Here is a 72089-nt window from a genome sequence, read left to right as displayed (position 1 = left end):
TGCTTGAGCTACATGGTTCTATGGTCTTGAGCTCTTCTATAAAGTTTTATCAATTTCTAAATATCTCCATTTTCTTGCCTTAAATTGTTACAATCTTTAAGTTTTTCCCTTATATCAAATGTTTTGACTCTTACTTTTGATAATTTTAAGTATTATACAAGCTCAACCATTATAATCACAAAGAGCCCACCACGGATCAAGTCTTGCACTTTCTAAACATCTCCATTTTCTTGCCTTAAATCATTACAATCTTTAAGTTTTGCCCTAAGATTATATCAAACATTTTGACTCTTACTTTTGATAATTTTAAATATTATACAAGCTCAACCATTATAATCACAAAGAGCCCACCACAGATCAAGTTTTGTTGAGTCCAAGACTTTGACATCATAAGGGATGAGGCCAAGATCATGTCCTGGGTGAATTTGATGACGTGGATGCTACTTAGTCCTTGGCTCTAAGCTAAAGAGGTTTCAAGGATGTGTGGGCCAGTATCAAGTTCCTAAATTTGTTTCGTGGTAGCCTTCGTTGGTAGCTGATAGACTTCGTGCCTTATTGGTAGTTCACAAGCTTTGTGCCTCATTGGGCTGCCTCACAGATTTGAACCCTCAATTATTATTATTTTTTGTCTTTTATATATATATATATATATATATATATATATATATATATATATATATATATATATATATATATATATATATATATATATATATATATATATAATCGTCATTTTTCATTATAAATTTTTAACTCTAAGTTAAAATAAAAATAAAAATCTAATGTAACTACAAAAAGCTAAATAATAGAATCAAACTAAAATATTAAATAATAAACCATAAAGACAATCTTATGTTCATGTAATTAAATAGAATTATATGAATAATATAAGATAAAAATAAGTGGTTCAATTGAATTTCATGGCTCCTAATATGTTTAGATTAATTTACAATTTATAAACACAAGTACCATTTCAGTATGCCAGTTTAACTTTCAATAACTTCTTTTTAGATAGTAATTTGCACCCTTAAATAAATTGTACACTGGTAACTTTCAAATATTCATTAAAAAAAATAAACTTTAAAATTATCAAATACCATTTTGACGAAAAAAATTAGTTCAAGTTTTGAAGATGAATATTATATTCCAACTGATTTTCAAGGTGAACTCACATAAATACATTTTTCTTCAAATTTACATTTGATATATGCTTGATCAGAGTCATCCTCTATTCAAAGTTGAAACCAGGAAAACCAGGTGTATAAAAATTCAATAATTAAATAGAGAAAAAGGAAGAAGAGAATCATTCATTTGTCTTGCCTTGAAAAGTTATCTTTGGCTATGTTAATAAATTTGTGTCTTAAGTTGAAAAGATGAATGAAAATAATGTAAAGTTGTAACAACAGTGTGTGTTTTTCATTTGTGCATATTGTTTTGTTACTTTGAACTATTTGTATTGTATTTTAAACAAATGTTACATAGTGGCATGTACTTGTCTTATTATTGAATTAATTATATTTAATACAAATTGTAGTTTTTTAACAAATTTCTTAAAAAAATAATTTAATCTAATTCAAATATTAGAAAAGTGAAAAAATAATAAGTTGTCTAAGTATAATTATAAATGAATAAATAGAATAGTGTAAAAAGTCGTTGTACTCATTGGTAATTGCAAATACATTTTACTTTGAAACATTCTCATATATGAAAAATACTTCGTGTAATAACAATTTCACTATTTTACTTATATATATTTTTTAATGAAAAAAATCTTTACAAGGTAAATTAAAATTGATCATGCTATTACATTTATTAAGATTTCAAATATTTAGAGTAGTATTTGATTTTGTGTAAATTTGTGTTAAGTAAAACTTATGCAAACCAAAACTAATACAACTATTTCTTATTTTATCTTGATTGTAGCCAAAAATATTGCATTAATGAGAACTTCTGAAAAAATGACTCCTATAACAAATAAGTTCATCCAATCATATAATTTGTATGAAATATAAAATTTATAAATGATTTTAAAAACTTTAAAAATAGTTTAATTATTCAAAAATTATTACATGTGATTGATGGATAGATTTCAACTAATTGAGAAAGTGAATGCAATAATACTAGCCTATGAGAAGTATGAAAAAAGGTTCAATAAAAATTATTTTCGTTAAGACGATGTTAATAAATTTGTGTCCTTTAGTTCAAAAATTGAATGAACTATTGTAAATTGTGAAAATTGAACACAATAATAATTAATCTCCACACATAATAATAACTAGCAGTCGCATGCTTTTGTACATGCAATGAGTGCGCCGATAGGAGATTAGATTTAAGAGAAAAATGTAATGTAAATATAAGTTTTTAAAAAATGAAAATACAAAAATAAAAAAGTTGAAGAATAAAACATAGATATAAAATTTACAATATTTAGGAAATCTGAATATTAGTTAAGAAACGTGTTCAATAATTTCAATATTTTATAATTAAATTCAATTTATCAAATATGAAAAAAAAATCATTTAAAAAAAAATTTAAAAAATTATTACATAAAATTAATAAGAGAAATACAAAAAAAAATAGCGACATCTCTAACAAATATTCTATTGACTAAATAAATTATAGAAATTGAAAAAAAAAAATTTAAAGAAAAAACTAAACTAATATAATAAATAATTTAAAGTAATTTAAAAACTAAAACCTAAATCAATTTAAAAAATCAAAAGTTTAATAAATAGAGATCACAACATAATCTAATGTGGAGATCACAAGTAATTATTTTTTAAATAAATAAGAAAAGAAAGACAATAGTTAAAAGTGGATATTTAAATTATAATCTTATGTGAACAAATTAGATTATTAATAATTTTTTATTTAAATAACATAATATTTACTAAAATCTTTTAAATAGATTAATAAATATTATTTATTTAAATTAAATTTATCAAATATGAAAAAAAAATCATTTAAAAAAACTCATCAAAAATTCTAGTATGAAAAATGATTAAGAGAAATACAAAAAAATAATATGTCTAATAAATATTCTATTGACATCTCAGATGGGAACAAACTCTCAAGAAAATAGATAATCAAACAAAATCATGGAAAGGAAGATGGTTGACCAAGGCCAGGAAAACTACAAAAATCAAGGCAGTTTTATCAGCAATTCCAACCTATCAACTCTCCTACTCACAATTACCCAAGAATATCAACCTCAAAATGGAAAAGAAACTTCGTGATTTTTTCTGGAATGGACTAGAGGACAAGAAAAAAGCAACCTTAATTAGTTGGAGTAACATTTGCAAACCTAAAGAAAATGGGGGTCTAGGAATCAAGAATCTAGAATGGTAGAACGAAGCACTAGGAGCCAAATAAGTCTAGATACTGTATCATGAAAGGGATAGGAAATGGGCCAAAATCATATTTAACAAATTTCTCAACCCCTTAGATAGCACATCATTATTTAGAATAAAAGAACCTCCCAAATGATCTGGGGGTTGGAACTTCCTAATCCAAAGCTGGAATTTGATCTCAAAATATCTTACATGGGACATAGGGAAAGGTGATAAAGCTTTATTTTGGGAAGACTCTTGGAACAGATATACCCTACTTATCAATTCTAACATAAACCCTGAAGCAATTTCTCTCCTCAAGGAAACATGGGGAACCAAAGTGAAAAACTACATAGAGGAATCTATATCTAAATTAGGCAAGATATGGAAATGGAAAACTTTTGCTAATTGTGGGCTAAATCATATGGATAAAGAAAAGTTGGAAAACATCTTTAAAATAGGGAAGATAAAATAATTTGGGCAGCCTCTAAAGATAGAACTTACAAAGTCAAAGAAGGCTACAAAATGATTACAAATTCCCAGAGATGGGAAGTCAACACACTTCCACTAAACCTATGTTGGGACCTAGCAGGACTCCCCAAAGCTGGGATCTTCCTATGTGCTGCCATGCAAAAGAGAATTCTAACTGCAGATAGAATTAAGAAAATGGGAGTAGAAGGACCGACAAGATGCATATTATGCAAAGATAATGAAGAAAATGCAAAACATCTCCTGTATGAATGTAAATTTTCTTAGGAATACTGGGGGTGGATCCAATGCAAACTGAAATGGCCTGCCCCTCTGGCTAGCAAGTGGTTAGACCACCTCTTGGGTTGGCCTAAAGATACATCAATTAATGTATATGGAAGATTGTGGAATATCTCCCCAGCAATTCTAGCATGGAAAATATGGAAAGAAAGAAATCACCATATTTTTCAAAACCAAAGTCTAGATTAGCAAGCTTTCTTTGCAAAATTAGAAGTAGCCATCCTGGAAGTTATGAATAGTGACCTAAGGAAGAGACCCAGAGAAGAAGGAACATTTTCAGAATGGGATGCATAGATCAAAAAATCATGGCCATTGCTAATTAATCCCGCTCTATATTATAAAAAGCATAACAATCTAGCTAGGCAAACCTGTAACTGGGAACCCCCATGACCTAGATGGAAGAAATTGAATTTCAATGGGGCTTCAAGAGGAAATCTAGGCAAGGTAGGCATATGATGTATTATAAGGGATGAATCTGGAAACTAGGTAGCAAAGAGATCAAAATCACTAGGAATAACAACTAACAATGTAGTAGAACTCGAAGTAGTAGAAGAAGGAATTAAGCTATGTACTAGCCTCAACATCAAAAGGATCATGATTGAAGGGGACTCCCAGATTATAATTAATGCCCTTAGAAAAGGAGAAACTCCAAACTAGATACTAAATAATAAACTTGAAACAATCATCAACCTATGAAAAAAATTCGAAGAAGTAAGATTCTCACACATATACAGAGAAGGCAACAAGGATGTAGATAAACTAGCTAATAAAGGAACAGATGGGGAAAATTCATTAATATATAATCAAAGTATTTGTTTCCCATAGTAGTAGACTTCTAATTATTATTGTATCCCTCCCATTAGTAATCATTAAACATCAACTAGGCTCTATACCATATTAAGGCATATCATTCACTCGTGTTACTTATCTTCACCATTATGATTTTGAGAGGAAAATCCGCGCACATTTAGGTGTTCTCACCATAATTCAGGCATCTAGATCTTTCTGATTCACATCTATTTATATCAGCTTAGGTTATTTCTCCTCATCTTAGTTTTCAATTAGAGGTCTATTATACCGGTTCCATGGACACCAACATATGTCTCTTTCATGCTTTCGAAAGCCGAACTATGGCTTTTTGTGGCCCAATAAAGCAAGAGAGGTGGAACTAGCTTTTTAGGCCTATTGATGATATGAGTCATGTTGTCGTCAGTCAAGCATTGGGAGAAGGGGCATTTAACTATGACTACTCATGGAGGACCAATAGCGATGTCATAGGGCTCTGAGTAGGATGTTTAGCGAGGGCAGGGGTGGAAAAATTGGATATTATTAGGTTAACCCATAATGTCTTTGATCCTAACTGGCTAGTAGGGTTGGACATTGTAGTAGCCAACATAGATGCTAAGCTTCGAATTCCACTCCCGGAGGCTTACATGAAGCTCGAGTTGGATAGTCCAAAACTTGCAAGAAGTCTGAGATGACCATGTTTGGTGATAAGGGACAACATACAATTTTTCAACGAGTGGCCTAAAATGGAAGTGAGTATAAAATTCCTACTTAGATGGAGAGGAATTATTGAAGATTTGGGTACATATTGGCTCTTAAATTACCTAAGGGCCTTTAATGCATACATTCATCTAGATGTAGATCTCGCCAATTTGGAAAATGTGGATTTTTGCTTACCTAATTACAACCGGTTGAGCAGAGGAAGGACAACCTATGAATTTTCGCCTGGTGCAAATGCCACTAATCTACAGGAGGCTTCAGAGATAATCATGGTCTTTGAGAAAAATGTTTGACAAATGTAGTATCTGGGCTATTTTGATAGTAAATAATGAATCATATATTAAAGGAAATAGTATCTATAATAAGTATAGGAACCATATTTTGGTTATCAGTTAGTTAAATAGGTTTATATCTTGAATAGCTGATAGCAAGGGCACATTTTCAAAGATGCCCTTATCTCAAATCGAACATCAGCTTGTATATTTTGAAATATATACTTAACCGGTGTATATGAAGCTAATATGAATATACAGTTCAGTTGCTCTATCTAGTTTTGAGTCTATGTATTTGGATGCGAAAGTCATTCTATCATTAATCTTGGGTTCTCATTGTTTATATGATTGGTCTTTTCGGTCTCTCCATTACTCGTGAAATCAACATAGTATTTTGTTCAATCATATTAAAATGTGGTGATTCTATGAAATCAATCAATTAATTTATGCACGCATACCTTTTAATGATTTCCCAATTTTCACCATCATTTACAAGTATACTGAAATATCACATGTATCTGCCTTTTGTTGGAATTTGCTCCCTGTAGTTTTTTTTTAAAAATGATTAAGATTAAACTCTTTATTTCACTAACCCCTAACGCTTCTTGTTGTTTTATTATGTGGTGTTTCATTAACAGGTTCTTAGCCGTAAGAAACCCAATTGATTAATAGAGATGTCTAAAGTATTATTGATGTAAAAATTGGGAGATGTAAGATTTATTGAGACTAGGGTATGCCCCTTTTATAAATGTATAATATAGGACTATTGTCCCGGGCAAGACTAGAGTTTTTCTTTCTCCGTTCTTTCCTACTAGTGTCTGTCAGCTCACGGAGGAACTCTTGTAATACATTTTGTTCATTAATAAAATATATCAAGGCTTAGGTCATTTATCGATAAAAAATAATAATAATAAATAAATATTCTATTGACTAAATAAATTGTAGAAACAAAAAAAATATATTTAAAGAAAAAATTAAACTAATATAAAAATAAATTAAAATAATTTAAAAACTAAAATCTAAATCAATAATAAAAATCAAAAGTTAACTAAATAGATCACAATATAAGCTAATGTGGAGATCACAACTAATAAATATAAAGAAAAAAAACAATAGTTAAAGTGGAGATAACAACTAATAAATATCAAAACAAGAGTTAAAAGTGGAGGGAGATAAAAACTACTAGTAAATAATTAACAGGAAGGATTTTCAATTTTTTGGCCAAACTCTTGCAAATTTTCCATCAAAAATTTAATTTTTAGGAACAAAGTTCCCACAAATAGCCTATCAGCTTAATAAATAATCTAACTTTGACCTATTTTCTATCCAATAAATAAATAAATAAAATATTTTGCTATGCTTTGGAGTCAGCATCTTTCTTTTTTGAATTTTCCATATGCTCTCCATTGTTGTCTCCCATAATGGACACAATTCTTTTACGTTTGCTTTGATGTTGTATCTAGCTAAATATTCTTTTTCTTTTAGCCCCACAATATTCCTTGCTTCCCTCATTCTAATCCTTTGCACTTACTTACCAGTAGTCTTCTATAAATATCAGATATTGTTTAATCCCCCCATCAAATCCAACACTGGTAACACTGCTGCAGAAAGTTTAACATAGTTTCCAGTTACTATGTTGCATTCATGGCTTCCTCCTGCAAGGAAACCCTTTTCCAAATGATTGTATGAGCTTCTTCAAGAAAGAGAGTGTTAGGCATTTTTCATGAAAAATGCACTCCAATCAACTATAGACAAATCTGGTTATGAACCTAAACAATTCTTCATGTTTTCCCACATGTTTTGAATGGATATGACCCTCGAATCTAGAGTAAGACCACTGTCATTTTTTCACTTGTCATAAGTTTTCCATTTTTTCCTCAATTTATGACATTAGTTTTTTGAAACAATATTTGGAAAGAGCAAGGGAGTTACATTTTGTTATAGTCCTTGATGGTGTTGATCATTTAGACTAGGTAGATTTCGTATTACAACTTGAGATCAAAGTACTAAGGATCTTGTCTGTAGCCATGCTTTCTATGGACAAGGTCCTTCTAATGAAAATGAGGAATTAGTTTCAATTTTGTAGATAATTGTCACAGTTTAGAAAAATTAGTCAATTTTAACTATTTAATACTTTTAGTCTAAGAATCAAGTCTTAGTGTGTACTCAAAATTTTGGGTTCTCATCTTTATGATAGGAATAAGTTCGATAGTTAGAATTGAAAAAAGTCAAGAAAATCTAGTCTAAGGATATAATACAAAGACTGAAAATTAGATTTGATAGTCTGGATCCATTGGAGAAACAAATCTTTATAGACATTTCTTGTCTATTTAATAAAGAATACACAGATAATTTGATAAATATAGCTAAATCAATTTGGCAATTTTAGCGTTGAACATGCTCTTCAAATCTTGCCAAAGAAGTGTCTAATTGAAGTGGATGATAATACATATAAATGGCCTATGGTATCTTTCAAAATGTATTTCAAACCCAAAAAAAGTATAGTTTTTTTTTTCAGATTTCCAAAATACAGTAATTTTAAATTTTTTTTATTGTTGTTGTTTTCTACCATAAAATATGCAGATCATAAAGAACAAAAAAGTCTATTGTATAACACATTTATAATGCATGATCACCTCCTTGATGTGGGAAGACAAATAACAAATGAGTTGGTCTCTCCTTGCTTGTGAAGACCAGAAATGCTTAGATCTTTGGTTTGCTTCTCCTTTACTATTTTGAACATAATTGTATAAAAATCTTTTGATGAAACATTTCAATCAATGTGTTTTTCATTTTTTTCCAGCCAACTGCACAATTAATCCTGATTTTTGTATGCAGGAAGCAAAAGGGTTTCAACAAATCTTGGTAGGTGTTTCCATTCATTTGAAATTTATGTCTCATAACATATTTATTTTTGCAAACAACTGTGAATGGCAGGCCAATTTTGAGTTGAGAAAGATAAGAATTTCACACTGTCACTGATTGGAAAAGCTTCTAGATTTAATAGGAATGTTTAGTCATTTGGAAGAATTAGAAATAAATAATTCTTTTGACAAGGCTGAAATAACATCCCTCCAAGAATCAATTAAACAACTTAGTACTCTTAGATCATTGCGATTTTGGTCAAGTGGTAGCAACTTTTGCATTGAGTCGAATTGGAATCTTAGCAAAGGAATATGTTCAACTAGTTTGGAGGTTGAGTCAACTAGCCTTGAAACCATACATTTTGAGGATTTGGCTAAAATTGAAAAGTTGCTAGTTAGTGGAGAGTTTTTTCCCAGACTTTAGTTTCTTGTAGTGGTCGATTTTCCCAAATTGAAAGCAATATCAATATTGGGGATATCTTCTCCAACATGACTTCAATATCTTAAAGTGTAAGTTGTCATAAATTGGAAACAGTGTCAGGGCTATCTTCTCTAAAGTGGTTTAAAGTGATAAGTAGGAGATATTTTTTTACAAAAGGTGGAATTGTGATATTGGAAAACGAGGGGTAAAAATTTATTAAGACATAAAGGATTACAACAAGGAGAGTTCAACAAAGAGCTTTTTCCTGAGCAACAAGTTCATCAAAGTTTTGCACTAGCTCAAAGGGAAGTTGCCCCCTATCCATTATATTCTAGCCCAAAGCATGACCAGAAGCCCATTTGGCCAAACAATCAGTAATTGTATTCCATTCATGAGGAATGTAAGTAAACCTAATGAACTCAAGAGATGTACAAAAGAGAAGAGTCTAATTAACAATAGTGGCCAACTACCAACTAACATCCTCAAGCTCTTATGAGGAAAGCAAGTTTACCACCACTTGGGAGTCAGACTCATAGATAATCTTACAACATCTCTGCAAACAACATTGTTCCACAACATATAAAATGACTTGAGCCTCCATGATATTGTTAGTGTAGCCACCCTTATGCATTGAGAAAAAGAATTTAACTTCACCAGAACTACAATGAGCCACTCCCCCAATACTAGCAAAACCTGGATTCCCCTGGGAAGAACCATTAGTGTTAATTTTTAGAACTTCATGGAGAGGAGGAGTTCAATGCCCCTCCTGATTCACCTGTCCTTTCCTCTATTATTGAGGCTGCTTGTGCACTCTTTGATACCATTGAGCTGCAACCCCATCTTGAAGATGAAAATTGAGGTGATTGCATTTAGCAAAATCAGTTGGGTCTAGACCCCCATCTAACACACACTTCACTTGAATAGTTTCCTGAAGAGAGTGTGAGATCTTCCACTCAAGATGCATAACACCAATCCGAACATCTTGAAAGATTTGACGATTCCTCTCTAGCCAGATATGCCAAAGAATGAGCGATGGGCCAACAATCCAAGCAACATGGAGAGGAGAAGACTTGGAGGGAGCACTGCCCAAGTGGGCCTAGAACTCAAGCAAAGAGGAAGCATACCTACAAGAGCAACCCCAAGCACTCCACCAAGGTGCCATAACTGAGTAGAAAAGGAGCAATGGAAGAACAAATGGGAGACAAACTCCTCCCCATTACCACACAGAACACAATAAGAGGGGCCTTGAAATCCCCATTTACAAAGATTATCCCACATAAGACAGTGGTTGTGAGCCACTAGCTACATGAAAAAATTGCACTTGGACCAAGAAACTTTATTCCAAACTTGCTTCCACCAAGGGACCTCAGCATCCCCGAATAATTGTCTAGTTATCTCTTGATGCCCAATAGAGACATGATATTTACCAGACAAGGTATCTCCCCAAGCCAAAATATCTAGTCCTAGCAAAGAGGAACACTCCCTAAAGGCCAAAATCTAAGAAAGCTCCTGACGATCCACCTCTGTGCCTCCAGGAGGCCAATCAAAAGAGTGCTTTCATCTGTAACCAACAACAGGTCCCAATCGATAATGAGTCTTGTAATGAGCCACTTTATCCCATCTAGTATCATGAAAAGAATCACAGAGATTTTGAAGATGTGGGTACATGGATAATATGGATGGGAATCCATCCCAAGAATCAGACCAAAACAAAGCCTCAGAGCCTCCCTTACATATCTAGAACATACCTCTCTTGACTAACACAACACTAATCTTTAGAGTATGCCAGACCATAGAGCCATGACCTTCAAGAGGAAGTGCAAAAATAGAGCAAGGATCAACACCACAAAAATATTTATGGGTGATAATACGAGCCCAAAGTTGATGTTGTCCAAAGCACCATCGCTAATAAAGCTTAGCAGCCAACGTTTTACTACTCAAGAGAGCTGATCAAAGACCAAGACCACCCTCCTTTTTAGGCCTACAAGCAGTCTCCTAGCTAATCAAACTCCATTTAGTGCTATGCAAATTACCACTCCAAAGGAATTGCCGAGAAAGAGCATCAAAGTCCTTGAGAAAGTAAACAAGAGCAGCTTGAACCATGCTTCTATAAGTAGGAAGAGCTTGAATAATAGATTGAAGAAGAGTAACCCAAGTAGTAGTAGAAATCTATCTATGAGTCGAATGATTTACCTTATCCTGAAGCTTGGTAATCAAATTATTCTAAAAGAGTCATGGCTGCCTAGAAACAACAATAGGGATGCCAAGATAAGTCAAAGGAAGCGATCCAATCTGAAACTGCAAGATATCAACAATCCTTTGCTGAATAGAATTAGGAGTGTTAAAAAAGTAAATGGAAGATTTGTGCTTGTTAATTTTTTTGCCTGAAGCTACCAAATAAATATCCACAGTATGTCAAAAGGCTTCAGCTTCCTTGATCCTAGCAAAACCCACAAGAGTAGAATCATCAACAAATTGAAGGTGAGAAAGAGTAGGTAAACCATTACCCCATTGCCACCCCTGAATAGTATTCTAGGACACCTAATACTTAATGATTCTGCCCAATCCCTCAACCATGATGATGAAAAGATAGGGGGAGAGAGGATCACCCTAGCAGAGACTATCAAGATTTTTAACTGTGTAATTTTTGAGTCAAACTCATTAACCCATGTTTCATGAGTAGTACTTAAAGTGTTTGAAGTAAACAACTATGAAGAGTTGAAATCATTGCCAAGCCTTGCACATCAATGTCATCTGGAGCAATTCATGGTTGTTAGGTGTCATAAGCTAGAAAGTGTAGAAGGATTTTAAGAGGAAGACTAGCAAGGATTGAAAAGTCTGATAATTGAAGTTCCTAATAATGGATATTAATGGGTACAAAATTGCATTTATAGACTCAAGGTAGTATGAAAACAATTAATTTTGAGTGGAAAGGGAATCTATTTATTTATTTATATTAATTATTTAACATTTTAGATGTTGTCATCATAAAAAACCATTTTAGTAGGGAAGTCAATTAATACAATATCTTCTAGATTGGAAGCAAATTTACTTTTTGAGGGAAGTAAATTAATACAATATCATCTAGTGAACATATTAGTATACCATTCATCCAAGTAAACAAGGAGTTCCTAGGTCTTAGTGAATAAAAGTGAAGAAGGCAAAGCTTTAACTTTAGTACAAATAATTATAAACAGATTATATCAATAAATAAATAAACTAAAGGAAGCATATTATTGTGTACATTCAACTTAGTGTTTCAATTAAATTAGTCAATCAAATCATAGAATTTAAAAGATCCCTTATCTAGTTTTTACAACTATGACAAATTGATTAGATTTCTCCAATTTTTTTTATTAAAATACTCATGTGACATTGACACACAACATAAGCCAAAGTACACTAATGACATTAAACCATGGATATAAATTTTTAAAATAGACAAGAAAAAAATGGACACTCCATTAAACAAGGTTGCAAAGCAACATAGTTCCCGCCAAAAATGTTTTCGCTATGCAAGAAATAAATGAAATAGTTTGAATAGTTAACTTGTGAGCATCTTGATCACCTCCTTGTTGTACTTTCTAGTTATTCAATATAAAATAGAATAAAGTTAAACAAAATATATAAGAGAATGATAAAAAAAATTGAAATGTTATATTATATATATGTGTGTGTGTGTGTGTGTGTGTGTGTGTGTGTGTGTGTGTGTGTGTGTGTGTGTGTGTGTGTGTGTGTGTGTGTGTATGTATATATAAAATAAATTAATTAGATATAAAATAGTTAAACATTATCATTATTTAATATTTAATTTAATTTAATTTATTTATTTTAAATAAATTAAAATTTACAATATGAATACATTTAATTAAAACATAATATAAATATTTTTATTTTAAAAATTATTTATGTTATTAATTTCAATTTCTTAATGACGATGATAATTTCTTGTTCCAATCATTTAAATTTTTAGTTTGTGACCAAATCAAATAATTTTTTTATTCATTATTTAATATAACTTTTAAACTTTTAATATAAAAATTCATATTTGATAGTCAAAAAGTAAAATTATTTTAATATTAACTTGAATTGAAGTCACAGAGAAAAAATATTTCATTCGAACATTTGTGTTGTTCCTAAAAAGCGCCCATATCACTAAATTTTTTTAACCAATCAAATTGTAGTAAACTATTTTTCTAAATAAATTTTGTTAAAAAAACATGCAAGTTTACTTTAATTTTTTTTTTTTTTTTTAATTTAAAATAAAATAAAATATCTTGTACCTAATTTGTTAATTTTTTTTTATTAATAACGATTTAAGTTTGGTCGATGCCTATAGTTCTTAGCCTACGACAAGAACTAAAAATGTAGAAGGAAAAAAAATTCACATAACACTATAGAGAAAGCTAAGAAACCATTGAGATGTAAAAAGAGTACTTTATAAAGAAATAATGAAATGAATACCATTGCAAACAATATTTCAAAAAGTTAAGATATTGAACAAATTACTTCTTGTTTAGATTGTTTATGAGTTTTTACATAAGAAAATAAGCTAACTTATATTTATTGTGAGATTTTGAATTATTAAACTAATTAGAACACATGTGCACAAAGATTAAATTTCATAAAAGAAAATTTTTACTTTTATTTGTATAATAAAATTAAATAAAAGATTAAAAATATTTTAATAGAAAGATATAATTTTTCTTTAAATGAAAATTAATTTTGTTGGCGGGTGAACTCACAATAATGGGTTCCACTTTTGTGGGACGAAGAAAATCCAAAAAATTTGCAAAAATTGCATTTATCATATGTTCTCAATGAACATATAAAGCATGTTCACTCCGAACATATTTTGTAATAGTGTTTGCAGTGAACATATTATAGATTTATTAGGTATGTTTGCAACGAACATACCTAATTAATATGTTCGCTACAAACATATTTTACGGTGACTGCGACATTTTAAATGTCATTTTCTTAATTTCACTGTTCATTTTTACGACACGTTGATTTTGACTTATACATGTTGGAGTGAACATGCTTGACTGGTTAGCGTGCCCCGTCATTCTCCTCCAGATTCTCGTCGTTGCACTATTTCAAGTATGTCTATATGTTATTATTTGAATGTTTTTAATGTTTTCAAAGCATATGTTAATGTTGATTTAATATTTTTATTGTTTATTTATGTTACTTAATTTTATTAATTTAACATTTATAATTTTTTTTGTATATGTTTGTTATATATTAGAAAAATATTAATATAGCATTAGAAAACAAATTTAGAAAAAAATTAGTGTTAAATTAGATAAATATTAGAAAAATAATAGTTTAGAATATTAGAAAAACATTAGAAAATATTAAAAAAATGTTAATTTCTAAAATATTAGAACATTAGAAAAAACATTACATAAAAAATATTAGAAAAAGCATTACATTCAAATATTAGTTTTTATTAGAAAAACATTACATTTAAATATTAGAAAAACATGTTATAAAATATATTTTAAAAAAATTAGTTTGGAAAATATTAGAAAACTATAAGAAAATATTAGGAAAAACATTAGAAAATATTAGAAAATGTTTTTAAAAATGTTGGTCTTGAAAATTAAAAAATATTAGAAAAATATTATAAAATATTAAAAAAAATAGTGTAGAATATTAGAAAATAAAATTTAGAAAAATATTAGTTTTATTAGAAAAACAAATTAGTTTAATTAGAAACGATTTTTTTAGAAAAATATTAGTTTTATTATAAAAACATTAGGAAAAACAAATTTAGAAAAATATTAATTTTATTAGAAAAATATTAGAAAAAACATTACATTTTTAAATATTATAAAAACATTAGAAAATATATTTAAAAATATTAGTTTGAAAAATATTTTAAAACTATAAGAAAATATTAGAAAAAACATTAGAAAATATTAGAAAAATATTAGAAAATATTAGAAAATATTTTTTTAAAATATTAATTTCTTGAAAATTAGAAAATATTAGAAAAACATTATAAAATAATAAAAAACAACAGTAACCATAACCCTAAAAAATAACAATAATCATAACCCTAACCCTAACTCAAACTCTAACCCTAATTTCTAACCCCAACTCAAAGTCTAACCCTAATTTGAAAACTCTTTAACCCTAGAGTTATGTAACTGAAATGAGCTAATGTAACCCTAGGTTGAACCGTAACCATAATCTAATTCGAACCAAATTTAACTAAAACCCTTAGATCTCTAACTCAAACCCTAATCTAAATCAAACCCTTAGATCTAATTTCCTAATTGAAAAATCAAACACTAATATTTACTCATTTACTTTAGAATTTCTTTTTAAATCAAATGCTAACCAAACCCTAATCTTTAACTCAAACCCTAAATTAATAATCTAAATTGAAAGTTCCCTTTAAATCAAACCCTAATTCGAACCAAGTTTAAGTTAATAATGTACAACCGTAACCCCAACCAAACCCTTTAAAATCTAGTTCACTCAAACCCTAATCTAGAAATCATTTGAACCCTTTAGATCAAACCCTAATCTTAATAGATAACTAGATAACCCTAGAACCTAACCCTAATTGTAACTGAAATCCTAATCTTTAAACCCTAACTCAAATTGAAATCATAATCTAACTCAGGTTACCCTGGCTCAAACCCTAGAATGAAATCCTAATCAAATATGAATCTAACACAAACCCTATTAATCTAACCACGTAACTTCCCTATAAATATATTTTAAATACCAAGTCATGTCAATGCATGAAAATGTTACTTATGTGTTCAATTAAAAATTAAAAAACATACTTAGTCATTTGGAAAATACATAAATTTAGTGCAATAACTATATAAACATGTCACCTAGTATAGCTTTGTAGTACGACTTCACATTATTTTAAAACTGACCTGTCTGATGGTGACATCAACATTTTTGAATGTTTGTGAGAACATAAACAATGTGACATGTTTGGGTGAACATATCAAATTGAATTTTTGGCTATCAGAAAACTTAGGTGAGTATGTTCGTTGTGAACACATGTTCACAACAAACATGTCAAATTACAAATTTTTGACCCTCTTTTCTAAAGATTTTTTTTTATAGCTCTTTTGACACCCAAATTGAAAATGATTAATCTCCTACTATAAAATAAAAAATGCCAATTTGTGATGCTCGAAGCAAGCTTTCCAATGACTATAATTGTAATACATATTATATTCATTAAGACTTTCAAATATGAGTTTAACTCATTATAGGTTCATTACTGATTGAACATCAACTGACTTCGACACTTTGGAAAAATTAGTAAATTAGATCAATTTTTTTTGAAATATTTTTAGGAAATAGGTTATTGAGATAGCTTTCTATTAAAAAAAAAAGAAGATTTATGATAAATTGAGTTCAAGTTATCTATGTCAAAACAAACATATGTATGAATTACAATTGGTGTCACTTCAAAACTTCATACACTATACAATATTCAACCAAATTGAATCAAAACAAATGCATCCTCTAGATATTGATGTTACAAATCCAACGCTGAAAGAATTACCTCATTATCTTTTCTAAAAAAAAAAGTTATGTGTGTCAAATAGACTGTCACTCTTTTAAAATATTGAATTTTAACATGTACCACTTTTCGGAGGAGAAGAAAAAATTGACATAAATAATTTTATTTTTATTTTTAAATTAAACAATATGGTTACAAAGTAGGAATAGAGTACTACAAATCACTAGTTTATATCATCTTGAAATTATTCATAGTTTTAAAGATATAGTCACTTGAATGTGAGGTTTGTTTCAAAAATATTGATTTCAATGTCAAAATTGGTCAAAAAGTGGAATCTATTATTGTGGGATCACCTTGCCAGCATTTCTTAATTTATTTAAAGAGAAGATGGAGTTAAATGAAATTATGTACTAAAATACTAAATTTTTATGTTAAAATATTTTAATTGAATTATAATTATACCAAAAGAGGGATAAAAAATTACTAATATGAGAAGAGATACAAAAGGGAGAGATCACAATCAACGAGGTCATATAATTTAAGGGGTAGTTGCCCCCTAACCAAACCCTTTAAAATCTAGTTCACTCTAACCCTAATCTAGAAATCATTTGAACCCTTTAGATCAAACCCTAATCTTTAACTCAAATCTTAATCTTAATAGATAACTAGATAACCCTAGAACCTAACCCTAACCATAACTGAAATCTTAATCTTTAAACCTTGACTCAAATTGAAACCCTAATCTAACTCAAGTTACCCTAGCTCAAACCCTAGAATGAAATCCTAATCAAATATGAATCTAACACAAACCCTATTAATCTAACCACATAAGTTCCCTATAAATATATTTTAAATACCAAGTCATGTCAATGCATGAAACTGTTACTTATGTGTTGAATTAAAAATTAAAAAATATACTTGGTCATTTGAAAAATACATAAATTTAACACAATAACTATATAAACATGTTGCCTAGTATGACTTCGTAGTATGGCTTTGCATTATTTTAAAACTGACATGTTTGATGGTGATATCAACATTTTTGAATGTTCATGCGAACATAAACAATGTGACATGTTTGGGCAAACATATCAAATTAAATTTCTAGCTGTCAGAAAACTTAGGTGTGTATGTTCGCATGTCAAATTACAAAATTTTGACCTTCTTTTCTGGAAAAATAAATAAAGATGGGCTCTTTTGATCTACCCAAATTGAAAATGATTAATCTCCTACTATAAAATAAAAAATGTCAATTTGTGCTGCTCAGAGCAAGCTTTCTAACGACTATAATTGTAATACATATTATATTTATTAAGACTTTCAAATATGAGTTTAACTCATTATAGGTTCATTACCGAGTGAGCATCAACTAACTTCGACACTTCGAAAAAATTAGTAAATTAGGTCAAATATTTTTTGAAAAAAATCTAGAAAATAGGTTATTGAGATAGCTTTCTATTAAAAATAAATAAATAGATTTATGATAAATTGAGTTCAAGTTATCAATGTCAAAACAAACATATGTATGAATTACAATTGATGTCACTTCAAAACTTCATAAACTATACAATATTCAACCAAATTGAATCAAACCAAATGTATCCTCTAGACATTGATGTGACAAATCCAACGCCGAAAGAATTACCTCATTATCTTTTCTAGAAAAAAAGTTGTGTGTGTCAAATAGACTGTCACTCTTTAAAAATATTGAATTTTAACATGTACCACTTTTTGGAGGAGAAGAAAAAATTGACATAAATAATTTTATTTTAAAATTAAAAAATATGGTTACAAAGTATGAATAGAGTACTACAAATCACTAGTTTATATCATCTTGAAATTATTCATAGTTTTAAAGATATAGTCACTTGAATGTGAGGTTTGTTTCAAAAATATTGATTTCAGTGTCAAAATTGGTCAAAAAGTGGAACCCTTTCTTGTGGGATCACCTTTCCAACATTTCTTAATTTATTTAAAGAGAAGATGGAGTTAAATGAAATTATGTACTATAATACTAAATTTTTATGGTAAAATATTTTTAATAAAAAGGTCATAAAATCTGCGAGATAATTTGAGGGGTAATTACCCTCTATCCATAACTTTCCAATCCTGCAGATGATCAGAAGCTCATTTAACCAAGCAATCTGCAAGTCCATTCTACTCCTAAGGGATGTAAGTAAAACAAACTAACTCTATAATACTACCAAAGACAAGAGCCTAATTAACAATTGAAGCCAGGGGCCAACTAACATCCTCAAGTTTTGAGAAGTAAGAAAATTCAAAACCACTTGGGAGTCAGACTCAAATAATCCCCCATCATTCCCTTAAATAATCCCACATAGATAAGATAGGAGGGTTTCCATCCCAAGCATCAGACCAAAATAGAGCCTCAAAGCCTCCTCACATATCCAAAAAAGGACCCTTTTAACTAATTGGGCACCATTCCTAAGAGTTTGCCACACCATAAAGGCACATACTTCCAAAGGAAGTGAGAAAATAGAATGTAGATCAACACCCCTAAAATACTTCAGAGTGATCAACACCATCGCTAATAAAGTGAAATAACCCCAACGGATTATCGACTCTTTAAGCACCAAAAATAACTCTTTATTCTTCAATGATTAGGCATTTTGTCAAACAATTAGCAAACAGGCTCTGATAGGACTGAAATAACCCTACTAGATTCTCTTCTCTAGCAACTCAGAGAACAGCAACAACACAACACCCTGTAAGAAGAGCAGATAAATAAAACCCCAAGAGTTTTTGAGAACTCCAAGCAGTGAATATATTATTGCAGAAACAAGCCTGTGAGTCTCTGTTTGTCCCCAACTGCAAGCTGACCTGTATCAAATCACCAACCTTTCATTCTCCATCCTTCACACTTTTCCAATATTTTCAACCGCTGATCTGAGAATTCCCTTTTAGAGCTTAATGGGAGGAGCAGGCTTGAAGCATAAGATAAAAACTGGAAAATCAATATCTTGCTAAAGCTTGAGTATTCATGTTTCACATTTCATACGGATCAGAGTAAATTTAGAATAGTGGTTCCAGATCAAGGTTTGCCTTCAAGTGGTTGATTGCCAAAACTCGTGGGATTCCAAGAGCCAGAGCAATATATACTATGACCAAAATCATCTTCACTTAGGTTAAATTTGACAAGCATATCTTACTACATCAGCATTGAGACTTGGAAAATGCTTGAAGAAGCGTGGAATAAATTGAGCTGCCAACTGCTTTGCTCTGCTACTTCCTTTAGCTGCTGCTATGACTCCAATGTAATCACTCTCATTCGATGTCCAGTATGTGGATGCAGATTCACAGGGATGCACGCATGCATTTGGAAGCGGCACAGAGGCTCTCCACGCAATCTATCCTCCTTTCAATTTTATCACCAAAATTTGCCAACCCTGGTGCGGTCGGAGACGTTTTGGGGTTGATACTAACTCTTCAACTAGCTGCCGGTCTTGACAATTCACCTTAAATTGTGTATGGTTCGGACAGTGGCCAGAATAATGACTTACGCAAACCTTCCTTTTTCTGTTTATTTCTTGGCGCCTTCGACCGGATCTTGATGTTGCATCAAAGTGGATCGTCGCCCCTTCCTCGCCCACGCTACCCTCTTCCCTGCAATCTTACGGGATGTCCAACAACAGCATGACAGGTGCAGTATCAGATCGTGCTCTCCTGCAGAACAGTTCGAGGCTGGAAGAATTTGGATGTGTCTCGCAGTGGGTTGAATATCATTGACTCGGCGCCACGGATTCCCCCTCTTCAGATTTCGGAACTTGAATTCGAGGAGTTGTAGGATTGGAGGCCCGATTCCCAGCTGGATTTCACTCCAGGTGTTGGATTTGTCTATAAATGAATTGAATGGCCCTTTATTGGTAGATGCTCCTGTGCCTGTACAAACAAGCTTAGAGGTGCTTTCATGAAACGTTATCTCTCCAACGATGCTGACCGGTTCTGTATTAAGTCAGGACTGCGGTCGTTCTTGTTTCAAATATCCCCAAGATCTGTCAATAGTAAACCTCCAATTGAATCGATGATCTGAATCAAATCCCTTCAATGAATAGTGAAACAAAACTACAAATTGGCCTTAAGCCACGGATAATCGCCCTGATGAAATGACTGCAGCGTCACCTCCAATCCGCAATAATTCGGATGATATTTCACACCCTCAAAATTGCGTACCGATTGAGAGTTATCGTTCTCAATGGCCAACTGTGACAATTGCCGAAACCCGAGGTTTCCACAATGCACCTGTGATTGAATCACAATCTGAAAACAAGAGAAATAATCCAACTGCCTGATTCGAATGGAGCCCCGGGGTGCCTATTTATTCTTTTCTCTCCACCCTCTCCAGAGACTTCTAGAACCTTTTTGATCTTATCCCTCTAGTGACTTTATTAAATATTTTCCAAGTCACTTTATTAAATACAAGGTTATCTTTTAATATTATTTATTTAATTAAAATAACTAATTAGTCGTCCTTGGACAACCATTAATTAAATTAATTAAATCGAACTGTCACCAAAAATTTGGGGACATGACATAAAGTTTAGCTGCCAAAGCTTGGATACTTAAGATAGAAGAGCACAAACCAAGACCATCCTGCTTAGGCCTACAAATAGTCTCTCAGCTGATTTGGCTCCATTTCAAATTACACAAATTACCACTCCAAAGAAACTATCAAGAGAGTGCACCAAACTCCTTGAGAAAGTAAATAAGAGCAACCTGAACCATGCTCCTATAAATAGGAAGAGCCTAGATAATAGATTAAAAGGGTAATGTAATATCCCCACTAACTAGGACATTAATACCTGCAAAACCTTAGAATTTATACAAAAAAAAAAAAATATTGTACTATTATAACTGTTTCTCATCTAGCCATTCATATAGGATTACTCATCTTTCGCACTAGCGTGATAGCCATTCATATGAGGATCTCATCTCATATATTGTCACTATGATATTTCACTTACTCATCTAGCCATTCATATAGAATTACTCATATCTTGTACTGACATGATAGCCATTCGTACGAGGATCTCATTACTTATACTGACACTATGAGATTACATTTACTCATCTAGTCATTTTTATAGGAACATTATCAAACTCTACACTGACATGCAACCATTCATATAGAGATGAGCCTAGTTTCTAAACTAGCATTTATGGAATTTTATTTAACTAATTAGTTCCATTAGAAATCACATTACTATCTTGTGGCACCGATAACCCTAATACATTATTGAATATTACTCTTAAATATTATTTTTCAAACGTCATCTTTTTTATATAAATATATATGATTCCATATATAGACGAAGTTTAAATAATACACTTACTTTAATGGGCTCGGCACCCAAAACCCTTAATTCGCCGATAGACTATTATAGATGAGCATTTCACCAAAACCTGTCTGTTCAGAGAAACCGGATACAGTAGGTTGTTTTCCAAGATAAAAACAAATGCACAATGAGCAATCAATGTAGATCTTAGATCAATCTTCTTCACTGACCATATTTATTCCATATCTTTGATCTTAGATCTTTCTCAATAGATCTTTTAATGATACGTGAGATAATTATATTAATTTCATGTTTCCGACCACCAGCCTTCTATAAAAAAACCTTGGTGGATCCACTTCACCTGCGGATTCCGCTTTCCAGGGAATCCAACCAAAGTGACAGAAATCACTCTGGATTTCGCCGGTTACAATGGTAGCCTAACTCTGGCCATCGCCAAATTAACGGCTTTGCAGATTCTGGATCTCTTTAACTACTTCTTTGGCGGGCCGATTCTGTCGTCATTTTGGAATTTATCGTCTCTACAACGGCTTGTTCTGTCTCAGAACTGATTTTCTAGCAAAATTCTTGAGTCGGTTGGGGTTTTGCAAAGCTTGGAGCAGTTATCTCTCGATAGCAACACCCTCCGAGGTTTGATTCCCCGGGCAGTTGGGGGTTTGAGGAAAATGACCAGACTGGAATTGCAGCACAACCGGCTGAGCGGCGATTTCCCTGACCTAAGTAGAGCGCAAAGCCTTGCTTTCTTTGACGCTAGTGACAATCTTCTCTCTGGAAAGTTTCCGGCGAATGCCCTGCTGCTGCCATTAGTGGAGATTAGCCTGAGAAATAACCGGCTTTCTGGCACTCTGTGGCTAGATTTAGCAGGGCTTGAGATGCTTCAGGTTGTGGACCTCAGCGGCAAGAAATTTTTCGGCGATTTGCAGTCAGGGTTTTTCAATCATCCGTCGCTGCAACAGCTAACATTGTCTCACAACGAATTTACTTCTTTCCAAGTGCCTGGAAATTACGGGACGAACAACGAGCTTATTGCTGTTAATCTGAGCTTTAATCAGATTCAAGGCGCTCTTCCTACTTTCATGGCTACAATGCCAAAGCTCTCCTCTCTATTTGCAGTACAATTATTTTACAGGAACTATTCCTTATCAGTATGTTTTGAAAGCTTCATCCGGCTTGACTGGCAAGCAGCCTTTGCTTCACTTGTTTCTATCTGGAAATTATCTTTTCGGCCAGATTCCTGCCCCTTTCTTCCATTTGTCGCTTGATAATGCACAGTTGAGCTTTGTGGACAACTGTCTGCTTGATTGCCCTGTTTCTTTCTTCTTCTGTCAGGGCAGCGACCAGAAAACACAGTCCACATGCAGATGTTTCACTCCGCTTGTTCCCTGATTTCTCTTCAATCGGTGCTGAATTTTGTGATTTTGTACCTCTGTAACTAAGGTTTTTGTGTTAGAGAACACATTAGTGATTCTGTAACTATGTTTCAGAAAATTAATTTTATCTTTGTGTTTATATATCAGTGCTTTTGTGAGTACGTTTTGGAAATTTTTTGTTTTATCTTTGTGTTAATACATTGGTGCTTTTGCCAAAAATCATTTGTTTTACTTGCATTCGATTGTTTGTTTTTGCTGAGAATTGCTTTACTTTCAATTTTCTTCTGATAGAGTCAAGAACTGTCACGGAGATCGTTCCAGATCTTCCATCTCTTTGATTTTTGAAATTTGTTAAATTGTTTGGGTCTGATAGAGCAATCAGTAAACACAGCATTTTGCGCTTCGTTTTTTGGGGATTTAATCCTGTTCGATTCTTTTTTAAATCACACTCATGATCATGATCTTACTTGTACTTTCATTGAACATCATCAAAACATTGGCACATATAATTTTGTCTAAGTTTTGAATTTTAAGAAACTCATAATTTCATCATAAACTAGGAAAGACTAGCGTCTTTGTTAACTTGTGTTACAGCAACTTGTTGAGGGTTAATGTTTTTTCAATACATCACTGCTGCTTTTGTAAATATGTTTCGCGGAGAGCTCTTCCAAGTGTTTTTTGTTCCATGTTTTAAAATAAACTATTATCTTATGGATGCACGGAACTGCTGCTTTTTACGGGTATGTGCTCTGTCTGATCATTTTGATAAAAAAGGCTTTGACAACTTTTTGGTAAAACAAATAGAGGTATCTAAAATGGTGGTACTTCATTATTAAGGGTTGGATTGAAGGTCTTGAAAGTATTCTCAACAATTCTAGTAAAAAAGATTGAGGTGACTTATTAGTTGTAGTTTAGTTGAGATATATAATTTAAAAATTATATATATATATATATATAGAGTAAATTTTTAGTCTTATACAAGTCAATTATAATATTATAAGTGGAAAAAATATTTAAATTGGGAGTTATCTTTAGTTATGTTGTTATGAGTTAAATGACTATTTTGTATAATCTTAAGTTTGAATGGGGTCAAGTGAAATGTGTAAATTACTATCTTTTTCTTTGAAGCGCTATAGTTGCTTGAGAGAAATTGAATGCTTAAACTTCATGGCTCTTGAATTTGATTTTCTTTTTTTATCTGATAGCTTGAATATTTGATATCTAAAAAAAATTGATAATGATGGATGCACTTGTGGATCTTGATTGTCATTGCACAATACTAGATAATGTATAATTGATTATGGATGCCAAAATGAGGAGATGATGGGTCTATATACATCTCAAATCATTTAATAGAATAGAATAACCATTCCCCCTAAAACTTCAGATAGATTTGTGGGTCATATTTGGGCCAAATCCTTGGGGAAAAAATGCCAACAGAGTTTTGTATCGAGGAGAATGAGCCTAGATTTGTATTGGGTGCTAGAGGAATATGGTATGTGTGGGATTTGCAATTACAACTCAATCTAGGGTCATGACAAATCAAGAAGGCCACAAATAAGGCTCTACGACCAAGATGATTAAATGAATAATGGGATTGGATGAAAAGGGGGAAAGCTAGCCTAAAAATAAAGGCTAATCTTGAGTTTAAGTAAAGATTGAAAGGAGTGGAGGACACATTTGAATTTAGGTACCCATTAAGTGTCATATGATGTGCTACCATAGAAAAGCACTAAAGTGGGCCTAAGATGATCATTATATCGTACATGAATTAGGTTCTTACAAAATAGGATTATATAAGTTCTTAGTTGCATTTCATTTTGGTTGATTCCTCAAGGGGGAGTTATTTGATTAAGGGAGTCGACTAGGTTTATAGAAGTGTTTATACATATTGAAAACATGTTTTGTGAAGGTACACACACACAGATAGATATATACATATGTGTGTGTGTGTGTAAAATTATTTTTGGTAAATATGTTGTTTTCATTTGAGAGGGAGAAATGTATACAAATTGGCATTGAGTGTTTTTAAGTCATTATTTGTCCTTGGCGTCCAAGAGGGGAGAGTAATTTAGTGTTATGAAGGTCCACAAGTGTTGTCATCAATGAAAAGGGCAATATTATAGCCCAAATGAATGTTTTATTGGCGTTGACGTTAATTTGTTATAGTTAGTCTCTAGAAGATGGATGCAATGTCCCTCTGTGTTCAAGAGCAATACAATATCAAAATGATGCATGTGGATTTTTTTAGATATGTTGTTTCTGTGTAAGGGGGAGAAATGCATGCAAATTTAGATCTTAAGTATTTGCTTAAGACACTATGTCCTTGATGTCAAAGGGGGGGAAGTATTTTGATTTTATGAAGGTTGCAAGGGAGGTTAAGCTTGTAAGTTAATTGCAAAAGATAGATTGGAGACTACAGAGGATGCTAATAGTGTGGAATTAGAGATTGAGATCATGATTAGTCTCTATGGGCTCTCTAATATTCTATCACTCAAGGGGGTCTTTATTGAAGAGGTACATGTGCATTTGGTCATGGATATTTGTGCTAGTAGCGAACTCTTTGATTATTTTGTTTAATTATTTATTATTTAACTATGTATGCAACCGTATTATTTATTATTTAACTATGTTTATTTTGTTTTCCTCTTACACATTTCCTTTCATTTCTTTTAAATGTTTGGCAAACACAATTATGTGAAGAGGTATCTTATATGGACTTGCATACTTTGTCACTATCGGGTACCCCTTGCTCCTTTAGGTGCAACTGCTAGTTAATATTTGGTGTATGTTAGCACTTAAATTGATATGTTCATTTCAAAGTCTTTTCTTTGCTCGCTCAATGATCGATGTTCTTTATACGTAGGTAGCTAGGGGCTCCTATTACTTTCCCTTAGATTGTTTACTATGTTTGCTTATCTCAACATATGTCTATGGTTGCCTTTCTTTGTATTGTTCAACGTCCAAGCCACATGGAAGCTGGCCAACCCTCGGGACTGGGTGTCCTTCAACCCACGTGATGTACTCTACTTCCCAATCGTGTGGCAGTTGTTTAGTTTTGCCGCCGAGACTTCTTGTTGATGATCCCCGCCTTACATGGCTCCACTTTCCTAGCTAGATGACCGTTTTTCCTTATAGCTTATGGCTCTTGGTACTTTAATTTATAAATCTCCTCCCTTTCTTTTGGACGCTTTTCCTCCTCCGTCCTTATTACACGTCTTTATATTATTACTCACTAAAATAGAAATGTATTCCATTTATATTAAAATATTTATTATGTATATTGTTAGAAATATATTTAATATTTTTATTGAATAACATTTACAAGGTATATATATATTTATTTATATTTAAAATTATATATGTTATGAGGGTTATATGTCAAAACAGGGTCATGACAGGTAATCAGAGTAGTATCTTAGTAGAAATCCATCTATGAGTCCAATTATTTACCTTCACGTGAAGCTTGTTTAGCAAATTCTCCCAGATGGCTCATGGTTGCCTAGAAACAATGATAGTAATGCCAAGATAAGTCAAAGGGAGTGACCCAATCTGAAACCGCAAGATATTAGCAATCCTCCTTTGAATAGGTTCAAGAATGTTAAAAAAAAATATAGAGAACTTATGCTCATTAATTTTATGGCTTGATGCTGTCAAATAGATGTCAAGAGTAGGCTGAATAGCCTCAACTTCTTGGACGTCTCAGGCAATACCCGCAAGAGCGGTGTCATCAACAAATTGAAGGTGAGAAAGAGAAGGTAACCCATTATCCCAATGCCAACCATGAATGGAATTATGAGAAACGTGACACTTGATAAATCTGCCTAGGCCCTCTGCCATACTAATAAAGAGATAGGGGGAGAGAGGATCAGCCTGGTGTAGACCCTTAGAGGCACCAAATAACTAGGAAGGCTAGCCATTACGAAGAGTAGAGAAATATGCAATAGTAACACAACTCATAGTCCAACTTACACACTCTAGGATAAAGCCAAAGGAAAGAAGAATATTCCTTAGGAAACTCCATTTAACTCTATCATAGACCTTGGCCATATCCAATTTAATAAACATAGATCATTCCCTTGAACGAGCCGTAGAATGAATAACTTTAGTAGCAATAAAAACCCCATCTAAAATTTTCTTTTCTACATCAAAACCACCTTGTTCTTCTAAGTTAATGGTAGGGAGCCACCTTTTAAGCCTCTCAGCAATCAACTTAGTAATAACTTTATAGACCATAGTAGACAAAGTAATAGGCCTAACAAACTCCAGTTTATTAGCCTCGTCATTTTTTGGAATAAGAGCTAAGAAGGTAGAATTCAAGCCAGGAGCATCTTCTTGCTAGAATAAGTTTCCCTAACCACCTCCAACAAATCCTAATTAATAATATCCCAAAATTCTTGGAAGAATTCAACAGGAAATCCATCATGGCTTTGAGTTTTTCCTTTATGCATACCAAAAACCACCTCCTCCAACTTAGGCATAGAGAGAAGTCACATGAGATAATCATTCATTTCCCGAGTAACAAGGGAGGGAATAAATAAATAAATAATAGTCTTTTCATTGACAACTGGGGGAGAGTCCTCAGAAAAGAGGGTAGAAAAGTACCAAGCAACCTCCTGGAGTAAAGCAGGCAAGGAAGGTAATTAAAGACCTTTTGAATTAACCAAAGAATAAATATAGCTCTGATTCTGACGAGATTGCACAATTTTCTGAAAAAGGACAGTGTTCATATCTCCCTCCTAGAGCCAATCAACTCTGGCCTTTTGCTTCTAGTTAAATTTCTCATGAAGTTCCCATTCCTCCAAATATCTAAAGTTTAAGGGATTCAACTTTTCCTAGAGCCTCAAAGAAACCAAAATCCCTAATCTTCCTGGTATTATCATCGAGACACTCCTGAGCTTTCTCTTTCATGGCATGAAGGCTCCTTGTCATGTCCCCATTTAAATATATTTATTAAATATAATGTTAAAATAATTCTATAATGATTAAAATTTTGGGTGATTACACATCCTAACCTACACCCATCACCTCACCGACTAAGTCTAATACTTTTACTGATCACTCACTAATCATTATTAGAAGGCCATTTCTAACCCTCTTAGCACTGAGTGGTTAGTCACACAACCTTACTAAAAAGGGATCACATTCGCATTACCTCAAATGTAAGTCATTTCTCTTACACTTGTCTCCCCTTTTGTGTTCAAAATCTTGAGCCTCCACTTTCTTACATCTTTGTCCTCACTTGTCATAGACAAGTCACCATCTAAGTTACTCACACATATGTGAACATTTTTCCTCTTACATGGCTATTATCCTCACCCATGTGTCTCCTATATGGATGACATATATACGAGACACATATATACTAGACACATGGGCACCACCTCATCCAAGCTCCTCAACTTGCTCCAAAAACCTATAAATAGAGCCTTTGCAAAGAGGAAATCATCGCTCTTCGAATGGCATTGCTATTATCTTAATTTTCTAGAGCATTTGAGTACTATCATAGAAAATCTTGTCTTTAATTCAGTAAGAATGAATCATATCTAATTCTCAATTGCACATCATTTGTAACTTTAATAGTGAATCTTTATCAATCTTCAATGTTGAAAGTTTGAAACTAGTTCTTTTTACTAGCTCTTTGAAAAAAGAGGGATAAAAATTTATTAAGATAGAAAGGATTACAACAAGGAGAGCTCAACAAGGAGCTCTGTCATGAAAAACAATTTCATTAAATTCTTCTACCAGCTCAAAGGGAAGCCACCCCTATCCATAATATTAAAGCATGCATCCATTATTAAACAAAACCCATTTGAAACTTGCATCCATTATAGCCAATATTTCATCAATTTTCTGCAGCGGCATTGGTTTTTTGTGAACTATCACCATAGTGAACCATGGAATACAACCAGAGAGCACTCCCATCACAATGGCAGTCCATCCTTGAACAACACCTGCACAACAAGAGAGCAAAAATGTTTTATGAAATAGGTTTCACTCAAATTTTGAATCTAATACACCTCAACTGTCAAACTAACAAATATGAATATTAATTTAACGACTATCATCACATTCATTGGAAGAGATTCAAATACTGAAAGACATTTAAATTGTCTTTCAAATACTGGCTCCTCTCCCCTAAGTATTCTTTTGCAAAGCAGGGCTAATAATGGGATTTTAACTTACCAGCGCCTGGGGTAAGGCAGAATAGTCCAGTTATAAGATCCAAACAATATAAGAATATAAAATCCAAACAAGTCCATACAAGAAGGCTTGTAGATGCACATATGTTGGTATTAGGAACAGCCATGGATGAAACAACATTGGCAGCATAAGGGGCGCTTCCATTAAAACCACACCAACCCAACCACAAGAAACCAGCTTCAGTCAGCAATAGCAAAAATCTTTCTCTGTACTTTTGTAGCCTATGTCCTACCTGTTCTCCTCAAAAATTCAATCAATAAAAACAATCAGGTCACAGAATCTCCTCATAAATTCAATCAATAGAAACGATGAGGATACCTAGAATCATAGAATTAGTAGGTAACGTAGAAGAAAGTGCTCAAGGAAGAAAAAAGAATTGTGCATACCCAATAAGCTGCAGCAGAGCTAAAATCAATGAAACCCCACTACAAAAGGAATCCTCCTCCCCACAAACTAAAAGCACCAACAGCATATGAAAAGCTGAGCCAGATTGGTACAAATGCACAGAGAGCCATGAATGCTGAATTAACTGCCCATTTCTTCTTCACAATGATTCGATAGAGGATAACAATGCTTCGGTAGAGGAAATCAAGATCTGGTATCATATCCAAAGCCACCAAAGTTAGAGTTACTGATACAAGAGCTGCATATACCATTTGGCTTGCATCTTGTGATAGAGCAGCAGATATCATTTGCGTTGCATTTTGGGGTTCTCCTATGTTAAAGGAAACCGAGTCTGGTACTGGTGTGCCGTTGCGGCGGGGAATCGGCTCTGTGTCCGCCATGGCAGCTACAAATTTAAGCGTTCAATTCAAATCCTATGAAAAAAATCATCAGAGTTTATGATCTATTAGAAAGTCAGAAAGGCGTAATGTATGATATTTATCTTCATAAAACATGATTTTCTACTGATCCCCACCAAAGGGCCTACTACAGAATGTTTAGGAGAGTACAACAGAATAGAAATCAACACAGAATATCACAAATTTCAAATTTCTATGCTAGAAATTAGAAAAAGGCAATCAAATCAAAATTATGGAGCTGCAAAATTGAGGACTCCGATTCTACAACTAAAGCAAAAAAAATCTAGTAAACTTAAAAATTCTTAAATATGCATCTGTGAATTTGACTCCCAAGGGTGGTGAACTTGCTTTTCTCGCAAGAGCTTGAAGATGTTAGTTGGCAGCTAGTCACTGTTGTTAATCAGAGTCTTCTTTTTTGTACCTCTCTTTAGTTTATTAGGTTTACTTACATCCCTCGTGAATGGAACAGAGCTGCTGATTGTTTGGCCAAATGGACTTCTGCTCATGCTCTGGGCTGGAATATTATGGATACAGGGCAGCTTCCCTTTGAGCTGGAACAAGAATTCGATGAACTTGTTGCTCACGACCTTGTTGTAATTCTTTCTGTCTTAATAAATTTTTACCCCTCTTTCTCAAAAAAAAAAATTGCATCAAAGAATTTGAAGCAAATTGCTATTGGTTCCAAGAATACGTCTCAATCTCCTATGTTAAAACTTTACAAATCACTAACTCTGAGCTCAAGAAAGGAAAAACCACGAATAAGTCTTTATATTTACTCACCATTTTTCTCCCTCTCTTTTATTAAAATCTACAGGATGCTCTATGCTGGCGTCTTACAAGAATCTAAGAATTAATAGAAAACAAACTAGATAACCTCTAATAAAAACAGAGTGCTCTGCCCCAAAACAGGGGAGTCCATATAAAGCCTGAAAGGAATTGAAAGACTCCATATAGAGGCATTATGTAATCTCTCCATTATGTTAAATTAAATTTCTCGTGTGTGTGTGTGTCAATTGAATTGTGTGTCTGTATTTTATGTATTTCTTGCCTTTGTTTTCTATAGCCTGACAAATCGTTGAAAGAAAGATCCAATTTTCTTGGAAATCTTTTTTAATTCAGAGAGTGAATCTGATTTCCTAAAAAATTAGGAATGGGGCCAAATCCAATCTAACTAATGCAAACTCACAACCCGTTCTCTTTCAAAAAAATATTGATTGAGGGCACTTCAAACAATGGGAAATCTAATCACAGGAATAGTCAAGAAAACATGTTGAACTAAATGAAATTAAAGCTAATTGCAACCTATGTTACCAAAAATGAGAAAGAGTAATGGCAACATAACAGCAATGGATATATATAAAAACACAGACATACATTTACACATATACACATAGGAGAACTCTTCCAACCTTGGAATGTTAAAGATGCTCTCGCTGCGTTTTGGGAGAGTTAAGATTTGCTGGGACTAAAATGGCCGAGCCGATGTTCCACAAAAGAAAGCTGATGCTGAACTTACATGTTTCCGTCCGGCCTGCAATTTGAAGTTCACCCTTGGTGTCAGTATAGTTTTATGACGGCTTGGTTGAATGTGACTACATCCCATTGCCAACATTTCAGTCGAATATTTTTGAAAAAAGCATCCTTTCTTTGATTAAAATGCCTCTTCTTTTGGACTTGCAAATGGTTACTGCTCTCGGAAGATATACCCATATTATTATACTCTACGTATTAAAGGCAACGTACAAATATGTCATTTTTTGAATTCAAGCCTAATTTTCAAACGTTAAAATCTAGTTGGAACAAAGATGTAATAAAAAAAATTTAAAAAAAATATATCTAGTTTGAAAAGAAACAAACAACAAATATGTAGTAAAAGAGGAAAAATTAGAATAAGAATAGGAAGAATAAATTAATTATTATTTATTTACATATGAATAGAATTACAATGTATAGATTTCATGAAAGCAAACAATGGAGGAAAAATGAAATAAAATTGACTAAACACAAATATTATTTAGTTAGCTTACAAATTGAGCAATTACAAGTTTATTCATAAATCACGGATAAAACAAGTTGCAAAAAATAAATTTCCTTGAAGGTAGGATGCAAATTCAAAGCTGCTAATTTTATTGGAGTAATAATGTGAATTGTTTGCATATGTACTACAGAGTGTTTTTGACATATGGTGGAGGGAAAATAAAACAACCAATTAATTATCTTGTGAATGGAGAATCTCAAAAAACCAATTAAATAGCCCCTGGTGGGATGGGTGTCTCTCCCATTAAAGACCTGTAATTTTTTTTAGAAAGTGCAGTTTCACTGATGCTCTTGGCAAAAGCAAACAATTTTTGAAACAATGCGCATAATTTTGATTAGCTATTAATAATTAGTGCTTAAATTTGTCTCCCTCCACTATAGTTCCAAGGCAGGAACTTGACAATAGTATGTTCATTATTTATTTATAGCCAACATTTAACATTTATAAGCTCTCCCCCTTTGTTATAGTTCTATAGAAAGAACTAAAAAAGACTTTGTTGTTTGTTTGTAATCGACATTTAACATTTGTAATCAATTAAGTTGAGTTGTGGAGACATGTTTATTTCAATTCACAAATATTAGAGGGCATTTTTATGCATCAGTTAGAATTGATTGACGATTTTAGATAATTGAAGATGTTGACTTAACGGGATAATTGGATGCATCAATACAATCTCTCACCAATCAATAAATTTTAAGCCATTAATTTCATGAGTGTTATCACCTCTTGCCAAATAAGAGTCTATTTGTAACTAGGAGTAATAGTCTATCACAAATCAAAATCTTTCCTATAGGAAGAGTTGATCCACTCAACTCTAGAGCTTTGTTTCCAACATGATTGTTGTCTTTTGTACTTGAAAGCAAATAGAAATAAGTAAATTCAAAAGTTGATGATGATTAAAACTCTGCCCACCAAGGACAAAAGAATGAGTTGAAGAGGAATGTCCCAACACTATGATCTTCTCCACAATCCAACCTTGATCCAAAGCAAATTGCCTCATTTGCACCTGTGTTCAAGCCCTAACTTTCTTCCCATTAGACTCACCATATGTGCAACTTCGCATAAGTGGACTTCCCATTCTCTAACTTTATATCCAAATCCCTTACCTCCATCAAGATAAAGTAGACTAAAGATTCCTTTGCAAGATGTTAGAGGCCTTTGGTTTCTCCAAACAATGGATAAACCCCATCTTCAACTGTATATCTACCCCCAAATTTTCAATTTTAATTAATGCGAGACCGAAGGGTTATTTTAATATCTCAAGAGGTGTTAGACAAGAAGATCCTATCTCCCCTTTCCTTTTCATAATAATGGTAGAAACCTTTGGTAGATCTATTAAAAGCCAGACAGAATAAAAAATAAAAGGAGTTTTAGTCGATGAAGGAGCAGATAAAGTAACCCATCAACAATTTGTAGACAATACAATTCTATCTAGGGAAAGTAACCTAGAAGAAGCCAGAAATCTCAAACAAATAATCACCACCTATTCCTTAGCTTCAGGTCTAGAAGTCAACAAAGAAAAATAGGAAATCTTCTTCATGAACACAAATCGTGGAATAGGAACAAGCATTTGTGGAATAATGGGTTTCAGTAAAGGCAATTTTCCTTACAAATACTTAGGGATCCAAATAGAAGAAAAAGTTCGAACAAATAAGATATGAAATCCAGTTATGGATAAAATAGACCAAAGAATGAAAAACTAGAAGGGGAAATGGTTAACAAAGGTAGGAAGAGAAATTAAAATGAAATTTGTTCTCTCAGCAATCCCAACTTATCAAATGTCATGTTTACCTCTTCCAAAGGGAGTCTTAAATAAAATAAATAGCAAGCTAATGAATTTCTTTTGGAAAGGAATGAAAGATAAGAAAAAACAAGCACTAATTAAGCGGGATAAAATTTGTAGACCGAAAGAAGGAGGTTTGGGAATTTAAAATTTAGAATGGAAAAATAAATCCTTAGGAGCGAAGATGGTTTGGAGAATGTTCGAAAATCTCTAAAGAAAGTGGGCACAGATCCTTTATCACAAATACTTAGACCCCACATATCTTTTTTCTCTTCTTAGAACTAAAAACCCACCAAAAGGCTCTCAATCATGGAACTTTTAAATAAAATATAGATCTTTGATCTATAACAATCTAACTTGGGATATAGGGTGATGCAGGAGCATCCTAGGCTTGCTTGCAATCTTGCATGTTAGAGGTGTTTGGATTTAGAGTTGTGGACTCAGTCACCAAAGAGTGTGCTCGATCATTATTGAAAGTAGTGTTGGCCGAGGTGCTCAGCCATTGAAGGGGCTCGATCATTGAAGAGCTTGGTAGATACCATTGCTCGGCACTCTCTATTGTGCTCAACATGTATTGGTTACTTGGCAATGCATGGGAGTTTGTTGACACTCAACATTGTGTTGGTGCCAACTAGAGTTCTTATAGGTTTTCTTGATCGTTTTAGTGCATGTAGTGTGTGATCATGATGTGGATCGATCTAGGAGTTTTGTGGACTTATGTGGGGTCTTGGTTATCTCTCCTATGTGCATTTAATCATGGTTGTAAACTTGGGGGCTTGTCCTAAGTATTTTCGTCGGGTTATCGTAGGTTAACGTGAGGGTTAACACTTTGTATTTAATGTTTGTTGTAAGCTGACTTGTGGTTTAGATATGCATTTAATGTAAGAGTTTATTTAATTTTGTAACCTACTAGGTTGACTTGTGGCTTAGTTGGGTATAATTAAGGGGTTTTGTGGAGTCTTTAGTCATTATCATCCAGCTTGGAGAAGATGATGAAGGGTAGAAGTGAACTTTGAAGAGCTAGTGGTTGTAGTTTAGAAACAAGGAGGTTGTTTGGTGGCTTGTGAGCACAAGTTGAGATCTTGGAGGTTTCTACCAAAGTGTTGTTGTGTTACAGATCTGGACTAGCTGAGATTAGTGTGTAGTTGGATCTTGCAGAACTATTTTGTAATTTTTGTTGTATTTGGCCCTATCTCGGAAGGCCTTACAGTCGGGCATATTGCATGTAAACATTTATATTTATGAATAAAGTGTTGTGATTTGGTATTAGATCTTTCTTTATTGTTGTGTTTCTATTGTGTGGTTATTTGCTGGGGGCTAGGACATCTCTTTTAGGGAATCTCCTATCTTGCACTGCATCAGGTGGTATTAGAGTGAAGGTTTTCTTGAGTGTGTAGATAAATGGTTAAGTAGAGGTAGTTTGAACTAGGACTTGGGTGAAGGTTGGAAGAGATGGTTGATCTAGTAGAGCTTATTGATCTTTTGGATTTCTGGATCTATTGCTTTGGATTTGCAAAGGATCTTGAAAGATGCCTCCAAGAATATTGAACCCTAGGGAAATTGATGATCTTAGTAATGTTGTGGAAGAAAGAATCTTAGAGAAGGTTAAAGAAGATTTTAGATCTAAAATGGAGGAGGTTAAAGCTAGTTTTAGATCTCAGATAGCATTGATGAAGAGTACTGACATGATTGCTGAAATTGTGAGTGCTTTAGGTGGTGTACTTAGGCATGTGGGTACTAAAGGTAGTTATGAGGAAGTTGTTGAAGACTTTAAAGTTGTTGGATCGAGTGGTGAGAATAAAACTGATCATGTGGAGAGCCCTATTGGAATTAGGGCTAGTCAGTTTGCTAGACTTGGATCTCAGTTAAACTTGAAGCATAAAATGGAGGTTTCTAATGTTGGAAATCTAATTGAAAAAGATCATATTGTTTGCAAAGAGGGAGATTGTTGATAAAGAATGTTTTCAATCATTGTTTTGCCACTAATGTCAAACCTACTATTTGCTAGAATGACAATTTTTTATAAGATCCAAGTACCATCACTTAGTTGATTGATGAAGAGGATTTAATCAACAAGATGTAACAAAAGCACCCAAGGGAAAGGTTGAGTTATGGTTTTGTAATGGAGTGCAAGGATCAGTTAAGACAATGATAAAATGATGTATTGATAATACACTTGAAGATACAGAGTTTGATCACACTTAGATACATTAGAACTATAAGTTGTAACAAGGTTGTCTACAAAGGTTGACTAAGTTCATTAGTGAGTGCCGAGCAAGCTAGTTCATGTCGAGCAAATTTTCAGTTAGTGCTGAGCAAATGCAAAATCTAGTGTGTGCTGAGTAATACAGAAGGAGCTAAGCAAGTTCAGGTGTTGAGCAAAGTACTAGATGCCAAGCATTAGTAAAACTTAGTGGATGCTGAGTGAATCCACAGTAGATGCCGAGCATCAGTAAAACGTAGTTGGTGCCGAGTAACACAATATGTGTCAAGCACCGAAATTTCAATAGTCTTGAGTTGCTGCATTATTTGAAAAGTCAAAGATTCACCAAATTTGAGCCGACAAGTTTGTTACCTTGAATTTTGTGAACCAAATGGAGGATAAGGATGATGAGCTAGAGGCACATAATTTCAAGTAAACCATTTTTAGGTAAATTCAAGAGGATTCTTCATTATGTTTCAAGAAGGAACAAGATAAGTGTTAGATTCATTGAATCCCACCTAATCCATTTGATCTAAAATTAAAAGCGAGAAGATGAAGAGCGGAAAAAGTTTTCCAAACTTCTATTTAAGGAGTCACAGGCCAAGAAGCTAGAGTTGCTAAGGTGCCAAGTTGCGAAGCTGCTGAAGGGTGTCAAGGAGAAGGCATTGAGAGGAAGGAACAGAGCATAGAGACTCTTCTTCGATAAGTGACCATATAGGAGATTGCACTGGTACATCGAGCATGGAGACTCAAGGAGACAAAGCTTGAAATGAGGACAAGTTGTCAAAGCTGCAGAGATTGAAAGCTAGGCAATATTGTGAGTTGAATAGAGATCTGAAATCTACAAGTTAAGTTGTGAGTTGTATGAGGTCAAAATTCCTTGTTGTTACTCTCTAACAATTGTACCAGTTAGGGTAAAATCCTATAGACTTAGGTTGGTTTAATAGCCATTTGTAAATCTTTTAATTGGGTGGCATTCTAAGTGAATTTTGTAAAAGCCCTCTAACCAAGCCCACTTCTAACAAGGTGGTTAAATCCTTTAACCAGGTCACATTTAATAGGGTGTTGTAGCCTTTAACAAGGTAGGCCTTTAATAGGGCATCACTTTAGAAGTGTGAGAATTGAATAGCATGTTACTGATGGTTTTTCCCAAATTGGGTTTCCAAGTAAATCACTGTGTTATGTGTTGATTCTTCATGTGTTATTCTTGCATATTGATTTTTAGTAACTTGCTAAGTAGAAAAGTTTAGCTTGGATGCATGAATAGTTTAATGGGCTCATTTTACTTGAAATTTTTTTATTAGGACATTTGGACCTTGAATAACTGATTCACCCCCCTTCTCAGTTATTCTAAAACATTTCTAACAATTGGTGTCAAGGCCATCTACTAGTTTAGTTTATAGGTACTAGAAGCAGGAAGACCAAGATGTCCAAGAGAGAAGTTCCTAAGCTTAACAAAGATAACTTCACTGCATGGAAAAGTCTAATGAAGTTGCACCTTGGATCAATAAGTGATTGTGCACAAACTTCAATTGAAGTAGAACATGTTGATCCATTTGTACCCACTGCAGAAGATATGAAGAAAAAGAAGGAGCATAATTAGACAATGCTAGAGATTGCCTTTGCCCTCAACTATGTTGAATTTGATGACATCAAGGGATGTAATTCTGCATTCAAGATGTGGAAAGCCTTGATGGATATTTATGGAGGAGATCATAATGTTCAAAGAGCAAAAAGAGAAAGCCTTAGAGGAAAGTTTGATAACATGAAAATGGAGGAAGGTGAGAATGCTACTCAATATGCCTCTAGAATGAAAGAAGTAGTAAGTGCAATAAGAAGTCTAGGTGGTCATTTAGAAGATGACACTTTTAATAGAAAATACTTAAGAACCTTGCTCCCCATCTATGCTATTAGAGTTTTAGCCATCCAAGAGTTAAGATATGTACCAACAAACACACTAACTTTTAAAGGAATAGTAGGAAGACTTACTGCATTTGAGTTGTCCAACATTGATAACTACAGACTTGAGAATATTGAATCTGCTTTCAAGGCCAAGCTGTCATTAAAAGATACTAAGCAAATGAAACCAAAGAAGAAAAAAAGACAAAATATGCAACTAGTGACAACAGTACAAATGAAGAAGATGTGGAACAATTGGAAGCACTACTGGCCAAAAGATTTCATAGAGGCAAAGGTAAATTCAAAGGTAAGTTGCCTATGGGCATATGCACCAAGTTGTGGTGCCAAAAAGGTGACAAGGTTTTTTTTCCCCCTAATTTCAATAGCACGTATGTGCTATAGCGCGCACACACTATGGCTTGCGTAACCCAAGCCATAGCGCGTGCACGCTATAGCGCGTACGTGTTATGTGCAAAATGAAAAAAGTATATATGATGGGTTGCAGACCCACAACCCATCATTTTTATGTTCTCTTTTGCTATTCCTAAAGAGAACAACACGTACGCAGGTCAAAAACTCAAGTTTTCACCATCATTTGCTAATATGCCTCCTTGCCAACGAAATTGAAGACAACAAGCACACCCACGACGACGCTGTAAGTGATATGAACTTAGCTTTTCTTTGTTTTTCATATTGTTTTGTAGGTTTTTAATATTGTTTTGTAGGGTTTTTACAAATTTCATTTAGATTTGTTTATTTATTTGGATTTCAATTGATTTTTTATTAGGAAATGTCTATAATCAACTGGAAAATCCACAAGAGCCTCAAAACCCTCAAAACCAAAACCCTCCTCAAGAACAACAACAAATTCCGCAACTCGAACCAATTGCAAGACCTCCGCCAGCCACACAAGAAAATATAATAAATGAAATAGAGAGAGGCAAAACTGAATTAGAAAGACTCATTGCTCGGTTGAAAGAATTCGAACAAACCAATCCAATGAGGGCTCAATTGGCATCATCGCTCAAATCCATTAAGACCCAGATAGCCTCAATTAGTGGTTAGTTAGATATCTGGCAGGTTAAGAGGGATGAACAAAAAATATTTTATGCAAATAAATTGTCATATGAAGATGTTAAAAAAAAAAGAAATACCAAAAGGTAGTATATGTGCATTATTTAGAAAACCCAATGAGCAAAATACTGTTAGAGAGGGTACTAAATGATTCCCCATCCATTGGTGCATACACAATGCTATTAGAAATAATTTTTGGGATAGATGGTGGATGGTTTTTGATGCCCCTCCTTGGAACAATCGCAAGGTCCCCATGTATTTTTTGAAGAAATTATATTGTGAGTTTGTCCTTGGGGAGATCCCCAATTATTTTGATCTATTAGACTCCTAGGATAGAGTTGGAGGGTCATCATTTGAGAGGCCAGGAGCACATCGTGACCCTAATGTAGTTAGGGCACCTGTGGTCAAGCCACAACGTGAGCATGTGACTATTGCTTCAGTTGTGAAGGAAAATGTAGAGGCCAACACTCTAGGGACCATTAATGCTTTGATGTAGACCCTCATCCATTCCACGAGCCCATTAGTTGAGGGGGAGCCTTCTGTACATCGTGGTCACATGTGCACTTCATGCAGATCCCTATGCACATTTGGCACTCATGGTGGAGATGGCGCGGATGATGAGCTTGTCACCGATCAGTTCCTGAATGACACATTTGGCATTGACACACAGGTAAATTACAATTATAATTTACTAATTTGATCACATTTCATATGTATAGTGAATGATTAATTAATTAGCATCTATTGACATTGTTCAAAATTTAGGGTCAAAGTGTTGCTGGGACTAGCAGCAATCCTCTAGGCCCATTTTTTGTCCCTTCCACGAGTCCTGAGGTATGTATCGATTTAATCATTTTAATTAATACATATATTTATTATGTAATCATATTAAGGATTTACAAAAAAAATTATGCATGTGCATCAATTCTCCACAGGACCCTCAACCTTTACCATAGACTCGAAGCATAGACATCATACGAGCTTCACACAGGTACAATTGTTTCATGTTAATTTAATTCATTTGATTATATTTATTTTATGTTTCATGTTAGATGTAACGTGTATTGTATGACATGCAGCTCATGATGTCGGACATACCTCCTCATCTATGACAATCTATTGATAGTGGAGTGGCCGCAGCTGTGGCTAGCTCACAGCCATTGATGGAGGTATGAAAGAATTTTCTTCGTTTTAGTTGTTTATAGTCTAGTTAATCTCAAAATTTCTAATGTTAACCTTTGTTTATATATTACTATAGCTTTTATGCTTTTTACACAAGCAGTATGTATGTTAGGCCTACTGATACTCTTTTAATTATGGATCGAAACCTTTTTTTTGTTTTACTAAGTGGTAAGGGGTAGTTTTGTTTAATGGTTATCTGCTGATAGTAGGTCAGTTTTTGTTAAAGGGTCAGCCCTCTAGTTTTGGTTACTTTTAATTCAAAAACTAGGAGTAAAGGTAAAGAAGAACTAGGAGCACATATTGAAGTTAGAAGTAGATAAGTAGGAAAATCAAATAAAGGTATGAGGACTAAGAGAAGGAGATACTGAAATTAAAAGTAAAGATAGGAATAGAAGATTAGTTATATTCCAAGTTGATTGCAACTAGGAGTAGGACCTACAAGATGGAAGTTATATGTTTTCTATAAATAATAGTCAAGTTTAAAGATATAATTGGTGATTAGATATACTCACCTTGGTCTAGTAGATTCATAAGTGCAGGAGAATTTGTGTTTTAAATTAATATTATTCATAGGCCAAAGTCAAATGTTGAACTTGATAATAGAACTAGGCATATCCTTAGGATTCAAAGAAACTATAGTTTTTGGAATCAACACCATCAACTCTCCTTCACTATTTCTTTGGGATGAATGGAACTAGCATAACAAGATTCTACATTCTTTCATTCTCGTCCTCCTCCTCCTCTCATACAAAATAAACTTGGATAAGATAACTTACTAGACTTTTGGATTCATGGCCCTTCTCTCTTCTTTTCACACTCTTATAGCTATGCTAGTGGGATAAATCATTGAGTATTTTCTTATCTTTTATTTTTGCTCTTTCTTTTCTCAAGTGACCACTTGAGCTTTTGCTATAGCTTTTTCAACACGATGCTTGAGATTGAGACATTTTCTTGAGTGAGGTCTCTTCAACTAGTTGACTTGGAATCTTAGTAAGCTTTAGGATTTTGTTGTTCTTTTATGTATCCTTACAAATGAATGTAATAGTTAATATTCTTGGTTTGGGAGCTTTTTTCCTTCATCTTGGTGATATTTAATCTCCTTGTAGTTTTCCCAAAATCTTTACCTCTTTCTCTTTTTTTCTTCTACTTTATTGTGTGCATGAGGTGGACACATGCTTCCAGTAAAGTGGGGATTACATGTATCATTTGAAGAAGTAAGAACATTTATTTGGTATTAATTTTAGCCCCATTTTAATATACATTATGGGTTCCTACATTGATTTCACACTCTCCTAACACTCGTTGGACCTTCAAATTATTATTTAAGTCCTATATTGATTCATTTTCTTTAAAAACTCAAGGTTACCCTTATCTATAAGTGTGCTTCTCTATTTCAACTTCAATCAAATAATTCCTTCCATTTATTGGGCCTTATCTTACCATTTATGACATGTATTTTCTCTCTAAACCCAAAAATAAGTTGTTAGATCAAATTTCACACCCTCTAAATATCTTGGACCCACAATCAAAACTTGGGTTGGAATTGGTGAGTATAATATGACTTTGGTGATATTTACTTGGGTACAATATTTTTGTTGGTGATATGTGTATTTATAAATGATTATATTTATTGAATTGTTGTAGGGTCTCGTCATGCCTGATCGTCCACGAGCATTTGAGGTGAACTTACAAAGTGACTATTTGTTGGCGGTAAGAAAATAATTGATTTTGTGTGTACATATATTTGATTCAACGTATAATAAATATTGATTCATATCTACTTTCTTTGTATTAGTTGGAGCTGGAGAAGAGCCTCAACAAGAGGTCGAGTGAGAGTGTCAGGAGGGCGCCGTCATCTCCACTGTCTCCCTCCACATGACGTCAAAGGATGTCGAGAGACTTGTTTCCTTCCCCTCATGGGAAGGAAAAGATGTAGTTGATCTAGACATGTATATATATAAGCATCAGTGGACATATTCGATACACATTTGATATATATGACATTCTATATTTGATGTATGACATTTATTTGATGTATGACATTATTCGACTTATGACATTATTGGTTAATATATGATATGTTTGTTCATATACGACATATGATATGATATGTTTGTTCATGTTTGTTCATGTATGACATTAAATTAGATATGTTCGTGTATGACATTAAATTAAATATGTGCATGTATGAAATTAAATTCAATACCTAATCTATTCAAAACTTTGATAGAATATTGATTAACAATAAACTTTATCATTGTTTAAGCATAAGTTAATCATTTGCAATATGTCATTGTCATATGATTTATGATCTTGTTCATGTTTAAAGTTTTCCTTCTCTATCATTTGTTTATCAAGTTTAATTCAATACCTAATTAGTTTGAATTTTTGATACAATATTGATTGGCAATAGACTTTATCAGGCAATATTCGTGGACCTCCTAGCAATTGGTCACCTAAATGAGAACCTTGAGATTTATTAGGAACTCCATTAAAGAAATAAGTAGTTTGAGATAACTCTATCCAACAAAATTAGATCAAAATTTCTCTAAACATTTATGTTAAAAATAAGACAAAAATTTGATCACAAGTGGTCACAAAGTTTGTGTAGAAGAAAAAATCATTGTTAAAAAAAGAGTATAGACAAGAAGAAAAAACACAATTAGCTTGTTAAGCTTCAATACATAACCACCATTCTTTATCATCAATTGAAAAATGTCAGAGATAGTAGAGAAAAGATGGATTATTTGCAAAAAAAAGTCATTTTAAAAATCATAAATGTAACATAATCACTGATAGTTTTATGTGTTTTCATACATTAATGATTGTAACATAATCACCAGTTGATTGGAATGTGTTTTTATTATTCTATAGTAACTAAATTAATTTAAAAATAAAAGTTTAATAAATAGTTGTGATGTATAAGAAAGAGAGATATCTCACATGAGAGGGATGAATCTAAGATGACACATAAGATACTTGTAAGAGGGAGCTATACTTGTTAACGAATTTACAATGCATGTTATGGAAAATCATAGAGCATCTTTAAAAGGAAATAAAAGAGTATGACAAGTGAAAGGAACATGTTGTTTTGTAGACTCATATTCAAATTTGGGTGTCAATTTTCTAATGAAGGATTCAAGCATTGCAATTTGGTAGTTTTGGCTCATGTTATCCTTGTATCTCACTCTATCTTTTATCTCACTCTCTCTTATTCCTCCCCCCTCCTCCCTCTTCGTATTTCTATTTTTTCCATATCTATGTAGCCATCTATCCTCTTCATCTCCCCTTCACTAATGCAGAGATGTTGAGCAAGAAGTGAGGTTTAAGCACTTTCTTCTTCCTAATCCACCAAACTAAACTTGTAGCCTTCCTAATATCTTACTCCTTTAGGATATCATTTTTGTGGCCTATCTAAAGTGATAGGGTCATTTGTGAACTCCTCCAAGGTGAGTATTTCTCCAATCAAGATCTTGCACCTTTTTGTTTTAGGGACACTCGCTCTATTCCAAGCCAATAACTGTAACTCTTCACCAATGGCTTAACCAACCCCAAGTTTCTATTGGAACACCTTCCTTATGTTGAACTGATTGAGAATCAACTCTTGGTTTAACCCTCCAATTGTCATACAGTACAAAATGTTGACTATCATAGAATTCCTTGTAGGTCTCCTAATCTGATTTTTTGGACTTAAATTCCTCTTAGGTTGAAATCTAACTATTCTATGGGTAGATTCAGACACCCTTTGGAAATTTATTTAAGACTCCAAAGCCTAGATTCCCAATTCCATTCTTGTAGCACCTAACCCATGTAAAGTACATAGACCTAATAAGGTCACACTAGGTTTGGTTTTCAAAGTAATTACTAGATAATTGGTGCATGGCCTCGGACCTCCTCTATTCACCAATATTTATCATCTTCAAGTTATGATGAAACACAATAATGTTTCCACTTTTTTCTATTATATATTCCCCCTTATGAAAATACTCATAGAACTAATAAACCATTCATCTCCTCCTTGCAACACTTCTCTACTTCATGTCTTTGCTTGACTCATATCTTAACTATAACACTTCTCTCCCTGAGTAGCATTCGCCAATAGTTCATTTATCCCCCTTTGTCTCATATCTTCTATTTTTACATCACTACCTTTGATATAAGTCCATTCAATATTTTATCTTCATCAAAAATTTATCAATGTTTTAAACTAAATTTCCAATGTTGTTAACTAAATTTCCCCTTTTCTTAACATCTTTAAAGTTAGTCAATATTGATTATCCATTGTCACATGGGAATAGGATGAGGTTGGGGATAGGGTTTACCTGGCCACCTGGAGCTAACAGAGCAGACAATTTGATCCCACGATGAAAGGTGAGAGAGATTTGGTAGTTGGCAACTTTGTACTAGCCAACATTGCAAGTTTCAGCATCACCCGAGATGGCGTTGTAAAATGAAAACGAAATGTGATCTCCAAAAAGTGAGAGAGGTTATTGTAGGTCTCTGCAACACGGTCCTGCAGGAACTAGAATTGCATCCATACCTCACACGAGCTCCAAGATATGCCCCGTCAAAGATTGCAGCCCTATGGGATTTAGTGACCCTTGGGGACATTCCAGTTCAGCATGCCCGAGAATATTCGAGCGCTGAAGGGGATACAATCCAAAAATAATACAATCCAAAAATAGAGGATAAGGAGTAAATTGAAAGAAAAGGAGATGGGTTTGATGACCTACATAGAGGAATTTCACAAGTTGAGCATAAGAGGTGGATTAGAGCATAAAGATGAAAATGTTGCAAGGTATCTTAATGGGCTCATATAAAACTTGCAAAATGGGATTACCTTGATTTTTCCCAAGACGCTTAGAGATAGTTTCCAATTGGCTATAAGTGCATAAGATATGGTCAATAGGAAGAAAGAGAGACACGAAGGTGGTAGAGGAAATGCAAACAGAGGAAGGGGAAGAAATGTCAAACTCTTCATGAAAGCTATGACCCAAATGCATCACCATTGTGTTGAATCTTCTAATATACATCTCCATTAAAATATGTTTGTTGGTGTAAACCTGTGAGGAATAGTTGGTCCCAATTCAGTTGTGTGTCAATATTAGGAATGTGACCAATTAATGTGATAACCTCATCATATGTCACTTGAACAAACTTGTGCATCAACTTTATTAGCCCTCTTCTTTGGTGACCTAAAAATGAAGAATTAACACAATAAAAAATCTAAGACAAGATTAAAAAAATGGGTCCTATTAAAGAATCTAATAGAAATTCAAATAATGTATCTAGATTCTAAACAAATAAAAAATAAATCTCATCACTTACACATCATAACAATACGGTCCACCTTAACCATGTGATAGTCTTGGGGAAGAGGTTGTAACATTGTATTTGGATCCAATTGATCACTTTTTATCTCTCTCCCTCTCTACCTATTCAATCTAATGAGCCAAATGGATTTGCTCGACATTTTAATGTCTCAAGTATTGCCTCATGGTTTGACTCGCAAAATTTCCAAAGAATCTTATTATGTAGCTTTCCACCATATTTTATCAAGTGGACATTTGATGCGACAACAAGGTTTGAATAATGAAGAATCTTCCTCTTTGTTTGCCAATCCTCAAATAACCACAAGTTAGGATTCTTCATAGGATATCGTCTAAGCCATGTGCCTATTACAACCACCACACCGAAATGGTACTCTAAACCTTCACCATCTATAATTGAGTGATCCAATTTTTTTTTGGCTTCAACACAATGACACAAATAATAATCTGTCCCTTCTTCATTTTCTTCAGGTGCAATGAAAGCAAAAACATGACCTGCAGTGACAAATGTACAAAATGCGGTCATTAATTCAAAAAATACTTACGTAAAAGTTATAAAGTTACATATTGAAATTAAAAAGATATATAAATATATATATATATATATATATATTACCAGGTTGCACTAGATCTAACAAGCAGTCAAAGTCAATAGAAAAATCCATCTCTACCATTTCCAATGCTTGTGGGGGACGATATGTGTCAATTGGGTCCAACACTTGTATATCCCATTTGTCCATCCAGTCAGTTGACTCACAGTCATGCCAATTTTTCTCTGCACATGATGGAAAATAGCATGCCATTTTTCGTGTGTGGATACTCCATGAACTTGCATCAGAGCTTCTAAAAGAGTGTAACTCACTAGATCCTGTTAGTGTGCAACAATCTTGATATAGTGCAATGTTAGTATTATCTATCAACCAAAAAAATTTATGAACTGTAGACTCACCTTCCTTACCTGGACCCATTGTAGCTTTACACCATGGGATGATGGATTTTGCATCTATCAATATTGCTCCACCTTTGTACTTTAGTTCTTCATGAGCCAAGGCTATTTTAATGCATGCGCCTGCACCATCGTGCTCTCCCTTACCATGACCAACCTCTGTGAAATTCCACACATATTGAATTCTACACAACCTGTGCATCTTGCTCAACCAATAGAACATCTGTGCATTCTTGAATTGAGATGCACAATTGTCTGACCAAATAATGTGTTGACGATATGATATGCCCCTGTTAGCCAAATCTCCATAAAATAGGTGAAAACAACCATGTACGAACTTCGTAGAATGTGATCGATCATCGTTGATGTAAAAATGGTACTCCCTCAAAATCTTTCTATCATCCTCTTTACTTGTAGGTGAATGCATGAATGTTATGTGAACAAATATGGAAACCTGTTGAGATGTATAATACTTTGCTTGCACCTCATTTTGTGGTTGTAGTATGTAGTTCTCTACAAAATCTACAACTAAAACAATGGTATCCAATGGAAACGTATCCTTGCACAACTTGAATTGCAAATCTAACCATCGAGCTCTATGGGTATGCCTTGCATACTCGTAAATAATCCTTTCACAAAAAATCTTCATGAACTCATACATTGGAATATTTTCAATGACTAGATCACATCTTTTACCATGTTTCCCATCATTTAGAGCATATGTCACTGTCTTGAATTTTCCATAATCTACTATTTCATTTCCAATTGCATGCGTACTATCCATATGTTGACAAGTTGATAAAAGTTGCAAAGAACGACAAAATAAGCATGTACCATCCAAGCATGATGTCTTCTAAAATTGTTGGCCATCCCCTATTTCACATAAAATGTTGGATATGAATTCCCTTGAAGATCTTGGTGGCTCTTTTATGTCACAATCCTGCAAAACAAACTGAGAATGCAAAACTACGCATATATGCCTAAAAACATCAAAATGGTTAGAAAATTTAATATGTATCCTACAACAACAAGTTGTGCGTTTGTGATTTATCTTCACATAAAAAAGTTTACCCATCTCTTTGACTTATTCGAATTTGAGGATACATACCAATAAATTTTGCAAAAAATTGTGTCTGAGTTGAGTCCAAAAAATGTTTCGCATGTGGCTCTCGATTTCGGCTACCAATCCTTCTTCTTACAACATCTCTTTAATTAGGAGAAACACGTGTATTATTTTACAAAAATCTTTGATCAATGATTTCAAGGCTTCACTAATTTCTTTATCCTTTCGTGGTAGTCTACCACTAAATGTCCATAACTCATTTTTTGTTGGATCTTCTAATCTCTCACGCCTTAGCATGGCTCTCCTTAGGGTACCTCTACCAATTTTTAATGTTTTGCTTGTATTTCTCATGAGTCAAGCTTTATTCATTTGGTTACTTACTATTGTCGATGTGAGTACTCGTCTTGTGATATTACTATCTTTGGTGCGTGATTTAGAACCCACTTTGTCATAAGTACTCATTAGATTCTTTACAATATTTTTTTCATTTGAATCGCCCATCGTTCTTAGCCCAGGAATCTTCATGATAGGCCTAAATTTCAAATTTCTCATCATTTCAACAAATAATTGGCATTGACCTGTAATATTTAATTCTTCAAAAAATAATCTTCACATACTATTAACTTTTCTTTGACAAGTACGCTTGCTAATCTTGTCGAGCATTGATTTCAAAATGTTAGTATCAATATCAATCAAATATTTTGGTCTTCTAAAATGAATTCTAGAAGGTGTTCTAATCTCTTCAATTCTCTCAACATTTTGAACATCAATATAAGGTTGAGTGTATTGCGTACCTTGAACCGAAGATGATGTGCCTTGGCAATAAGATGTAAAAGATGGAATATCACCTACTTGATGTGTTGATGTTGTGCTTTCAACATGACATGATGGAGTGTGTATATCATCGGATCTACAAATCAGTGTCTCTTCTACATGAGAGGATGATATGCCTTCAACATTGGAAGATGGTACTCCAACATTGGAAGATCGTGTAGTGGACGATATGACTCCAACATTGGAGGATGGTGTAGCTTCACAATTCAATTGTCTTCTTGAGCATAACAATCTCATTTGTTCTCTTTGTCTTTCTAATTCTTCCTCTTTGTTTCTTTATACTAGTGGTTCTTGATCCTTTTCAAAAGTCAATTCTTCATTATTGCTTTGTAATTTTCTTTGTTCATGTAGTAATTTCATTTTATCTCTTTTAATTGCCAAATCTCTCTCCCTATCTTCATTTGTTTTAATCTTTGGTTTCTTCCTTTGCACGATGATGATTTCTACATGTCAAATTATTCAAACATCCGAATTACTTAAAATGTGAAAATTACAAATTATTCAATTACATATAAAAATTATAATTATTTGAATGAATACACAATATATATCAAACGACTTGTCAAATTTCTAACCATTTCAAAATAACATTTCATTCAAACATACAATTTTCAATGAATTCACTATATATTAAATAACATGTCAAATTATAATCAAATTTGTATCTATATATTGACAAACAATATTTAAAATGGATTGCCCTAACCTTTTCTATACAAGAAATATTCAAAAACTCTTCAAATCATGTATCTAATGATTGAATTTGGTGTTTGCTAACTTCCAAAAGTGTTGAAATAGTGTTTGCTATGTTGAAACCCGTGATTTCTGTCGGAATAATAGAGTGCATAATAGACCAAAAGCAAGAAATGGATGAAATGGGCCCCAAGGTTGGTTTTTTACCATTTTTAGGTGATTTGAGATAGTGCGTACACACTATAGCGCGTACACACTATAAAGCACGTACGCACTATAGTGCATACACACTATCTGAAATCACATCACTCTCCATCCTCCCTACTCCCCATCCTCCCTACTCTCTATCCTTCCTACTCTCTCTGTCATCCCCTCCCTCTCTCTCTTCCTACTCTCTCTCCCCTCTCCCATCCTTTACTCTCTCTCACTCTCCCTCTCCCACCACCTACTCTCTCTACCTCTCTCACCCTCTCTCCTCTCCCATCCCTGACTCTTTAGATCTCTCACACACACTCTTATCCCCCCTATCTCTCTCCCTCCCCTACCACCTACTTTCTCTCCCATCTCCTACTCTGTCTCTCCTCTCCCATCCCCTACTTTGTCTCTTACACACATTCCCATTCCCCCTATCTCTCTCCCTCTCCCTCTCCTACTGCCTACTATCTCTCTCTCTCTCTCAATTTCTCTCTCTCCCTCTCTACTCTCTCTCTCCCATCTTGTACAAGCTCTCTCTACCACCACCTACTCACTCTCACGCTCTCTCCCATTCCCTACTCTGTCTCTCTTACACACACACTCCCATTCCCCCTCCCTCTCTCCCTCTCCCACCACCTACTTTCTCTCCCCCTTCCCCTGCTCTCTCTCTCTCTCCTCTCCCATCCCCTACTCTCTCACACTCACACTCTCTTCCATCCCCTACTCTGTCTCTCTCTCACACACACTCCCATCCCCCCCCTCTCTCTCTCCCTTTCCCACCACCTACTTTCTCTCCCCCATCCCCTGCTCTGTCTCTCCTCTCCCATCCCCTACTCTCTGACACTCACACTCTCTTCCATCCCCTACTCTGTCTCTCTCACACACACACTCCCATCCCCCCCCTCTCCCATCCCCTACTCTCTCACACTCACACTCTCTTCCATCCCCTACTCTATCTCTCTCTCACACACACTCCCATCCCCCCTCTCTCCCTCTCCCTCTCCCTCTCCCACCACCTACTTTCTCTCCCCCATCCCTTGCTCTCTCTCTCCTCTCCCATCCCCTACTCTCTCACACTCACAATCTCTCCTATCCCCTACTCTGTCTCTCTCTCTCACACACACTCCCATCCCCCCTCTCTCTTTCCCTCTCCCACTACCTACTTTCTCTCCCCCATCGTCGTACTCTCTCTCTCTCTGCCACCCCCTACTCTCATACTCTCACACTCTCTCCCATCCCTTACTCTCTCTCTTTCATAGATACACACACTCTTATCCCCCCACTCTCTCCCTCTCCCTCTCCCACTCCCTCTCCTATCACTTATTATCTCTCTCTCTCTCTCAAGTTCTCTTTCTTCCTCTCTAATCTCTCTCTCTCCCATCCCTTACTCTCACTCTCTCTCCCATCCCCTACTATGTCTCTCTTACACACACACACTCCCATCCCCCCTCTCTCTTTCCCTCTCCCACTGCCTACTTTCTCTCCCCCATTGTCGTACTCTCTCTCTGCCACCCCCTAATCTCACACTCTCACACTCTCTCCCATCCCCTACTCTCTCTCTTTCACTGATACACACACTCTTATCCTCCCACTCTTCTTCTCTCCCATCCCCTACTCTCTACATCTATCACACACACTCCCATTCCCCCCCTCTCTCTCTCTCCCTCTCCCTCTCCCACTCCCTCTCCCACTACCTACTTTCTCTTCCCCATCCCCTACTCTCTCTCCTCTCCCATCCTCTACTCTCTCACACTCTCACTCTCTCTCCCATCCCCTACTCTATCTCTCTTACACATACACACACACTCCCATCCCCCCTCTCTCTTTCCCTCTCCCACAACCTACTTTCTCTCCTCCATCGTCGTACTCTCTCTCTCTACCACCCCCTACTCTCACACTCTCACACTCTCTCCCATCCCCTTCTCTCTCTTTCAGAGATACACACACTCTTATCCCCCCACTCTTCTTATCTCCCATCCCCTACTCTCTACATTTGTCACACACACTCCCATCCCCCCTATCTCTCTCCCTCTCCCTCTCCCTCTCCCACTCCCTCTCCTACCGCCTACTCTCTCTCTCTCTCTCTCTCTCTCAAGTTCTCTTTCTTCCTCTCTACTCTCTCTCTCTCTCTCATCCCTTACTATCACTCTCTCTCCCATCCCCTACTCTCTCTCACGCTCTCCCATCCCGTAATCTCACTCTCACTCTCACTCTCTCTCTCTCTCTCCCATCCTGTATGAGCTCTCTTTGCCACCACCTACTCTCTCTCACACTCTCACACTCTCTCCCATTCCCTACTCTATCTCTCTTACACACACACTCCCATCCTCCCTCTCTCTCTCTCCTCTCCCATTCCCTACTCTCTAGATTTGTCACACACTCCCATCCCCCTCTCTCTCTCTCTCCCACTCCCTCTTGCACCACCTACTATCTCTCTCTCTCTCTCTCAAGTACTCTCTCTCCCTCTCACTCTCTCTCTCCCATCCCCTACTCTCACTCTCTCTCTTCCATCCCCTACTCTCTCTCACACTCTCTCCCATCCCCTACTATCTCTCTCTCTCTCTCTCTCTCGCTCCCATCCCGTACGAGCTCTCTCTACCACCTCCTACTTTCGCTCAAACTCTCACACTCTCTCCCATCTCTTACTCTATCTCTCTTATAAATAAATACACATTCCCATTCCCCCCCTCTCTCGCTCGTAGTCCCTGTCCCACTACCTACTCTCTTCCGTCCCTTACTCTATCTCTTACACGCTTCCTCTCTCTCCCTCCCACTCCCTCTCCCACCACCTACCATCTCTCTCTCTCTCTCTCTCCCATCCCTCTTCCATTGCCTACTCTCTCTATCTCTCTCTCCCTTCTCTCATTCTCTACTCTCTCTCTCTTTCACACACACACACACCCATCCCCCCTCTCTCCTCTTCCATCCCCTACTTTTTCTCTCACTCACTCTCCCTCTCCCACTCCCTCTCCCACTGCCTACTCTCTCTCTCTCTCTCTCTCACACACACACACACACACACACACACACACACATTTTCACACTCTCTCCTATCCCCTACTCTCTCTCTCTCTCTCTCTCTCTCTCTCTCTCTCTCTCTCTCTCTATCTCTCTATCTCTTACACACATTTCTATCCCCTCTTTCTCTCCCTCTCCCACTCCCTCTCCCATCGCCTACTCTCTCTTCCATCCCCTACTCTCTCTCGAGCTACTTTGTCTTCCCCTCTCCCATTTCATACTCTCTCTCTTTCACACACATGCACTCCCATCCTCCTCTCTCTCACTCTTCCTCTCCCACTCTGTCTCCCATCACCTACTCTCTCTCTCCCTCATCCACTACTCTTAATCTCTCTCTCCCAACCTATACTCTCTCTCACACTTCCTCTCTCTCTCTCGCAGCTTGTACTCTCTCTGCCACCCCTACTCTCTCTCCCATCCTATACTCTCTTTGCCACCCCTACTCTTTCTCACTTTCTCTCTCTGCTCTCCCATCCCCTACTTTCTCTCTATCTCTCTCTCACACACAGATGGCCATTCCCTTATCCCCCCCACCTAGTTCTCTTATGCAATTTAGGTCTTAATAGTGCGTGCGCATGCTACTGAGAAATCATTTTTAGATAGCGCGTGTGCACTATAGCGTGTGTGCACTATAGGGTGCACACGCTATTGAAAGCTTATTTAAACCCAAGCCTAAGGCTTGGTTTTTCCTTGGAGGTCCAACCCAAAGGTTTGGAGTTTATGAATCGGTCTGAGACGTGTTTTCCAGCAAACTTACCAAAAATGATTATTTTTTCTTGTGTGCTCCCCTTCAAGATTCCTCGTGGTTGGGTATTGATAAGATCAGGTTACATAGCATTATAGGTCTTTGTGTTAGCTATCTAACCATATAATTTATTTTTAATTTGAACTATTTCAAACCTTTCATCTATAATTTTTTTTGAATGTATGTTCATTTTTTGTCAAAAACCACCATGTACTAATATGGCTATAGATTTTAGCTCGTTCATCGAATTTTGCAACAACTTAGTTTTTTAGAAACTAGACTCCATTCTACACACTTTGAAAAAAAAAGCTTTGATTTTAGATTAGTTTTCAATTATTTCTAGGGGGAGCACACCAATATTTCACATTTTTGGAATGTGTCTAGTTAAAAAATTCATTAAAAAAAAAATACACATTATAAAATTACCCAAAAAATATGGGATAAACTACATAGTGTTAAGTAACTTTTGACTAGAGCGATTAAAGAATTTCAAAAAAGAAGTTAAAATTTTAGGGGGGCCACACTTTGTACTGTGCTATGTTTTTTTGGAATAAATAGTACCACTTTTTGTGGCCCCCTTTATTGAGGACCTAAAACTAAACCATTTTCAAAAAAATTAGTAGTTTAGAAACCAGATTCAAAGGACTACGACTTTTTTTTTTTTCATATCTTAAAATTTTGAGCATAACTATCTTCAAATTCTTGTTGAAGTTCAAAATTTGTAGATTTCAAGAAAAAGGTGTCCACTTATACCCCCCTTTTGGCACCACAACTTTGTGCACTTACCCCTATCATATGTTTTAATTGCAATGAAGTAGGACATATTGCTACAAGATGCACATAGAGAAAGAATTATAGAGAAGGCAACAAGAATAAGAACAAAAGAGAAGATGATAACATAGATTACAAAGACAAAAGGTTAAAAGTGCTACATTGCTGAAGAAGAGGATTTTGATGAAAATGATGATGAAGTAGTCTATGTAGCTATGAAGGATGAATTAGATGAAGATGAGGCAATAGCATTGGTAACTTGTGTAAACAAAAATGACAAGTGGATCATAGACAGTGGATGCTCACATCACATGATAAGAGATAAAAGTAAGTTTATTACCTTTACTCAATATGATGGAAATAGTGTTAGATTTAGAAATGATGCTCCATATCAAATCAAAGGAAAAGGTTCTATTAAACTTACAGAGAAAATTTCATGTGATAATGCATATTATGTTGAACAATTAAACTACAATCTGCTGAGTGTGTCACAATTAGGCAATATAGGTTGCAAAATAGAATTTGAAAATAAAACTGCCAAAATCTATGACACTGATGGAAACTTGATAGGAAAAGGAGACCAAACTAGGAGTAATTTGTTTACCTAGATATGGAAGATGCAACATTCCTTATTGTAAAACTTGAGGATTTGTGGCTATGGCATAAAAGGCTATGTCATGTCAACTTTGATAATCCAATTAGTATCAGCAAAGTGAAGAAAGTTAGAGGTTTGCCAAAACTGAAGAAGCTTGAAAATACAATATGCAAATAATGTCAACTAGGAAAGATGACCAAGTCAAGTTTCAAAAGCAAAACCTACACCTCCAAAGAAGTATTAGAGCTAGTTTATATAGACTTATGTGGCCCAATAGAAGTACAAAGGTACCAAGGAGACATATACATAATTTTGTTTTTTGATGACTACTCCAAGATGATGATTTCCATATTCTTAAAGCAAAAATCTGATGCATTTCAAATGTTTAAGTGGTATTTGGCCAGGGTTGAGAAAGAAATAGGAAAGAGTCTGAAGTGCCTAAGATTAGATAGAGGAAGTGAGTTCACATCAAAATAATTTGAGACATTTTGCAATGACAAAGAAATTAAAAGACAAACATCAACACCAAGAACTCCACCTCAGAATGGCATTGCAAAGAGAAGGAATAGATCAGTGATAGACTATGCCAAAACGTTAATGATGGAGAAAAATGTTACTCTGAAGTATTGGAGAGAAGTTGTAAGTACAGCTGTCTACACCCTGAATCGAGTACAAGTCAAGAAAGGTACAAATGCAACACCTTTTGAATTATGGTATGGTCACTCACCCAATGTAAAACATTTCAAAGTATTTGGTTGTAAATGCTATATTCTTAAAGATACTAGAAATGACAAGTTTGATGCAAAGAGTGATGAAGGGATATTTCTTGGATACTCCACTAGAAGCAAAGCATATAAGTGTTTGAATACTAACAGTAACAAGATTGTGGAAAGTACAAATGTAAATTTTGATGAGCATGTAGAAGCTTAGGTTGATGTAACTAAGAAACTAGAAGAATACAAATCCTTTGTATACTTTTATGAAGGAATGCCTACTGAAGATGAAGCTACCAATCAAGCTGGGAATCAACAACAAGTCTCAGTATTAGCCGAGTCACAACTAGTGAATGTCGAGCTACATTTAGAATCCGAGTTGCGAAATGAAGAAAATGCACATTCTGATTATGAAATCAATACACAAGGAAGAGATGATAAAATACCAAAAAGAGATGTCTTCAATGACTTTGAAGCTAAAAGATGAAACATGGAAAGAAGGATAGAACCAAGACTATCCAAGTATGTGAGAAGACATCACCTTGTAGAACAAATCATTGGTGACAAGGAAGCTAGACCAATGACAAGGAACAAACTAAATAATGAATCATGTCTGCTGAGCAATATTGAACCTAAAATAGTAAAAGATGAACTACAAGATGATGATTGGAATAAAGCTATGGAAAAAGAAACAGATCAGTTAAAGAAGAAAAAAACCTTGACCTTAGTTCCAAGACTAGCTGATAAAAATGTGATTGGTACCAAATGGTTGTTTAGGAACAAGCTTGATGAGAATGGTGAGATCACAAGAAATAAGGCCAGACTAGTTTGCAAAGGGTATGCACAAGAAGAAGGACTAGACTATGGGGAAACATTTTCCACTGTTACAAGAATGGAAGGAGTGAGAACACTACTTGCATATGCTACCTACAAGGGTTTCAAAGTCTACCAAATGGATGTAAAATCTTCTTTTTTGAATGGTATATTGGAAGAGGAAGTCTACATAGAACAACTAGAGAGATTTGTTGATGACAACAACAAGGATATGGTTTGCAAACTGCATAAAGCACTCTATGGTTTGAAGCAAGCACCTAGAGCATGGTATGAGAGAGTGCACAAATATTTTGTGAAGATAGGATTTGAGAGAACATATGAAAACAACAACCTGTATATCAAGGTAGAAAAAGGTAAATATATTCTAATATCTAAAATCTTTGTTGATGATATAATATTTGGAGGAAAAGATGCTCTATGCAAAGATTTTTCTAATAAAATGAAGCATGACTTTGAGATGTCAATGTTTGGAGAAATCAAATTCTTTGTTGAATTACAAGTACATCAATTGAAGCATGGTATATTTGTGACCCAATCAAAATATATCAAGGAGATACTCAAGACATTTGATTTAGAAGATTCAAAGCTAGTCCTTTTACCAATGATAACAGGACATAAGCTATCCAAAAATGATAAGTTAGCTGAAGTGAATCAAACATTGTATAGATCAATGATTGGAAAGTTGTAGTATGTTGTGCATAGTAGACCAGACATTGCATTAGTTGTTGGAATAGTGGAAATATTTTTCGTGAATCCAAGAGAAAATCATCTTATGGTAGTAAAAAGAATACTAAGGTACTTAATAGGAACATATGACTTTGGCTTATACTACAAGAGGAGTGAAACGTTTGAGTTGAAAGCATACACTGATGCAAACTGGGGAGGTAATATTGATGACAGAAAGAGCACTGATGGAGGAGCACTTTTCTTAGGTAAAATATTAGTCACTTGGACCAGCAAAAAGAAAAGCTGTACCTCATAGTCCATAGTAGAAGTTGAGTATGTTGCTGCTACTATCAATTGCACCAATATTGTATGGATCAAACATCTATTGCAAGGTATGAAGGAAGAGGTGACTGAACCTATCATACTTTATTGTGATAACACTAATGCCATCAACATATCAAAGAATCCTATGATGCATGCCAAAATAAAGCATATTGAAATTAAGTATCACTATGTAAGAGAGTTGGTGGAAGATAAGCAAGGATGGAATATGTCAGATCAAAGGAACAAATTGCTGACATCTTTACAAAAGCATTATCTAAAGATGCATTCGAGTATCTTAGAGGTAAGTTAGGGGAGATACCCCTATCCAAGGCTGTGTGAGCAACAACAAGATTGTCCTACATCAAATGAGTTGAATGATGAAATGTTACAAATTGATGCAAAGGTCACTCACTTTAGGTTTCTACCTGAAGTAATCAAAGTACTAAAATTTTAAACAAGTCACAAGTAAGGTGACAGAGGGAGAAATTGGAGTTCCTACAAATGTTACACTTGCATGATAAGATGCTGAAATAGTATGTCTTTGGCATTGTTGTCAAAGAGGGAGAAATAGCAAAAAATGATCAAATCTACAGAATCAAATGGACAAAGGGAGAAATAGAAGAAAGTGATCATTACATACAGAGGGAGAAATAGTAATTAAGAAGAGAAGAATTGATCAAAGTAGTAAGATATAGAAAAGAGGGAGTCATGGGAGTCATACAAGAATTGATCAGAAAGGAAAGAGAAAGGAAACAATAGCTAAGAGGGAGAAGCAAAAGCAAAGAAATCAGGATAAAAGATCAGAGAGGGAGATGTGAAAACTGACAATAACAAAATTTCTTTTTACTATTTTAACCTAGTTAGCATTTTGATAACTTGGTTGATTAGTTTGGTTTTCCATCAATGCCAAAGAGGGAGATTGTTAGAAATCTAATTGAAAAAGATCACGTTGTTTGCAAAGAGGGAGATTGTTGATAAAGAATGTTTGCAATCATTGTTTTGTCACTAATGTCAAACCTACTATTTGTTGGAATGACAATTTCTTATAAGATCCAAGTACTATCAGTTAGTTGATTGATGAAGATGATTTAATCAACAAGATGTAACAAAAGCACCTAAGGGAAAGGTTGAGTTATGGTTTTGTAATGGAGTACAAGAATCAGTTAAGACAATGATAAAATGATGTATTGATAATACACTTGAAGATACAAAGGTTGGTCACACTTAGATACATTAGAAGTATAAGTTGTAACAAGGCTATCTACAAAGCTTGAATAAGTTCATTAGTGAGTGCCGAGCAAGCTAGGTCATGCTGAGCAGATTTTCAATTAGTGCCGAGCAAATGCAAAATCTAGTGTGTGCCAAGTAATATAGAAGGAGCCGAGAAAAGTAATAGGTGCCGAGCATCAATAAAACTTAGTGGATTCCAAGTGAATCCACAGTAGGTGCTGAGTATCAGTAAAACCTAGTTGGTGCTGAGTAATACAATATGTGTCGAGCACCAAAATTTCAATAGTACCAAGCTGCTGTATTATTTGAAAAGTCAAAGATTCGCCAAATCTGAGCTGACAAGTTTGTTACCTTGAATTTTGTGAACTAGATGAAGGATAAGAATGATGAGTTGGAGGCACAAAATTTTAAGTAAACCATTTTTAGGTGAATTCAAGGGGATTCTTCTTGATGTTTCTAGAAGGAACAAGATAAGGGTTAGATTCATTGAATCCTACCTAATCCATTCAAACCAAAAATTAAAAGTAGGAAGATGAAGAGCGAGAAAAGTTTTCAAGACCTCTATTTAAGGAGTCATATGTCAAGAAGCTAGAGTTGCTGAGGTGCCAAGTTGCGAAGTTGTTGAAGGGTGTCAAAGAGAAGGCATCGAGAGGAAGGAACAAAGCACAAAGACTCTACTTCGATAAGTGGCCATATAGGAGATTGAACTGGTACATCGAGCATGGAGACTCAAGGAGACAAAGCTTGAAAGGAGGACAAGCTATCAGAGTTGTAGAGACTGAAAGCTAGGCAATATTGTGAGTTGAATAGAGATCTAAAATCTACAAGTTAAGTTGTGAGTTGTATTAGGTCAAAAGCCCTTATTATTTCTCTCTAACAATTGTACTAGTTAGGGTAAAATCCTATGGACTTAGGTTGGTTTAACATCCATTTGTAAATCCTTTAACTGGGTGGCATTCCAAGTGAATATTCTAAAAGTCCTCTAACTAGGCCCACTTCTAACAGGGTGGTTAAATCCTTTAACTAGGTTAGATTTAACAGCGTGTTGTAGCCTTTAACAAGGCATCACTTCAGAAGAGTGAGAACTGAGTAGCATGTTACTGGTGGTTTTTTCCAAATTGGGTTTCCATGTAAATCACTGTGTTATGTGTTGATTCTTCATGTGTTATTCTTGCATATTGATTTTCAGTAACTTGCTAAGTAGAAATGTTTAGCTTGGATGCATGAACAGTTTAATGGGATCACTTTACTTGAAAAAGTTTTATTGGGACATTTGGACCTTGAATAACTAATTCAAACTGCCCCCCCCTTCAGTTATTCTAAAACATTTCTAACATCTAATTTCTTAGATACTTTGAATCCTAAAGACCTAATCAATTGGATTGGTCAATTGGAAGACTACTTCAAGCTTGAGGATATCAAGGATCCACTTTGAGTAAGGTTGGCACAAAATAAGTTGAAAGGACATATTTCTCTTTGGTGGAAAGAACTACAAAGAGACAGAGAGGAGGAAGGTGACAAAAATATCTCTAGATGGAGATTGATGGTGACTAAACTGAAGGATAAGTTCATTCCTATTGATTATGAACTTGATTTTTTTAAGAGTTGCAGAATCTGAAGCAAAAGGATATGACCGTGAAAGATTACATTGAGGAGTTCTACAAGTTGACTATTTACTTTGGGCATAGAGAATTGTCAAAGGAGAAGGTATCTTGGTACATTAATGGTTTGAGATTCAATATCCAAGATGAGGTTAGTATGTTGAAGATTGATTTGGTTGAGGATTCTTTATCAGTATGCCCTAAAGGAAGAAGATAAGTTGAAGAGGAAAAGTCAAGGTAGTACTAGAAGGAAAGAGAAGCATGATAGCTTGACAAAAGCTAAACCAGTGATGAAGATGAACCAAAACCTGTTGATCAGAAGAGAAGGACGGATAGAGATGATTTTAAGGATACTTGCTACAAATGTGGAGATGTAGGGCATAGATTTCTATGAATGTCCTAAGGTTGGTGACAAAAGAATTGTTGTTGTGAATGAGGTTGAGGATCGAGGCAGTCAACCTAAACAGGGAGAAATTTTACTAGCTAGGCAAATACTGGTTGGTCATAGGAAACTTTATTCTTGTTAGAGGACTAATTTGTTCAGGATTAGTTGTAATTTTGGCAATAAAGTTTGTAATGTGATTGTAGATGGTGGTAGTAGTGATAACCTTGTTGTTGAGGAGATGGTTCAGAAAATTGTTTTGAAGAGAATGAGACATCCTTATCCTTATAGGATTGGTTGGTTGCAAGGTGAGCATGCTTTGGAAGCTAGTGAAAAATGCCTTGTTGATTTCCATATTAGGTAGTATAAGGATCAAGTGTTGTGTGATATTGTGGACATGGACACTTGTCATGTGTTGCTTGGTAGACCTTGGCGGTATAATTGCAAGGTTGTGCATGCTTGTGTGAAGAATGTGTTTTCAATTGTGAAAGGTGGCAAGAAACATTCTCTAATTCCTTTACAGAATGAAGATCTCGGTAGAAGGAACCTAAGTATTGGTAGCTAAGTTGAGTTGAAGGATTCTAAGAAGATTGGAGATTAGCATGGAAAGTAGACCAATGACACACCAAAGATGGATGTGAAGAAGAAAAAGAAGAGTAAATGAAAGAGTGTACAAGTTGAAGACTTGGAGGATATGTATGTGAAGAACCAATTTGGTATTTATGTGTTGACTCCTAGAAGATGTTCTTCTAGCTACTAGAACATCTTTTCAAACCTAGGGTTTTTGATGTAGGAGCATCCTAGGCTTGCTTGCAATCTTACATGTTGGAGTTGTTTGGCTTTGGATTTGTGGACTCGATCACCAAAGAGTGGTACTCAGTCGCTATTGAAAGTAGTGTTGGTTGAGGTGCTCAGTCATTGAAGGGGCTTGGTCACTAAAGAGCTTGGAAGATATCATTTCTTGACACACTCCATTGTGCTCAACATGTATTGGCTGCTTGATAATGCTTGGGAGTTTTCTCACACTTGGTAGTGTGTTGGTACCGACTAGAGTTCTTGCAAGTGTTCTCTATCGTTTTGGTGCATGTAGCATATGATCGTGATGTGGATCGATTTGGGAGTTTTGTGTGCCTATGTGGGGTCTTGGTTATCTCTCCTATGTGCATTTAGTCATGGTTGTAAACTTGGGGGCTTGTCCTAAGTATTTTGATGGGGTTATCGCGGGTTAACGCGAGGGTTAACACTTTGTATTTAATTTTTGTTGTAAGCTGACCTGTGGCTTAAATATGAATTTAATGTAAGGGTTTATTTAATTTTGTAACCTACTAGGTTGACTTGTCACTTAGTTGGGTATAAGTAAGGGGTTTTTTGAATTCTTTAGTCATTGTCATCTAGCTTAGAGAAGAGGATGATGGGTAGAAGCAAACTATGAAGAGCTAGTGGCTGTGGTTTAGAAACAAGGAGGTTGAGCACAATTTTAGTCCAGGTAAAAATACTCATGCAATTACGCTTGACCACACATTATTTGTATGTGAATCCTTTGTCTGTGTTATCTTTCTTGATTGGGTATGGCTCTATAACCCAAAATCATAGCATGTCAAAACTTAGTTGCAACATTTGCGATAATTGTAAGGTTTTTAAGTGGACCACCTATAATGACACTAACATCCCTCACAATTGGACTGAAAGATTTTCTTCTTTGTGTATCCATAATACAAGTACAAATTACAGTTACTCTCTATATCTCCTTATCTATCTATCAATAAATAGCACCATCTATATCTCCCTATATATTCATCTCTATCTCTATCTTCTTCTTACCCCTCCATCTCTACACACATCTCCCACTCTCTTCCCTCTATCTTCCTCACACCTCTCCATCTCTAGACACATTTCTCACTCTCTGTCCATCAATCTCTCTCCATCATCCCATCCTATACCTTTAAATCCTTACATCTCCATATTTCATCCCCCCCCTCTCTCTTTGGTATATATATATATATATATATATATATATATATATATATATGTATATATGTACATACATATGTATATATGTACATACATATGTATATATGTACATACATATGTATATATGTACATACATATGTATATATGTACATACATATGTATATATGTACATACATATGTATATATGTACATACATATATATATATATATATATATATATATATATATATATATATATATATATACTATTTCTATCTACCTGTCTCTCTTTATCTATCCCTTTTCTTCTCTACTTATTCCTCTCCTCCATCTCCATCTTTGCCTTCATCTTCGTATATAAATCAAAAAGTTATTTATGTAAAACTAAATTACTCATTCTTTATAAATAATAAGATATTTTTAAAAATATATAAGAAATTAAATAAATATTAGATTATACAATAATTATTTTAAAAATATATAAGAAATTAAATAAATATTGGATTATACAACAATTTAAAAAATATTAGAGTAATCTTACCTAAACAAATAAGAACTTAAACTATTTTTTTTGAGCCAAATTTGATCTAAAGCAAAATAAATAGAAAAATCATAGTTAAAATAATAATAAAATCATTAAAGATAATCTAAATTTACTCTTAGAAATAATCCTATCTAAATATTTAAATTTTACTTTTAGAAATTATTTAATAATCTCATTCAAGATATTAACCATTACTAACTTTTGAAAAGAAACTAATAAGACAAGTGCTACGTAGTGGCTTAGTACTTGCCTTCAATAGTATTAGTTTTAATTTTATATGTAAATTCAACTAAATATGCATTAAACTAAGAAATTAACAAATCAGTACTAGGTGACAAATCAAAGAAGTGAGAAAGGAGGTAACAAGTAGAGGTAACAACTTTGTTTTTAGAAATTGTATTTATTTCTACATAAATTAGCCTATATTTAGAGTTTCTTAGTTCTTTACTATTTATGTTGACCAAGGAGCTTGTCATTTTCTAGGTGTGAATACTTGTTTGTTAGAACAAACCAATTTTTGGATGTAAAGACATGTGACATAACAATTTATACAAATCCATTTGATGATTTGATGATGAAATATAATAGTTAAGGCCTTGGCCACATATTTCAAATTAGATTGCAATTTTCAAGTGTTAGTTACCTTAAAATCTTCACCTCACACCAAAGATGGGGCACATCTAAAGGAGGAAAATTTACATTCTTTACACATTCTCCTCTCATTAACATCAAGCTATTTTTCATAAGTTACTTTGATACATGATTTTATCACATAATTGGATTCTTTGATATAGCCATGGACCCAAGACCTAATCCAACACTTCATTGTTCCAAGTCCCTTTGTTTAGAACTTATCTACCCTAGTATGCATTAGCTTATTTTGCAACATGTCACAATGAACATATGTCTGTAAATATGATCATACTTGTGATTGAATGTTGGTCTTTCAAAAATTTAATCCTAGCACTAAAAAGATAACATTCACAATATCTTACTATTACTTTTCATTCTACACACCAAAATGTTTCAGTTTGTCTTAAAGATTTTATTTAAGTAAATCACTTTACTATCATCCGTTATTATAAAAAAGATAAAAAGATTATCATAGATCATTTTATATGAACCATAGATTTACCACAAAAGGACACCATTTCTCTATGTTCATCAACCATCCTTCAATAATCACCAACGTAGTTCAATCTCTATGTGACTCATCAAAGTCTTCAACTTAAATCATTGAATTGCCAACTCAAATCACCATTTAATGCCACTATCTTTTACCTATCATCATTATCTCAATCTTCAATCTTAGGCATGTAAGAAAATTTTGTACTTAAATCCTTATTCAAACACCATAGCAATACCCACTAAACACCACCCATTATTACTCATATAATACAGTGGGTGGGAAAAGCTAGTCAAAGTGTCTTAAAATATTAAAGCAATAACTTGTCTTCCCTATCATATTTAACGACATAGGCTAATCTCCAGACAAAATGCACTAAGGACAAAACAAAGTTAAACTTTTTTTTACAATTTTTTTTTTTTTAACTACAAATTACATAGATCATGAAAATCAAATACTGAAATTTTTAGAAAAATTCATGATGTTTTCGATTTTTTGAAAATTGGTCAATTGTACAGTTTGTAGGGAGGATAGTCATGTCCGTATTTAACACGCATGTCGATTCCATTAGCTTGTGAAAGTCGTCCTTTGTAAGTGTATGTGAAAGAGTTATAGACGGTTACCTAAGTATTAACTTTGTCTTACATGATAACAAGAAAATTAATATTGTCTTTAGAAAGTTAGTGTGAAATTGTATTTAAATATATGTATTTAAAAATGTGCGTTTAGTACATTTACATGATGTTACATTAGAGCAACACGGTTATCTATAAAGAGTGTTACATTAGAGAGTACTTCTATGAGATCAATATGGGTATTTAAACATATGTATTTAAACAAATTAGAGAAGTGAGAAAGGAGGTTAAAAACATGTTATATACAAGCTTGTTGAATCCAATAATGCTGCTACGTGTAAGCCACTTTCCTTGAATATATCTGCAGCGAATAATGTAAAATATGGAAAACAAAACAAGGGTTAATAGCAATTGGGAGACTTGCTATCATAAATAATTTAGTCACTAATAGTATCATACGGGCCACTTTTTCAAAAGGCAAATTGATAAGAGAAATGTAGGGCAATGGCTGACTGCCACACAACTCGTTGAAAAGTACCTTATTCTTTTGTCATATCGTTATCTTTCCCATCACACAAAATGCACTTCCTTTTAGACGATAGACAGAATGGATCAGGTTCAATCACTAACAATAGTATGGTTTGACCTTTACCAAACGCTTTCTTTTTCCATCTTGTAAAACAACACCACCGAGCCTACACACATTTTTATTCAGATGAGCATTAGATTTTATGTTTTTTTGAGTCGACCAAGAATCTGCACATGACCAAACTATTATACATGAAGAGAGAAATACTTTGTTGTTGAGGGCAAAGTGGTCAAAAAGTGTTATTTCAAACTGTTCGCAACCAAATCTCCAACCTGATCAACAAAATCAAAATCAAAATGAAAACCCTCCACAAGAAGAGCAAGAAATTTTGCAAGAAAAATGGTTGTTAGGTGTGATAAGCTGTAGAATGTATCAGGATTTGAAGAGGGAGAGTGGCGAGGATTGAAAAGTCTGATAATTGAAGTTTGTGACAATGGATATTCATGAGTAATATGAAAACATACCATTTTTGTCAATACTATTTTTTGATTAATGTTAGGTATATTTTATCATTTCTCATTTCAAGTAGTTGGCTGATAGTTGTACCTAACCTCACATCTAATATATGCTCTCAACTTTCTCTCATGTATATAGGTATAGATTTTGAGATTATTTATCATCACACGATAAGTATAAATTTTGTAGATTATTTATCATCACACTATAATGAAATATTTGCATCTCTTGTAGAAGTGTTTGCAATGGCGAATCTGACTTAGAAGATTGTGAAACCCGGTACTACACCTAATGTAAATTTATTTTTGAGGATTTATTGTCAAACAAATTTTACAAATAATGACAAATGATAAAAATAAAATATAATGATTAAAATTTTGGGTGATTACAGATTTGAACCTACACCCATCACCTCACCCAGTAAGCCTAATACTTTTACTAATCACTCACTAATCATTATTAAAAGGTGATTCCTAACCCTCTTAGCACTAAGTGGTTGCTCTTACACTTGTCTCCCCTTTCGTGTTCCAAATCTTGAGCCTCCACTTTCTTACACCCTTGTCCTCACTTGTCATTGACAAGTCACCATCCCAAGTTACTCACACATGATGTGAACAGTTTTCCTTTTACATGCTATTATCCTTACCCATGTGTCTCCTATGTGGATGACATAAAGGTGCCACCTCATCCAAGCCCCTCAACTTGCTCCAAAAACCTACAAATAGAGCCCTTGCCAAGAGGAGATCATCTCTCTTAGAATCACATTATTATTATCTTAGTTTTCTAGAGCAATTTTAGTACTATCATAGAAATTCTTGTCTTCAATTTGGTATATATGAATCATATCTAGTTCTTAATTGCATATCATTCATAGCTTTAATATTGATTCTATATCAATATTCAATGTTGGAAGTTTGAGACTAGTTCTTCATAGTAGCTCTTGAATGCTTCCTCCATCCATTGGTTTACATTTGTAGCTTCTACCCATTATCAAACAAAAATCATTTGGAGATTTGTTTTCTTGTGTTTAGAGAGAGCACGTCCATATCTATAAAATAGAGCAAATCAAACACACCTTTATAAATACACTTATTTTAGTTTAATTTGATGTTATGAAGAAAATCTTGTGTTTAGAGAGAGCATGTCCATATCTATAAAATAGAGCAAATCAAACACACCTTTACAAATGCACTTATTTTAGTTTTAATTTGATGTTATGAAGAAAATCTTGTGTTTTCAATTTCTCGTTTATCCTTTGATATGTATTATGTGCAAACCTCCTAGTGTTTGCATATTTGAGCCTAACTACACAAATTGAAACTTTCCCTCATAGGCGTGGATGAAATACTTTTCATATGAACATCATAAAAAAATGTAAACACGACCTTTTAAACATAGTTCCTTCAATATATTTAGAATAATTTTTTGATGACCTTATACAAAGCAATTTAATCCATGCCTTCTAGATGACACTAATGTATAAAATTCATTCACCAAAGAAAGGTGACCATAGTACTAACAAAAATTGCTATGAACATATTTCACAACATACATGAGAAGAGAAATCATAATTTATATCTTCATATTCCTTTCTTAGAACAACTTAAACATCACACACTAAGACTTGATTCCTATGCTAAAAATGTTAAATAGTCAAAACTGACTCATTTTTCCAAAGTTTATTTCTTCCCAATTTATCTAGGCCCAAGTCAGCCAACAGATCAAAATAGCTACAAATGCAGTAGGAACAGCCCATTTCTTCTTCACAATGATTCGATAGAGGAAATCAAGATCTGGTATCATATCCAAAGCGACCAAAGTTAGAGCTACCAATACAAGAGCTGCATATATCATTTGGCTTGCAGTTTGTGATGGAGCTGCAGATATCATTTGCGTTGCATTTTGGGGTTCTCCTTTGTTAAAGAAAACCATGTCTGGTACCGGTGTGCCATTACGGTGGGGAATCGGCTCCGTGTTCGCCATGGCTGCTAAGAATTTAATTCAAATCCTGTGAGAAAATTCATGTATGATATTTATCTTCATAAAACATGATTTTCTACCGATTCCCACACCAAAGGGCCTACTACAGAATGTTTAGGAGAGTACAGCAGAACATAAATCAACACAGAATATCACAAAATTTCAAATTTCTATGCTCGAAATTAGAAAAAGGCAATCAAATCAAAATTACGGAGCTACAAAATTGAGGATTTCGATTAAAGAAAATCTAGTAAACTTAAAAGTACTTAAATTTGCACCAAGGAATTTGAAGCAAATTGCTATTGGTTCCAAGAATACATGTCTCAATCTCCTCTGTTAAAACTTTACAAACCACTAAATCTGAGCTCAAGAAAGGAAAAATCGCAAATAAGTCTTCGTATGTACTCGCCATTTTCTCTCTTTTTTATTAAAATATACAGGATGCTGTATGCTGCCCTCTTACAAGAATCAAGAATTAATATAAAACAAACTAGAAAACATCTAATACAAAACAGAGTGCTCTGCTCCAAAACAGGGAAGTCCATTTAATGCCTGCAAGGAATTGAAAGACTTCATGAAGAGGCATTATGTAATCTCCCCATTAAAAATACATTAATTTCTTGTGTGTGCGTATCAATTGAATTGTGTATCTGTATTTTCTGTGTTTCTTGCCATTGTTTGAGATTCTACAGCCTGACAAATCATTGAAAGAAATATCCATTTTTCTTATATATTTTATAATTCGGAGAGTGAATCTGATCTTGAGCCTACAAAGCCGTTGTGGGACAAATTTAGTCGCTCTAATGCTTTGCAGTTCCTAGATATTTTGGAATGACACCAGTAAGTTGGTTTACAGATATACCTATGCCTTGAGCCGTTATCATATTAAACCTGAGTAAGTTTTGTCAGATTGAGCATGAACAATTCCGGAGGAATGCAGCCCATGGAGATTGTTTTCTCCCATTTGGGAATAAGGCAAGGCAAACAGATTTCCTAAGAATTGGGAGTGTGGCCAAATCCAATCTAACTAATGCAAACTCACATTATATACTAAAACTGAATTTGAAGCTAATTGCAGCAACATAGAGCACCACTGAATTTATCCCAAAATACATGAACCAATCTCCTCTGTTAGAAACTTACAAATCGCTGAATTTGAGCTCAAGAAAGAAAACAGAACAAATTAAATTTTTGATTCCTAGAATACATATCCCAATGTCCTCTGTTGAGACTTGCAAATAAGTAACTTCGGCCTCAAGACAGGAAAAATGGAAGGGAGAGGAGAGATGTAGGAAAACTGTTCCGAACCTGAAATGCCAAAGATGCTCAGAGACTCCAGACAACAGAGCTAAGGTAGAGGCAGATGTAGATTTTAGGCTATAGATAGATATATTAAGGTTTCCCAAATTTCCCAACGTTCCTACATATAGTTTACATTCCAACTGATATACTCTAGAAGTCGACCTCGAATCAATTCTTCAAATTTTTTTACAGGTCACTAAAAGTAAAGCCACTTCATTAAAAGTAAAACCACTTCTAATAATTCTTTTTCCCTTTAGGGCCCGTTTGGCTCCTGGATTAGAGCTAGAATTAGAATACGGAATTCTCAAGATTCTCATATCCGCTGTTTGGGTCCACCGAATGGGAATGAGAATTAGAAAAAAATGGGATCCGGTATCCTTATTTGCCCCCAAAAACAAGGATTCGGTCTTCCACCAAAATAGGTGGAATTGTCCACATTTCCATTTTAATTCCATTTTTACAAAATCGAGTATTACAATTATTGCAAAAAAAATGTTTTGTCAGGTCCGCGATGGACTAATATTTGGCGCTCAACCACATTTTTGGGCGTCGCTCTTTCCTGCCTCTGCACATCTCGCCTCGCTTGGTTCACGCCTTGCTCGTTGCACATCTTGCCTGGTTCACGCCTTGCTCATCTCGGCCTCTGCTCGTCCTGGCCTCTGCTCATTCTCTACACAGGTATGGACATTTCTTATCATCAATAGGAAAAATCCTTTCAACCTAGGGTTTATCAAGTATGCTCGTTCTTGTTCTCTGCTCCTTTTCAGAATCATCAACAAGCAAAATATGTTTCGAAATCGGATCTCTTGTTCTGAAAAAAATGTTGTGTTGTTCCTTCTCTTTTCTCTGTTAAAACTCCATTGCCCTCTTTGTTTGTTTTATGATTTGATCATGTTGTTTGGTGGGTTGGAACTGTTTCTTGTCTAATTGGCACTACCACGTTTCTCTTTTTCTTTGATTTTGGTTTGATGGGCATTCCTCTTCTTTTGTGTTGTTGTTGTTGGGAAAAATTTGTGTCTCTACCGCATACAGCTACCAGTTGCTTACATCATATTTATTACAAAGTTTAGAATGTGCGAAGTTTCCAAATGTCGGTGCTCAATTTTCAATTCCAAGTTAGTTTTTAGTGCTTTTGGTTCATTACTGTATTTTATTGCGGAGTCCAGCTCAGTAGAGCTGTTAGTTATAGGTTTGAATGTACTAAGTATTATTCCAATAATGTATTGTATTAGCAATAGCTCAAACTAATGTAATTTATCATTCTGATTAATATAGACTTTTGTGTTTGCCTTTTTCTCTGCTCCACTTTTTCTGAGATGTTACCAGAGCAATTTTATGGCTATCCACAATCGCATGTAGCTGTGGAACCAATAGTCATGGATCATGGCTCTCCCAATATCCTTGTTATCATCAGCTCATCAAATTGTAAGCATCATGCCACCTTGCCCTATTAAACTTTAGTACTATATAATTTTCAAACTGTTAGAGAATTAATACTGATTTTGTTAGTACTGAACACTACACAGTAGACAAAAGAAGCCTAAAAAACATGCTCAATAGAAGTAGTTCATATAAAATCTACAAGGGAAAAACTGAATAATAAAAAGACAAGGCAATATGCAGTATTTTCACCTGGGAAACAATCTTTGGGTCATAAATCCAGCAAGGTAAAAATTCACTAACTGCAAAAACTCAACTGTGCTGCAATACATTGATAAGTGTCTCTTACTCCACCCTTAAGCATGTGTAGATACAGATAGGTGCATGAAAAGCAGTTTAACATAATGTATGAAACATGTAAAAGAAAAACATGAGTTTTTTAATGTATGGGTGAAAATAAAAATAACCCAAAATAACACTCATTATTTTAATTTTTTACCAAAGGTCAATCCCATCCAGAGCATTAAGCATGGAAAGTATGGTATTAGGCACTTATCCAACATGGACAAGGGGTTTTGTGGAAGTTGTGTCTGGCCATATAACTTTCTTGATAATTGCGTGTACTGTATACCATGTAGATAATGCTGGAAATGATAGCATTTGAGTGGTTTCTGCTTTTGTGCTTGAAATTGTATTTGGAGAATAGTTCGTTTGGAAATAAATGTAAAAGTTAGAGATGACCATCATTGAGGATTTGGAGTATAATATGCACTTCATAATCATCAGTAGAAGTAGAATATTTGCAGTACATCCTTATGTTCTCAATCATTTAATATAACTATAGATAATGGTTGATCAAATTCATCTTGTGCTTGAAGGACTTCATGCTCTCTTCTGATATTGACAAATTTCATAGGATGCTAAAAGACATTGTCAGATTTTTAGTCTAGGCTATATAAGGGTAGATTCTTCAATACAAATCATAAATTCATACATCAGTAAAGAATTGGAAGAATACAAGAAAACAAAAGAAACTGGGTTGTGCCATACGATGCTGCCCACAAAAGAAACAAATGATGATTGGGGAAGTGACATAGTGATTTGCTAAGGAACAATATAATTTGCATAGGCATGAATGAGGAGAAGGGTATGGCTCCTTGCTAGAGAACATTAGAGAAAAAACTGTTTGTAAATGGGCATAAGGAGTGCATTTGGAATGTACTGTTGCACATTTCTTCACTAATTTTTTGTAGCTTGAATGTTTGTAGTTAGAAATTGATGTTGTGGAAGCTAGTTTGAAGTTTGGTATTGCCTGTGGCTTGTTCCAGGTTGGAGAATTTGTGACAACGTCATCTGTTCTGTCAAGGTGTTTGTTGTGACCTCTAGTTGTGAACCCACATGGGTCACTTTCACTAGTAGAGGAAATCCCTCACACTCACATAATGATATCACATTGTCTTCACTGTTGTAGCAACACTGTTTCTCCTCGTTAATCCTCATCTTTATCTCATCTCGTTTCTTTGTAAGCTCATTCACTTTCTCCTGCAGATGGCAGATATATTCTGTGGCTTCTGACAGCCGATCAGCAATTGAAGATTGGCCCTATATCATAGTCCATTCAAAATTTTGAATACTCATTATAGTCTTTATATTCCAGTGATCTCCTAATATACATTGGTATTTGTAGCCTTATGTTATAGAAATAAATAAAT

The 72089-nt window shown here is 34.4% G+C and overlaps 2 pseudogenes; one reads left to right on the top strand and one right to left on the bottom strand.

The window, feature by feature from the left end:
* The first annotated feature begins 20306 nt into the window (after window positions 1-20306).
* On the top strand, window positions 20307-23495 carry LOC149551092 (uncharacterized; annotated as a pseudogene).
* Window positions 23496-29127: 5632 nt separating this feature from the next.
* LOC149551091 (ammonium transporter 3 member 2-like) lies at window positions 29128-67698 on the bottom strand (annotated as a pseudogene).
* Between the last annotated feature and the right edge of the window lie 4391 nt (window positions 67699-72089).

This window comes from Cupressus sempervirens, chromosome 6 (assembly GCF_028749045.1).
Source record: "Cupressus sempervirens isolate cs-2001-9-10 chromosome 6, ASM2874904v1, whole genome shotgun sequence".
Lineage (NCBI taxonomy): Eukaryota > Viridiplantae > Streptophyta > Pinopsida > Cupressales > Cupressaceae > Cupressus > Cupressus sempervirens.
The sequence above is the reverse complement of the archived record's forward strand: the minus strand, read 5'-3'. Positions and strand labels throughout refer to the sequence as shown.